The sequence below is a fragment of the Onychomys torridus genome, chromosome X (genome assembly GCF_903995425.1).
Source record: "Onychomys torridus chromosome X, mOncTor1.1, whole genome shotgun sequence".
Classification (NCBI taxonomy): Eukaryota; Metazoa; Chordata; class Mammalia; order Rodentia; family Cricetidae; genus Onychomys; species Onychomys torridus.
The window spans coordinates 73,266,190-73,338,278 of NC_050466.1; positions in this window are offsets into that span (position 1 = coordinate 73,266,190).

Below are 72,089 nucleotides of genomic sequence, written 5' to 3' on the forward strand. Positions count from 1 at the left end.
CTTTCACGGTGCCTACTTACAATAATTCTCAACCGGTTAGAAGATTTCAATGGAGAGTCGTCCCACAAGGAATGTTGAATAGTACAACCCTGTGCCAGCTCCCGCCAGTCCTGTGGTATAATTCTATTATAAGTTGACCAGGAGTTTAACATTTGTTTTACATATGGAGAATGCATGCCATAAGATACTATTGCTTCCTTAAACCTTCATAAATCTAACATTTCAACTGGAGTCCAAATATTTCGTGTAGTCACTTGACCAGGTTGCTGTTGTATGGTTACTGGATAAATTAAGGGTGATTGTGTGAAAACAGGCTTTCTTTCTGTAACCTTATAATCCAATCCTGAAACAACTTCACTGTTAATTTCTTCTGTCTGAATCTGAATATCTCTATAATTCATTTTAACAGGTTTAACAGGTTTTTCTAAAATTTTTATCCTGGCACTTAAATTGACCATCTTTTTAAATAGTAAAATAAGGATAAGAAGATTAATAATATATATAATTCGATCAACATTAATCTTCTCATATAGTTGTTCCATGATGTTTCTCTGATTTCTTTTTCATTTCTATATAGGAGGGCTACTGATTTTTTTTAGTTAATCTTGTATCCTGCCACCTTACTGAAGGAGTTTATCTGCTGTAGGAGTTCCTTGGTAGAATATTTGAGATCACTTATGTATACTATCATATCATCTGCAAATATTGAAAGTTTGACTTCTTCCTTTCCAATTTGTATCTCCTTGATCTCCTTTTATTGTCTAATTGCACTAGCTAGAACGTCAAGTACTATATTGAATAAGTATAAGGACATTGGACAGCCTTGTTTTGTTCCTGATTTTAGTGGAATCACTTTCAGTTTCTCTCCATTTAATTTGATGTTGGCTGTTGGCTTGCTGTAAATTACCTTTATTATGTTTAGGTATGTTCCTTGTATTCCTGATGTCTCTAGAACCTTTATCATGAAGTGGTGTTGGATTTTGTCGAAAGCTTTTTTAGCATCCAATGAGATGATCATATGGTTTTTTTCTTTCAGTTTGTTTACATGGTGTATTACATTGACAGATTTTCATATGTTGAACCATCCTTGTATCCCTGGGATGAAGGCTACATGGTCATGGTGGGAAATTTTTTTATGTGTTCCTGGATTCAGTTAGCCAATATTTTATTGAGGACTTTTGCAGCAATGTTCATGAGGGAGATCTGTCTGTAATTCTCTTTCTTTGTTGCATCCCTGTGTGATTTGGGTATCAGGGTAACTGTAGCCTCATAAAAAGAATTTGGTAGTTTTCCTTCTGTTTCTATGGTGTGGAACAATTTGAATGGTATTAGTATTAGCTCTTCTTTGAAAATCTGGTAGAATTCTGCACTGAAACCACCTGCTCCTGGGCTTTTTTTTTTTTTTTTTTTGGTTGGGAGACTTTTAATGACTATTTCTATTTCCATAGGGGTTATTCGTCTGTTTAAATAGTTTATCTGGTCTTGATTTAACTTTGGTATGGGGTACCTATCCAGAAAATCATCCATTTCTTTCAGTTTTTCCAATTTTGTGGAGTACAGTTTTTTGAAGTATGACCTGATGATTCTCTGTATTTCCTCATTGGCTGTTGTTATGTCCTCATTTTCCCTTCTGATTTAGTTATTTTGGATTCTCTCTCTCTCTCTCTCTCTCTCTCTCTCTCTCTCTCTCTCTCTCTCTGTCTTTCTCTCCTTTTTGGTTAATTTGGATAAGGGCTTATCTATCTTGTTGATTTTTTCAAAGAACCAACTCTTTCTTTCATTGATCCTTTCTATTGTTCTATTTGTTTTTATTTTGTTGATTTCATCCATCTATTTAATTATTTCCTGGTATCTGTTTCTCCTGATTGAGTTTGTTTCTTCTTGTTCTAGAGCTTTCAGTTGTGCTCTTAAGTCACTAGTGTGAGATATCTCCAACTTCTTTTTGTGGGCATTTAGAGCTATGAATTTTCCCCTTAGCACTGCTTTCATGGTGTCCCATAAGTTTGGTTATGATGTATATTTGTGTTCACTGAATTCTAGAAAATCTTTAATTTCTTTATTTCTTCCTTGACCCATTGGTGATTCAATTGGGCATTATTCAGGTTCCATGAGATTGTACGATTTCTGTAATTTTTGTTGTTGATGAAGTCTAACTTTAAGCCATGTTGGTCTGATAAGACACAGGATGTTATTTCAATTTTTTTGTATCTGTTCAGATTTGCTTTGGGACCAAGCTTGTGCTTGATATTGGAGAAAGTTCCATGGGGTGCTGAAAAGAAGGTATATTCTTTTGTGTTAGGGTGGAATATTCTGTAGATATTTGTTAAGTTTATTTGAGTCATAATGTCTGTTAGTTCCCTTATTTCTCTGTTAAGTTTCTGTCTGGCAGACCTGTCCATTGGTGAGAGTGGAGTGCTGAAATCTCCCACTACTAGTGCATACGGTTTGATGTGAGATTTAAGTGTTTGTAATGTTTCTTTTATGAATGTTGGTGCCCTTGTATTTGGGGCATAAATATTCAGAATTGAGACTTCATCTCGTTGGATATTCCCTGTGATCAATATGTAGTGTCCTTCCTGATCTCTTTCAATTGATTTTAGTTTGAAGACTATTTTATTAGATATTAGCATAGCTACACCAGCTTCTTCCTAAATCCATCTGATTGGAATGTCTTTTCCCAGCCTTTTATTCTGAGGTGGTATCTGTCTTTGAAGGTGAGGTGTGTTTCTTGTATGCAGCAAATGAATGTATCTTGTTTTTGTATCCATTCTGTTAGCCTGTGTCTTTTTATAGGTGAATTGAGACCATAGATATTGATGGAGATTAATGACCAGTTATTGTTAAATCCTGTTATTTTTTGGTGGTAGTATTGTATGTTTACCTTCTTTGATATTAGTTGGTATGGGACTATCTATTGCCTGTCTTTTCATGGGTGTATCTAACTTCCTTAGGTTGGATTTTTCCTTCACGTACTTTCTGTAGGGCTGGATTTGTGGAGAGATATTGTTTAAATCTGGTTTTATCATGGAATATTTTTTTACTCCATCTATGGTGAATGAGAGTTTTGCTGGGTATAATAGTCTGCATTGGCATCCATGGTCTCTTAGTGTCTGCATAACCTCTGTCCAGGACTTTCTGGCTTTTAGAGTCTCCATTGAGAAGTCAAGTGTTATACTTATGGATCTGCCTTTATCTGTTACTTGGCTTTTTCCTTTGCAGCTCTTAATATTTTTTTCTTTATTCTGTATGTTTATTGGTTTGATTATTATGTGGTGAGGGTACTTTTTTTATACAGTCTATTTGGTGTTCTGTAACCATCTTGTATTTTTACAGGCATTTCCTTCTTTAGGTTAAGAAAGTTTTCTCCTATGGTTTTGTTGAATATATTTTCTGTGTCTTTGAGTTGGTATTCTTCTCCTTCTATCCCTATTATTCCTAGGTTTGGTCTTTTCATGGTGTCCCAAATTTTCTGGACATTTTGGGTCATGACTTTGTTGACTTTAGTGTTTTCTTTGACTGATGAATCTATTTCTTCTACTGTATCTTTAACACCAGAGATCTGCTCTTCCATCTCTTACATTCTGTTGGTTATACTTGCATCTGTAGTTCCTGTTCATTTACTCAAATTTTCCACTTCCAGCATTACCTCAGTTTGTGTCTTCTTTATTGACTCCATTTCAGTTTTGAAATCTTTAAATGTGTCCCTCACTTGTTTAATTGCTTTCTCTTGGCTTTCAAGGGATTTATTGATTTCTTCCCACTTTTTCGTTTGACTTTTCCTCGATTTCTTTAAGGGAATTATTTCTAATATTTAATATTAAAATATAAATGAAATGTTTCATGTATTCATATTTATTCATAAATAAATACAGTTGGCATTGATTCATATGTTTCCTCACTTTCAAAAAGATTATTTGTAATTATGTGTATTTTTTTTGCATAACTACATGTATATGCAGCACCTGCAGAGGTCAGAAGAGGGTGTTGACTCTTCCACTGTTGGTGGGAATGTAAACTTGTACAGCCACTTTGGAAATCAGTATGGCAGTTTCTCAGAAAATTGGGAATATGTCCTCCTCAAGATCCAGATATACCACTCTTGGGCTTATACTCAAGGAATGCTCAATCTTACCACAAGGACACATGCTCAACTATGTTCATATCGGCACTATTCATAATAGCAAGAACCTGGAAACAACCTAGATGCCCCTCAACTGAAGAATGGATAAAGAAAATGTGGCACATATACACAATGGAATACTACTCAGCAGTAAAGAACAATTATATCATGAAATTTTCAGTCAAATGCATGGAACTAAAAAAATATCATTTTGTGTGAGGTAACCCAGACTCAGAAGGACAAACATAGTATGTACTCACTCATAAGTGGATACCAGATGTGAGGGAAGGGATGGCAAGACTGAAACCGACAGCTCCAGAGAGGCTAGCTAACAGAAAAAGACCCTAGGAGGGACACATGCTTGACCCAGCAGAGAAGTGGATGGCATCTACATGAGTGGACAGGGTGTGGGCTGAGGGTTAGGAATGGAGAATGAAAACATAGGGAAATGGGTGGTTTGAGCTGGAGCAGGAGCAGAGTGGGAGGGCAGGGAGGGAGATGCCATGATAGATCAGGACATCATGGGAATACAAAGAGGTAGGGTACTGGGGAGGCTTTCAGGAACCCACAAGAATGAGACAACCTTGGACTGCTGGCAGTGGTCCAGAGGGTGCCTGGACTGGTCTACTCTTGTTACTGGTCCAGCAAATACCCTAACTATCATCTTAGAGCTTTTGTCCAGTGACTGATGGAGGCAGATGCAGAGATCCATGGCAAGGTGCCAGACTGAGCTCTGGGAAGCCAATTGATGAGAGAGGAGGGATTCTGCAGTTGGGGAATGTTGAGATCATGATGGGAGGAAGTGCAGAGATGACTGGTCACACTATTAGGGGCCCAAGAACTGTAGACTAGCGGCTGTGAAATCCTCATGGGACTGGAATAGTCCCTCTGAATATGGATGACAGTTGTTTTTCTCAAACTTTTTGGGGAGCACCCAGCATAGAGAACAGGATCTGTCCTTGTTGCATGGGCAGGCTTTGTGGAATCTGGTGCCTGTGGTGTGGTGCCTTGTACAGCCTTGGTACAGTGTGAAGGGACTTGGATCTGCCTAGGCTCAGTGTGCTGGGCTCTGCTGACTCCTCATGGGAGACTTTGATTTGGGGGATGTGGGGATATGGGGTGGCTTGGGAGGAATGGCTGGGAAATGGGAGGAGGGAGGAGGTGAGATCTGTGGGTGGTATGTAGAGTGAGTAGAAAATTTCTTAATAAAGAAAAATGGAAATAAAATAAAATGAAATGAAATGGGGAAAAAAAGAAGAAGAGGTTGTTGAACTACCTGGAGCTAGTGTTAATGGTGATTGTGAGCCTCCCATCGTGGAAGATGGGAAATGAACTCAGGCCCACTGCAAGAGCAGCAAATAGTCCTAATCACTGAGCCATCTCTCCAGTCTCCATATGGGTTCTCTGCATGTGTTCAGGGTATTTACTATCAAATTTCATGGCACAAATTATGACCTATTTCATTTGACAGAAATCTGAGTGAATTAGGAGTATTTTGAAATCCTCTTCAAGAGGAGAAATATCAATTTTAGAACTATGTATGAAATAATCCACTATGTTTTTCTTTCCTTAGTTTAATAAATGTATCCTCAGAAGAAAAAAATAATTAAATTGATTTAAATAATATTTCTATATTAGAAAAAAATGAATAAGTAAGTGAATACTCTGGTAATTTTTATTTATTTTTAAATGCAATTTCCCATATCAACATCACCATTAATTTGTTAAAACTCAAAAGTTTGGGACATTTCCAAGTTGAGGAAACTTAGAAATTCTGGACTATCATCTTCCAAGTGTAGGCAATAAAGGAATTCCACACCTAGCTCCTATTCTTTTCTAAAACTTTTATTGAAGTAATTAATTATTATGAATATATATGCAGATGTCATTATTTTTAATGTTTATTAAAACTTCTTTTTATTTGTCAAAGAAAATTGAATATTATTTTAGCATATAGAATATGTGACCTTATAAAATTGCCTTTCTGTCTTAAAGTATATGAGTTTCATAGTGTATGTATACCTAACATATGTGCATTATTAAACTTAGATCCAATGATCTGTTGCCAAATACTTTTGAATGGACTTGTAAATGTTTATTCCTTTCTCATGTTTTATTATGCAAAAATTTGATTTAAATTTTTACCATGTACCTCTCACATTTCCACAAAGTTAATCTTAATTGTGTTCTTGTCACCATTATTCATTTTACATAATGCAAAAAAAAAGACTGAAAGAAAATGATGTTGATGAGAACATATTGGATTTTATGATATTGGTTTGATTTCCTTTGATACAAAGAACTAGAGTAAATGGGAGGGCAATACTTAAAACAGTACTTCAATAACAACTTAGATTTTTTGCAACAAGGTACACCCAGAGATATAGCTCTCAGCACCAATACCAGATTTCAATATGAGATCAGTTTCAGCAGAGGTGGATGAAATTCACATTTATGTGGTTTGCTGTGTAAAAGAAATTGAAAAAGCTGCTGGAAGTGGCCATATCTTATTCTATAGGTAACATTGTCATAAGCACATATATAAGATCTTTAAGAGTTATCCTATTATGACTGCTGAGAATTTGTACCCAAAGTTTTGTAGAAAGAAATTAGTGAAATTCATGCTATTTTTTTTTTAACTGAGGGTCTTTAGGAAAGTCCACTGTTGGCAAAGGGAAACATTTAGAACAAAAGACACTATGAATACTTACAGCAATGAAATACAAGAAAATTAATTAAATACTGGGTTTAATGTAGAAATTGATCTTGTGGTTACTTTGGAAAATAGCAAGGATGCAACAATGATCATTTCTTGGCCTTTCTGCCTCAATATTATTTTCCTACATAACTTTAGTTTCATAATCACTGCTTTTTTCATTTTCAATTTTGTCAGACAGATACAATACACGCATTAAACCACATCCATTTCAGTTATTAGACCTGTGTAGAAGATATCGTCAGTATAGAACAGTCTGAGAATAATATCTGGGACATCAGAAAGAGACAACTGGCTAATTATTTACTTATTTATTTTTCCCAAAGTCAGCTTCAACACTTAAGTAATCACTTGCATAATATTTACAAGTGTAACATTTCTTCATTCCAAATATAAATGATATAATCTAATACATAAATTTCTGTTACTATGGTTTTCTCTTTAACTTAATCCCCTCCAGGTTCATACTAGCTTTCACAAATGACATTCATTTTAAACTTTTAAGTCTGAATATTTTATGTTGTACTACTACCACATTTATTTTCTGGAGTCACACTATGTTACTGAGGGAAGTTGGAGCAGGAATCTGGGAGCAGGAACCGAAGAAGCCATGAAAAACTGTTGTTTTATCCCATCCAGGACCACCAGCCTATGGCTGGCACAACCAGAGTGAGTTAGACACTCCCACATCAAACATTAATCAAAAATAATGTCCACAGGCTTGTCCACAGGCGAATCTGGTGGGAGAAATTTCTCAACTGTAGTTTTCTTTTCCCAAATGACTCTAGCTTGTTGTGAAGTTGAGGGAAAAAATACAAAGAGGGTTGGGGATTTAGCTCAGTGTTAGATCACTTGCCTAGCAAGCACAAGGCCCTGGGTTCGATCACCAGCTCAAAAAAAAATTCAGAACCCAAACAAACAGAACAGGAATAAATGCATGAGGAATCAAAGAATAAATAAAAACACAAAACATAAAATGATAAACAAAGGGAAAACAGTTCAAAGTAATTAATATAAAAGCTATAAGATTAAAAAATGATTTTTGTAAGTATGTTTGTGTATACATTAATTATATTTGTATTAATTTTCAAGAATCACCACCATTGTCAATAGAACTATGTTATCTTCCTCAAATAAAACTCTGTAAACATGGAAAGGCTACATGCAAACAGGGAAATCTCTCTTAATCTCCATAGACTTCCTGATTCTGTCTCTGAATTTTTTTCTAGGAACCTCAAATAGGCAATACATAAAATATATCTAAACTTAGTAACCCTAAAATATATTACAGGCCCCATTTAATTCATCTAATCATTATTAGAATAAATCTGGTGGTGTTTCTCTTATATGTGTTTGCTATTGTAGTTGGTTTGTTGAATTATGCTGCTTTAAAATGTGTAAATAGAACCTAGGCTTATTCCTGCTTTAAAAAATTTTAGTTGGGTGTGATGCTGAACACCTTTAATCCTAGCCCTCAGAAGGCAGCAACATGTGGATCTCTTTGTGTTTCACAGCAAGCTGGTCGACACAGTGAGTTCCAGGCCAGCCAGAGCTCCATAGTGAGATTCTGTCAAAAACAAAACAAACAAACAAACAAAAAAGCAAAAAGGAAGATGGAATGGAGCTCTGGAGTTCTTATCAACGGGCAGAATTTTAGCTTATTATGATAAATTTGTATTACGTTTATAGGCATTGCTGTGCATTTTTCTACACTAGTATCATTTTCTGTTTCCATCAGTAGTACATTAGGGTCCCAGTTCCTCTACATTCCTCCTAATGTTTGTTATTTCTTATCTTTTATATGTTATAATAGCTACCATAAAGCCAAGTCTTATTTCTTTATTTCAGTATCTGTTTTCCAAAAACCGACACAATAGAACATCTTTAAATATTTACAGCTATCAGTGAATATTCTTTGTATGAATGTGTATTCAATCTTTCATTCCTTTTAATTGTATGACTAAGTTTTAATTGTAGGAATTTAAAACACATTTTCTGTTACCTCATTTTTGAAAAAAAAATTGTTTTCTTTTTGTAGTCTCTTGCCTATGCTTATTCAGCTCTTTAGTCAAAAGTATTGCTTCATTTTTCTTTGTAGCATTGGTTTTATGGACATGTAAGCTATTATACTGTTTATATCATGGAAAGATTTCTTTTTCTATAAAGTATGGAAGACAATTATGCTGGATACAGTAGTCTGCATTATCATCTGTGTTCCTTTTGAACTTAAAGGTCATTTCTCCTATATCTTCGGGCTTTTAAAATTTCTAATGAGAGTTCAGTTGTTGCTCTCATGGATTTTCCTTTATATGTGACTTGTAGATTTTTCCTCTAGCTTTCAATACATTATCTTTGTTTTGTCTATTTATTGTTTCTGATATAATATATTGTGGGTAGTAGTTTCCTTTTGATTATTTCTGCTGTTCTATGTACTTCTTGTATTTGTGTAGATACATCTTTCCTTAGATTTTTTTTTAATGAACTTGCTTGTTCAAGAGGTAGTCTATGGAATCCTCTTTGACCATAATTTGAAGATTTGGTCTTTTCATGGTGTCTAACAGTTCTAGCATATTCCTTTAATGTTTTTTTTTTTTTTCATATTCCTTGCTAGAGTGATCAAATGCCCCTACTTTATCTTCAAGACTTCTTGAGACTTTCCTCTGAATGTTTTTGTTGGGTAATGGAGCTTTTCAATTATGTATGCATTCCAGCTTGAGTTCTCTTAAGCACTTTTATCTCTTTACTAAACTAAATTCTCAATTTTCCTACTTCATTCAGCATGTGTTTGTGTTTTCTTGGGCAACACTCAAACGTTTGTTTTTATTTTCATTAAGTTAACTGAGATGTTTATTCATGTATGCACTGAAGTTTTTGAATTTGCAGTTGAAGTTTTTATTGTATTTTTTTTTTTAGTTCTGTGTCCTAGTAATTCTTATTGTAGAACATTTCTGCAGGACTAATGGGAATTTAAAAAGCACACAATGTGTTGGCCCTTCAAACTGTTAATGTTTTTGCAATGTGCCCTGGGCATTAGCACTTATTTTATTAGTTATGTGCCTGATGTATGAGTCTAGCCTCTCTCAGTTTGAGCCAGCAATTATACAGCTGGATCTAGGACTGGGATTGTGGAAATGGTGCAAGTAGGCCTGTGAATTTCTTAGATGATTTATGCTTCTTTGTTCTGTGTGGTTTTCACTGTTAATGCATATAATGTTTTATTTGTTTAACTTTTTATTTCTTTTTACTCTTTTCATGTTTGTTATTTTGGTGACATATGAAATATGTTACTGTCATTGCTTCATTATCAAAATATGTTAAATAAAATTCTATATAGACAACAGAACAGTATTTAAGAAACCATGTTCAGATGATATGAATTCTAAAATTAGTCCCTATATGTAAGTTATCAATAAACTACAAATAAAATTAAGCTCATATACCTGGCTTAGTTTGCTTTCTATTGCTAATAATGGAAGAAAGGGTTTATTTGGCTTACAGTTTTCTTTCACAAACCGTAATCGAAGGAGATCAAGCATTAACCTGGATAGAGGAATTAAAGCAAAAACTATGGAGGAATGTTGCTTACTGGGTTACAATCATGCTTTGCTTTTTTTTTTTTATATAAGTAAGATCATCTGACCACTGGTGAAACTACCTACAAAAGTATCTGCTCTCCCATATCAATCATTTATCAAGAGAATATCTCACAAAATTGCATACAGGCCAATCCAATCAAAGCAATTGCTCTAATGATGGTCACTCTTCCCACATGATTCCAGCTTGTGCTGAGTTAATGAAAACCTAACCAACATAATGACCAAAAGGACAAAGAAAATTATAAAGATCAAGTTAATTTTCTGCCTAGTTCAATCTTGGAGGTAAATTGTTATAAAATAAATTCTTCAGATTCTATTCAATTATGTTGCTTAATTAAAAGTATATAAGACTTTTTTAAAGTCTACAAACTCACTAGCCTCAGGGAGCTAGCTACATTTCATTTCTAGCACCATGCATCATTTCCCTCCTGATGAGTGGGTTTTAAGTCCAATTAGACAGCTCTTGGTTGTCACTAATTTTTGAGTACTTGACCTTTATGTGTATCTTCCTATGCTGACAAATATCATTGTTTCTTGGTGTTGTACTGAGTAGGACTCTTTAATTACTTCCCTCCTTTGGCAACATACACAGTTGTTTCCAGAACCATAGAATTTGGATCACATGAAAGAGGTTTTCAGGACAGATCCAATAGTGTCTGGTAATCCCATTCAATGAGAATAAAGACCATTACCCAAATTCTTTGGTCAAATCAAGCAAGCTTTATTTGTCTCCTTTAGGTACAATTTGAAAACATCACATTGAACATAGGAGAAGGTAGGGTTTATGTCCTCAAAAGAGAAACAAACAAACAAAAAACTTGCAAGACAAAGGCATTTTTAAGTGTTGTGGAATTTCAGAAGAATTTTGGTTACATAGGATCTTGGTTGATCCTTTCAAAATTATTTGGCAGAACATCTTAGACAAACTCCATGGGGCAGGACTTGTCAAACTACAGAAAATACGTTAAAGCATTGTCAACTTGAATTTCCAACAAACAGAAATAAACTTGTTCTGCTCTTAGAACAAAAGAGCTTCTAACCTTAAGGTGGAGTCAAGCTGGTCAATCATGTCCCATAAATATGTAGTGTCTAGCTAGTTTCCCAGGGCTAATGAGGACATGGAATATGTGTGTATGTATGTGTATGTGTTGTGTATGAAAAGAGAGGGAGAAATTTATATAAAAAATAAAAACCAATGATAAAGATGCTATCTACTTAAGAATGAGATGATGAGAGGGATTCAAGACAGCATAGCTAGGAGGGGAAGGAAGAAAGGAAGGATATTATAATTCCATTTCAATTAAAAACATTTGTTAAAAGCACAAAGAATTTTGAACTGAGCAGATTTTTGTTAGTTTTCTATTATAATTTTAAATTCCAGACCACTATCTTTGATATAGTCTGGAAATAGTTGCTCATGTAAATATTTCAATTCATTATATTTAATTTCTTTTAATTTTAAAAAATTGTTTACATTTTTCATACCAACCACAGATACCCTTCTCATTCCTCCTCCTGCTCCACCCAGTATTCCCTCCTGACTGGGCCACCTTCCATCCCCTCTTCCAAAATGGTAAGGGCTCCCATGGGTAATCAGCAAAGTCTGGTATATTCAGTTCAGGCTAGAGCAAGCTCCTCTCCTCTGGGCAAGGCATCCCATGATAGGTAATGGGCTTCATAAAGCCAGTTCATGCACCAAGGATATATCCTGATCCCATTGCTGGGATTATACCAAGCTACACAACTCTCACTTATATGCAGAGGGCCTAGTCTGGACCCAGGTAGGTTCCAAAGCTATCAGTCTAAAATTTGTGAAATTCCTCTTCCCTCTCTTTGACTGGATTCCAGGTGTTCAGCCTGGCTATGCATCTCTGCTTCTTCTTCAGTCAAGTACTAGACGAAGTCTCTAGCTTCTCTGGAGCTGTGGGTTGTAGTCTGGATATCCTTTGCTTTATAAACATCTAGTATCCACTTATGAGTGAGTTCATATCTTTTTTCTTTCTTTCTGATTCTTGGTAATTTCATTAAGGATGATATATCCTGGTTCCATCCATTTGCCTGCAAATTACATGATTTCATTTCTGTTGTTTTTTAAAGCAGAGTAATAACCCATTGTGGTGATATTATATCTGTGTATCCCAGTAAAGCTAATCTGAGGATCAGAAGAAAAAGCCAGTCACTATATTAAACATAGAAGTCAGGCAATGGAAGCGCATGCCTTTTATCCTCGCACTGTGGGGGACGGAGATCCACCTGGATATCTGTGAATTCAGGGCCACACTGAGGAACACAGCCAGGCATCATGACACACACCTTTAATGCCAACACTAACCATAGAGTTGTGGAGGTCTGTACAAATGTAGCTGGACGGAGAGAGCAAATGATATAGCAGAACAGAAAGGCATGTAGGTGTGGGTATAAAGGAAGTAGGTCTCTTTGGAGAGACTGAGGCATCTGTAAGGTGAGATTGGCTGTAGATTTTCCTACTCTTTTGATCTCTCAGGTTTTTATCCCAATATCTGGCTCTGTTTTTTTTTTTTAATTAATAAGACCATTTAACAATTCATGTTAAAACCCATTATGCACATTACCACATTTTCTTTATCCATTCTTCAGTTGAGGGGCATATAGTTTGTTTCTAGGTTTTGGCTATTACAAATAATGCTGCTTTGAACATAGTTGAGCAAGTGTCTTCATGGTATGATTGAGCATACCTTGGGTATATGTTCAAGAGTGGTATTGTTGGTTCTTGAGGTAGATTGATTTTCAATTTTCTGAGAAGTCACCATACTGATTTCTAAAGTGGCTCTACAAGTTTTCATTCCCCTGATAGAAGTAGCCTTGAATGTATTGGCACAAGAGACCACTTCTTAAATACAGCACCGGTAGCACAGACACTGAGATGAACAATTAATAAATAGGATCTCCTGAAACTTAGAAGCTTCTGTAAGGCAAAGAACACAGTAACTAAGACAAAATGACAGCTTACTGAATGGGAAAACATTTTCACCAACTCCACATTTAACAGAGGGCTGATCTCCAAAATATATAAAGAACTCGAGAAACTAGTCAGCAAAATATCAAACAATCTAATAAAAAAATGGGCTACAGAGCTAAACAGAGAATTTTCAACAGAAGAATCTCAAATGACATTTAAGGAAGTGTTCAACATCCTTAGTCATCAGGGAAATGCAAATCAAAATGACTCTGAGATACCATATTATACTTGTCAGAATAGCTAAGATAAAATACACTGATGACAGCTTATGTTGGAGAGGATATGGTTCAAAGGGAACACTCCTCCACTACTGGTGTGGGTATTTAAATTATTTTTAACATCTAATTTTTAATTGGTGTCATTGTCCAATTGATAATTAACTTGAATTATGAGGAGGCTTCTTTATTTGTTTATATACTTTTTTAGTTAATTCAGACAGGCTGGAATATCTGGGTGTGTTTAAGGACTGATTTATCCATATATTGTGTATAGCTTTAAGACATCTTTGTAACTAATTACATAATATACTCAATAGATTTTTTGACATTTTTCTTACTGCTGAGTCAAAATTACACTGCTAAAGTAACAAAAGGGAAGATGGATTCATTTTTGTTCTGTGTTTGAGGGTACAATGACTGTAAAGCAAGGAAAGGTATGGTGACAGTATTATGAAATGGCTGATCCAATCACATCCTCATTCAAAGTGATGAACGCTTGTGCTCAGCTGCTTTTCGCTTTTTAAATCAGTCATAGACACAGCTCATTGAATGGAAACAAATACATTTAGGGTTATGTGATGGCTATGTGTTGGTTGTCAACTTGAATATATCTGGAATTACCTAAATCCAAAAACAGAGGGCAGACCTGTGAGTTATTTTTCCTTAATTTGAAGTAGGAATATTCACTTCTAATCTGAATCTAGAGGCAGGAATTTGAGCAGACACACCTTTATTCTAGGCCACACACACCTTTTGCTGGAAGGGCATATGAAAGAAGGAAGCTTTGCTCTTTGCTTGCTTTTTCTCACATTGCTAGCAAATCCATTACTTCACTAGCATTAGAGCCCAGTGCTTCTAGATTACAGAATCAATTGAAGACCAGATGAAACTTCCAAACTCCTGGACTGAGCAATTTCTGGGTTCTTGGATTTTCCACTCAGAGGCAGCCATTATTGGATTAGTGGGATCACAGAATTCTAATAAATACCATTTTGATAGACAGACAGATATATAGGTTAGATATGTTCTGCTACTCTAGAAAATGTTGACTAATACAGGTTTGCCTCCTCATCTTAATTAACACTAAATAAATGCTCCCTCACATATACACCAAAAGGTTTTTCTCTTAGAGAGTTTATACTATTAATTTCATAAGTGCACCTCTTGTAAGTTGAAACCCAAACATACCACGTTTAAAGTAAAAACCTTCACTCTTTTCTCCCTCTACACTTTTTCACATAATGTAAACTGCATTAAAATTCAGTTTTAAAAATTCATATATTCTGTGATAGCTCAAAAACTGCCCAAAAGTATAACTTTAAAATCTCCTCTGAGATTTTAACAATCTGACAATTGCTTTCTTGGGAGTCTCTATAACATAAAAAATGTTATGTATTTATAGCATACAATGGTACAGAGTAAATATTCCCATTTATAAATGGAAGATGAGGACATAGCAGTGATAGCTAAAACTAATGAAGACCCAAACCTAACAAATCCATTTCCAGGTATAGTAGTTACAACATACAAGAGAATTATCTGGCATGCAAATGTCTTAGGCCATCATCCCCCAAGCTAATCTTCCTGCATGTCTGTAGCTTTCCCTGGCAGATACACCAAGGGCCAAGATATTATCAAAATAGCCCATATCACACTTCCTTATATAGTTCTTGTTTCCCTCTAAAATCCAATGAGCTGGTCCTCCACTCTTTACATTTGTCTTAGCATTCTGGTCTTTCAAACATTTAATAATGGTCCATTAAGCTCTGCCTTCAGAATTCTATATCTATTTTAGCTCAAAGTTCCATTTCTTCCTCATTCCTCCCAAAAGTCATTTGTTTTTCTTCTTCTTTTTTCTTTTTGTTTTTTGAGACAGGGTTTCTCTGTGTAGTTTTGGTGCCTGTTCTGCTGTCCTGAAACTTGCTCTGTAGACAAGGCTGGCCTCGAACTCACAGAGATCTGCCTGGCTCTGCCTCCCAAGTGCTGGGATTAAAGGCATGCGCCATTGCCACCTGGCTCCAAAAGCCATTTCTAAATTATTAATAATGACATCAGGTATGTAATGACAACAATCTCACTTACCCATGCCTCTCTATATTAGTAACATTAGTTTTTCATTTCTGTGACAAAATACCCAGAAAGAAAAACTTAAGAAAGAGTTTGTTCTGATTCAAAATATCAGGGAAAAAAAATCAGTGTGATTAAAGCATGGTTACAAAAACATATGACAACAAAGAGCCCACAGTCAGGAAGCAGAAGAAAACAAACACTGGTTCTCAACATATTTTCTTCTTTTTATTCAGTCAACCCTCAGATCATAAAATGCTGCCACCCACATTTAAGTTGAGTCTGCTCACTTCAATGAACACCACCATCTAAAAACTCCCTTACACATGTTTGTAGAGTATTGTCTCAGAAGATGTGATTCTAGATCTTGTCAAGTTGACTATCAATGTTAACAATCACAGAGGGCATGATTCTTTATACTATAAAATTGTGATTTAGTTCATGTTAGGTTTTCAACTTTGTGCATTATTTTCCTTTGATTGACTCTTCAAGTCTCCTAAACAAATGCAATAAACTGTGCTCAAGTGAAATTTTTCTTTATAAATAAATATAAAACAAGAGACTATGAAGATGGCACAGTATTTTGGGGCTATGGTGCTCCTGCAGAGGAGTATTTAGTTCCCAATATAAACATAGTGGCCCACAATCATCTGTAAATCCAATTTCAGGGGTTACAACACCCTTTCTTGTCCTCCAAATGCACTCATGCACATAGTGCAAACACATCCATGCAAGCAAATACTCCCACACATAAAATAAAAATAAAAATAAGTAAACCTTTAAACATTATTTAATGTATAAAGCAAATGTTCCTTCTCATTGTTTATAAAGTTGAAAACACAAATTCCCACTGAGTATGCAATAGTAAAATATCTGTTCAATTCTCCTAATTGCTAGCAAATATTTGCAAAGATCCTATTGGATTTTGAGTATTATCATTAATATTTGCTTGATCAATAGTGTCAAGAAATTAGTAGTGTTAAACATAATTAATTCATTTTTTAACTAAGTATTGATGGTTGATTTAAAAATTGGAAAATCAATTAATTTATAAGAAATATGTAAATTACTATATTTTTTAAACTTTTAGAAAATATGCCTAATATTTTATATGCATTTAACTATCTAAGAACTAAGCAAAGTTTTGTAAGAAAGTAAAATGGAAGCAAAAGAAAAGAACTGTGGATATTTTGTTTGTTGAAAATTTTCTTAATTAAGCAATAACTTTTTTCTTTTATATTCCTGAGTACTAATGATTAACACAATGAAAAAAATTCTGTAAATAGTCTAGTAAGATATTCACTTGTATCTCTCAGGCAAACTACATGGCTGCCTAAACCTCAGCCATCACAACTTAAGTCTTTTTGAAATATGAACAGTTGGATGAGAATACAGAAACTGGCAAGGAGCCACTTTTTTTTTTTTGATTTGGAGCTCCACTGAAGACAGTGTCAAAGCACTGAGGAGCACAACAACTGCAGATTTCTTCTATATCTTGAATAGTTTCTGAAACACTTCCAAGTTCTTTTTTATAATTTCTTTCTCTTCAGTCTTTCAAACTTGCCTACAAATTGTCTCATCAAACCTGTGTTTTATCCTATCCCTTAATTTATCCCACTTGGATACTTGTTCTTTTAAAATAATAGGATATTTTTGCCTTAAAACTAACAGATTTTCTTATCCAAGCTTTCAAAGTGATATGTGCCTCAAATCTGTCCCTTTTTGTCCTAAGTTTTGAGATGTTTTCCCCAAAGATTGAATTTGTAAACTTGAGCTTTACTATTCTGAGTATACTCACAAAAATTCTGAACCAGCCCTTGGAAAAATCACTGAACATATGATTTACTATTTAATTCATATTTTTTAAAAATACTGTTAGGATAATTAACTAACTCAAAACATTTGTAGAGATTGGATAATTTATCAAGTTACATGTCTGTGAAGAAGATTGATTCTCCCTCTTATAGAAGCTATTGACTGCTTATGTCAATTTACCTAAGAACAGAACATTGTGAAGTTTCTTCATCTGAGTTTTCATGTCAATTGATATCATCTTGCTTATGCAACCATACTGTGTGTGGCTTATTTAGACAACTATATTGTTGGAATTTCAAAGGTTTGGGTTCTCTGTCTTCTCCAGAAGACACAAGCAGCAAGCACCATGATTCTTTTCTTAAAATCTTTCTGACTCTATTATGTAACAATCCCTGCAACTTGGGTGAATCATTGAGCTGTAGATATATCAACTGGGATCAAACATCCAATGGTCATATATACTCTGCATTTGACCAGTTATGGTTCTCTGTAATTATCTCCATCTGTGACAAAAAGAAGATATTCTAATAATGGTCAAGAGCTTCATTTACCTTTTGTATAAGGATACATATCTAGAGTATGGTTAGATAATATATTGGTCTAGGAAAATGGCAATAGCAAGTTCTCCTTTAGGGTTTATGTCTTCCCCATCTATGGGTAGTTTTCTAGGTTTATAGTACTAGGTATAAATTCTTTTCAATGGGCATTAAATCCAGTTAAAGACAGCTGTTGGTTTCCCCCAAAATAAAAGTGGCATCAAGTTTAAAAGCCTAATATACACAAACTGACTTGTCACATTATCCCTAATGATATAGTATCATATTATTGACAAATAAGGATAATCTGATTTCTTTTCCTATTTGTATCTATTTAATTTCATTCTTTTGTATTATTTCTCTAGATAGTGATTCAAGAAATACATCAAAAAAGAGCAGGACTAGTGGACAGGCCTGTCTCATTACCAATTTTAATTGATTCAAGTTTTTAACCATTTAGGATTATTTTGGCTGTGGGTTGTCATTTTATGATTTGTTATAGTGAAGTATGTTTCCTCCTGTTTTGTTTTGAATAGATTTTTGTCATGAGACATGTAGGATTTTGTTAAATGCCTTTTCTTCATCTATATATATGATCATATGACTTGGGTTTCTAAGTCCACTTATATGATTTATTGCAATTATTGAACTACTTATATTGAACCTCACTTGTGTCTTTGAGATAAAGCAAACTTGATCATGATGAATCACCCTTTTCATATGTGCCTATATTTTCCTTGTAAATATCTTATTAAGAATATTTGCATCTCTATTCATCAGGCAATTTGGCCTATAGTTCTCATATTTTGTTGCTTCTCTACCTGGTTTGAATCGGTCTCATTTTTAACTCACTAATTCATCTTTTATTTCTGTTCAGTTAACTAAAATCCATTCTTTTTTAATCACTTCAACATTATTTTTAATACCTGAACATTGCTATTTACCAAAATACTAAATTTCTTATTTAAACCTGTATATTGTGACCCCTGCTAATCCAAGAGCCATTCTAGTCAGGGCAAAAGGTAGGCTGACAGTGAGTCCACACCTCTCTTCCCCCAGATCAACTATCCATTCTCTACACCAGCTCTGTAGCAGAAAATCTGATGCAGTCTCCCCTTTTCTGTGACTCAATCTCTGACTGATCACAAAGATATTCTCCATCCTTCCTACACCCAGCCCCTTTCAGTATCCTAGCCTCCAACACCAGTAGCCATTCCCTGTGAAAACACCATCTGAGCAGGGTCAGGGAAACAGGCAACACATAGGCAATCTAAGGAGGTTAACTAACTACACACATAGGGAATAAATAAGACACCAACAAATTCAAAAGAAGCAAAGCACACTCCCCAACACACATTCAAAAACTACCACCAACATTAACACCAACAACAAAATAACAAAAATCATTAACAATTGGTCATTGATATCTATGAGTACCATTGGTCTACATTCTCCAACAAAAAGACACATACTAACAGAATGAATGTGAAAATAACATTAATTCCACAACTGAGTCCAAAAAACACACTGCAACATCAATGATAGACATTAAATGATGTTACAACAGTTATAAATTAATATTCTGAGCAAATGGGCTGAAGAAGGAATCTGGGTGTGGCTATATGAACTTTTAATATTTAACAATATATAATTCAAACTAAAATTAATCAGAAAATGTAGGGAAAGACACCAAATACTCATCAAGGGAAAAATCAACCAGGTTGACACTTCAATTCATAGTACTGAATATCTATTCCCCAAACTAAATGTCACCAACTTTTTAAAAAGAAACATTACTATATTTTATATAACTTTCTGTCCCTCACACACTGATAGGGGGGGATTCTTCAGTCCCCCACTCTCACCAGTGGACCAAAGAAACAGACATAGTCTAAACAGAAATATTTTAACTAACAGATGTATCTAACAGATATTTACAGAACAGGACATTTCACCCCAACACAAAAGAATATATATACCTTCTGTGCCTCATGGAACTTCCTCCAAAACTAAGCACATATTTGGACACAAACTAAGTGTCAACAGATATGACTCCCTGCATCCTGTTAGACCACCCATGTATTAAAGCTAGATAACAGAAGCAACAGAACTTCCAAACTCATGGAAACTTCACATATCTCTACTGAGGGAAATTTGGTCAAGACAGAAATAAAGAAATTGAAAACATTTTGAATTCAATGAAAATTAATACACAGCACACCCAAACTTGTAAGACACAATGAAAGTTGTTCTAAGAGACAAGTTCATTTCAGTAAACGCATAAGTAAAAAATTGGAGCTATCTTACACTATCAGCTTAAAAGCACACTTACAATCTCTATAACAAAAATAAGTAATCAAACCAAAAAGGAGCAGAAAGCACAATGTAATCAAACTTAGTCTAAAATCAACAAAATAGAAAGAGACAGAGAGAGAGAGAGAGAGAGAGAGAGAGAGAGAGAGAGAGAATACAAAGAGGCACTGAAACAGAGTTATTTCTTAAGGAAAAAAAAGACAATCATTCTCTTGTTGCAAGTATCCTAAAATGGTCATATAATAATAACCCAGAGTCAGATATCAGGGTGAAAGCTGAAAGATCAGAGAAGCAGAGCAAGCCACAGCCACAATCTCTTACCTCACCAACTCCTCAGCCTGAAAGAGCATGAGTTCCTGTCTCCTCCTGCCTTATATTCCTTTCTCTGTCCAGCCATATCAACTTCCTAGTGTTGGGATTAAAGGTATGTGATCTCAAGTGCTAGAATTAAAGGTGTGTACCACCACTGCCTGGGTCTGTTTCTCTCTCAGACTGGATTAATCTCATGAAGGCCAGTGTGACATTGAACTCACAGAAATTCACAGGGATCTCTGCTCCTGCCTCCTAAATGCTAGGATAAAAGTTTAAAGTTGTGTGCCACCACTGCTTGCTGTAGATATCACTCTTTATGCTGTGAATGTGTTGCTCTGATTGGTTAATAAATAAAGTGCTGATTAGCCAGTAGCCAGGCAGCAAGTATAGGTGGGACAAAGAAAGAGGAGAATTCTGGGAAAAGGAAGGCTGAGTCACCCATTAGACACAGAGGAAGCAAAATGTAAAAGTACTAATAAGCCACAAGCCACATGGCAATTTATGGGTTAATAGAAATGGATTAATTTAAGATATAAGAACTAGATAACAAGAAGCCTGCCACAGCCATACAGTTTATGAATAATATAAGTCTCTGTGTGTACCTGGATCTTAGTGGCTGTAGACCCTGGCAGGACTAGAGAAATATCCAGCTACAACTGCCTGACCTCTAACTCTGAGGCTGGCTCTATCTTCAGGCAAGGTTTTTTTCTTAGAGAATATGAAGATATATATATACCATATATCTTCATATATATACCACATCCTTTTATCCAAACTAACTAAATGACACAGAGAGAGATTTAAAAGATCAGAAACTCAAAGGTGATATAAAAACAGAGACCAAGGAAACCCAAGACTTACAAAAATATGCTTCAAAAACATGCATTACACTAAATTGAAAAATCTAAAAGAAATGGGCAACTCTCTTGATAGGTAACACTTACCAAGGTTAAATCAGGATCAGATATGCAATTTAAATAGACATATAACTCATAAGGAAAGAAAAATAATCATTAAAATTCTCCTAATCAAAAAATAAATAAATAAAATTTAAAAAATTTTAGGGCCAGATGATTTTATTTTTTTGTTTTTTTCTCTGTGTAGCTTTGTGCCTTTCCTGGATCTTGCTCTGTAGTCCAGGGTGGCCTCGAATTCACAAAGATCCACCTGCCTCTGATTCCCAATTGCTGGGATTAAAGGCATGCACTACCATCGCCTGGTGCCAGATGATTTTAAGGCAGAGTTCTATCAGAGCTAATGCCAATTCTCCCCAAATTATTGAACAAAATAGAATCAAAAGGAACATTGCCCACTTCAGTTTATGAACCCAAACTTATCCTGACACCCAAACCACACTAAGTACCAACAAAAAAAAGAATTACAGACCAACTTTCCTCATTAACATAGATGCAAAAATACTCAACAAAACACTTGCAGAACAAGTCAAAAAATGTATCAAAAAGATCATCCACTGTGATTACATAGGCTTCATCACAGAGATGAAGGGGTGGTTCAATATACAAAGTCAGTAAATGCTATCCACCATAAAAGTAAGCTCAATGACAACAACCAAATTATCATCTCAATAGATAACAAAAAAAAAAATCCTTTGACAAAATTCAACATCCCTTCATGATAAAAGTCTTGAATAGAGTAAGGATACAAGAATATATCTAAATATAACAAAAGCTAATTAAACCAAGTCTATAGCCAACATCAAATTAAATGGAGAGAAAATCAAAGCAATTTCAACTAAAGTCAGGAACATGACAAAGGTTTCCAATTTTTCCATATCTAATCAATAAAATGCTTTAAGTCTTAGCTAGGGCAATAAAACAACTGAAGGGCATCAAGGGGATACCATTTAGAAAGTTAGGAGTGAAAGTATCATCATTGTCAGATAATACACTAGTAACCCTAAACATTCTACTGTGGATCTTCTGCTGTGGATACCTCATCAAAGTAGCAGGATGCAAGATTAGCCCCCATGTATGCAAATGACAAAAAGAATGAGAAGTAAGTCAAGGAAACAACACTTAGCCTCAAATAATATAAAATATTTTGGGGTAATTTTAATCAATCTAGCAAAAGACTTATATGACAAAAAACTTGAAGTTTTTGAAGAAAGAAATTGAAGAAGATATCAGAATATAGAAAGATATTCCATGCTCATGGATTGGTAGTAATAATAATTAGTGAAAATGGCCTTAATACCAAAAGCAATATATAGATTCAATGCAAACCCCACAAAAATTCCAGCAAAACTCTTTTCAGACCTTCACAGGGAAAGTCTCAACTTCATATTGAAAATCCAAAAGCTCAGAATAGATACAGAAGTCTTGAACAATAAAAGAACTTTTGGAGGTCTCCCTAATCCCCAATTTCATGCTATATTACAGAGATATAGTAATAAAAACCACATGTTTTTGGCATAAAAACAGAAGTTGATCCATGGGATTAAAATCCCAGACATAAACCCCCATACCTTTGACAACCTGATTTTTTATGAAGAAGACAGAAATACACAGTGAGAAAATAAATCATTTTCAATAAGCTGTGCTGGTCAAACTGGATGTCTGCATATAGAAGAATGCAAATAAATCTATACACATCACCCTGCATGAAACTCAATTACAAATGGATCAAAGACCTTAACATAAATCCACACACAATGAACATAACAGAAGATAAAGTGAGAATAGCCTTTAATGCATTGGCACAACAGAAGACTTTCTGCACAGAACACTGATAGCACAGGTACTAAGATCAACAATTAATAAATGGGAGCTCATGATACTGAAAAGCTTCTGTAAGGCAATGAACACTCTCATTTGGACAAAGCAGCATCTTACTTAAGGAGAAAAGAATTCTCTATAGAGGAAAGTCAAATGGCTGAGAAACACTAAAAGAGATGTTCAATATCCTTAGCAATCAAGGAAATGAAATTCAAAACTACTTTGAGATTCCATCTTATTCCTCTCAGAAAGGCCAACTAAATGAAGAACTCAAGTGGCATCTCATAATGGTGAAGATGTAGAGCAAGGGAAACACTCGTGCATTACTGGTGGGAGTGCAAACATGCTTAGCTGCTATGGAAATAATTATAGCAATTCCTCCAAACATTAGGCATTGATCTACTTCAAAGTCTAGGTATTGCCATATATCCAAAGGGCCTGCCATCCTACAACAAGGACAATTGATTTAACCATATTTACTGTTGCTCTATCCATAATAGCCAGAAATTGGAAACCATTCAGATACCTCTCATTAGAAGAAGTGGTAAAGAAAATGTGGTACCTTAACACAGTGGAGTATTACTCAGCTGTTAAAAAAATGGCATCATGAAATTGGCAGGCAAATGGATGGAACTAGAAAAAGAATCACCCAGAATGAGGTAATCCAGATGTATAAAGGTAAATACGGTACTATTCATTGATATGTGGGTGTTAGACACTAAATACATGATAACCAACCTCTAATCCATAGATGTAGAAAGGTTAGGTATAGAGGAAGGGACTAGGTATAGCGAAACATGATTCTTCTTGGGAGGGAGAGTTAGAATTGATTTTATCAGTGAAATGTGGGTGGGTCAGCATGCAAATTAGAGCATCAGTGGGAATGGGGTTGGGAACATATTGTTGAGGGAGGAAATGTGAGGAGATACACTTAGACCTGAGCATTGGAATTATGGCATGAAAACCTAGTGCTATGGAAAATTCTTAAAATATATGAAGGTGACTCTAATGAGGTCTCCTAATTATAGGGATGACAGAGTCCCATCTGGCCATATGTTGTCACCAAACAAATCTTCCAGTACAGGACTGGGTTTCATTCAATTTAGTTGTTGACCAAGGTATTCCCATGATAATCCCCTAAACAAACCAGGCTGTTACTAAGACAATGGGTTGCCCTCTGAAAACTGAATGTGGGTCCCCATTGCTGAGGACAACACCCACACAACTCATTAAAAATGGAGAAGTTGAGCTGGTCCATACATGGAGCATTCACACCCACATGCTAGTGGCTTTGGTGTGGTAAGGTATTCTGCAGGCTACCAAAAGAGAAATGTAAACACCAACCTAGCCAAAAAATAAAGATAAATAAAAATAAAAACCTTTGATCTACATTATATCCTTTGTGTAAGATATTCTAGGGCAACAGTGACACAGTACTTGTGGGAACAGGTAGCCAATGTCTGATTTAACTTAAGGCTCACTCCATGAGACAGACACTACATCCAACCAACACTGGGTGGCCAAGAAACAGAGATTTGATAACCCAGAGACCCAGGATTAAGCCAAATACTAAGTGTCATAAATAAATAAATAAATAAATAAATAAATAAATAAATAAATAAATAGATAGATAGATAAAAGAAGTAACAATAAAATAACTCCTAAAGGCCCATATATACACACAGTTACTGAAGCAGTAAGAACAAAGCCTTCAGGTGTCTGCACCAGGTCCTCTGCATCTATATTATAGCTTTCAGCTTAGTGTTTTTATGGGATTCCTGAGTTTGTGAATGAGTGAGTTTCTTATTCTTGTGTCTGTCTTTGGGGCTATTTTCCCTGTTTAGTTGCTTTGTGCAGACTTGATGTGATGGTTTTGGTTTTATTAATTATATTTTACTTCATCATGTTTGGTTGTTATCTCCTAGAAGCCTAGTCTTTTCTATTCAGAGATAGAAAAGTATTGGTTCCAGGGGGAGGGGAGGTGGAGAGAAACTTGGAGAACTATAGGCAGGGGAAATTGTAACCAGGATATATTGTATGAGAAAAAATATTCTCAATAATCAACAAAATAAAAAATAAAAAACCTGTATATTTCCTACTCCTTTAATATACTCTCAAGTTGAAAACCTGAACACATTATTATGAGTGTATTTATTTTTACATCATAATGATTATTGTAATGTTCCTAACATTCTAGTATAATTGGGGGCACTTACTGCTGATAGTTTTTCTAATTGTACTGGTCTTCCTTGGAGTATCAGTGTTTTTGTAATAAGATTTATTTTTTCAAGGGATAATTGTCTCTCATGCCTTTTTATCATTTACTATAACTGTCAAGCTATGTATCAGTTACCCCTTTGTGACACACATACCATGCATATTTTGAGGGTGAGCACCAATCTCTGAATAAATTTAACTTTAAAACTGCTTTGGTATTTTTTGTTGTTTTACTATATTTATAGAAATGTCTATATATATTATATTAAAGCCAGCCCATAAAAGCCAATTGCTCAAATCATGAAATCTGACCTGTGCAACTTTGATAAAGCTATGCTGTTATTTTAATATTATATTTTTAACTACAATTTTCATGACAGCATGCTCCATGGCTTCTGTAATTTTTATGAAGTTATTGTTCATAACAGCATGTAGGGTTTTTTCTTCTAAATTTCCTCATGGCAGCTTCTCTAAAAATTTAAACCTCCCTTCATTTTTCAGTTTATATACACTTTTGTTAGAGTAATACATTTTTAAAAATGTAAAAACCAAACTTATACTGGTGGTTTCAACAATATCAAGTTTTGGGATAATAAACTAATTTCTCATCTTTAAATTAGGCTTCCTGAAAGTACTTTTCATTTATAACTCTAGCATTTTTCAAGTAAGTATGAATTCTAAACAAAATGCATTTAAACCTCAAATAAGTGAGTAGACTAAAAATGTCCAATTTTGTTTCTTTTTTATTTAGTTTCTTATCTGCTTTTAAACTAGCACAATTTTTAATCTATATAAGCTACATCAAATAACCTAAGTAATGTTATTTGTTGTTCAGAACAGAGTTCTACCAAATTAAATTAAGAATTAATTTGATTGATACCACATATAGCACATATTGCTACATGAATTAGAATCTCTTTAAATGAATATTTGTGTGTCTATGTGTGCATATGTGTGTAGTCCTGCAGGAACGGACTAATTTCACTAATTTATTTTCAGTCTTTTCATTTGAATTTGGATATATTTGCCACTGAATCAAGAACAAAATAATTCTTTGAATGCAGTGGTTCTTTGTGTAACGCAGAGTGAGCCTGAACTTTCTTTGTAGCCCAGTACTCTCTCAAACTTTATGATAGTTGCCCTGGATCAATCACATAAGTGAGTATATGTAATAATTCTCAATGCCATTTTGATGTTGTTTATGTATATGAAAATACCAGGTATTTAAGCCCAAGCTTTATTAATTGTGTATATCTATCATTCACTTTGTTGCTCACCACGTCTTGAACACTGTCATGTAACTATGCTGTGATTTTTGCACAGCTGCTTAATTTATGAGGATTAAAAATATGCAATTCTGCTTATTTATATAAGATGTGTTTAACATCTAGGGTTTTTTTCCTTAAGGAAAGGTTCTTTGAGTTAAAAGCTGAAATTCCACTCATAATTATGTTCTTCTCCAAATGAAAAACTTCTTCTCTCTTTGATGTCATAAGATATTCTGCAAATCTGTCAGTAAATGCCCTCCATTTTCATGAAGAATGGGTTCAAATATATTTTCATTAATGAAACAATTTTTAAATTCTGACCTATTGGCATTAATCTCATTTTTCTAAGATCTTACATAATGCAATTTCTAAGGTCAAATGGTTTTACCCTCCTGAAGTTGCTTAATATACTAAACTACTACTAATAATAATACACATAAACTTTTTGGAAAAATCATAATACTTAGCTGATATTAAAGTGCAAAAATATTAGCTATTCATATGTCTCATTACAACAGACAATCTGCTTCATATTAGAGCTAGTTTTGAAGAGATAGGGTCTTTATATTTTTGTATAAATTAGATGATGTTAGTGTGTGTATGTGTGTGTGTGTGTGTGTGTGCGTGTGTGTGTGTGTGTGTGTGTGTGTATACACATGTCATTGACACATGCTTGCTGTGGCATATGTATTGATGCCAGAAGACAACTTGAAGTATTTGTCCTCAATATAAACCTACTTATTTAGAGTTTCCTGTTTTTAATTTCTAGTATATATGGCTGGCTAGCTGGACCACTAGTTTCTAGGAATTCTTCTGCCTCCATCTTTTATATTTCTGTAGGAACACTAAAAATAGGCCATATCTGTGGTGTCCTAACCCAGGTTTGTGTGGATTCTGGTTATTAGAACTTAATGTTCGTAATATTGTCACTTGTGAGAAAAGCATTTTACCCACTGAACTTTCCCAGGCCTGATGGCAGAGTTTTTTCTAAATTTGTATCAGTAACTTGAAAAGTATTGAGAGATTCTTTGAGATTCATTGATTGTTTCTTTCTACTCATTTTTTTGTTTTGTTTTTCTGTTTGTTTTGTGGGGGTGTATTTAATTTTGATAGCTCAAATAAAACAATTCCAATGTCTTTATCCCAATATATAGTCAATATAAAATCACAAAGGAGTATACATTATGTTTTAAAATGATATCTATTACATAAAATGTTATATACCATAGCAGTATAAATTTATCTCTAATTATTGATATTTTATTTTCTCTTTTTATTGAAATTTATTTATTTTCTTTTTCCTAATTTTTAATTGAAGATACTGTGGTGGTATTGTGTTCCCAAAAATATTATGCACCCTAATACACTTATCTGGGTCAGAGACAGAACAACCACAATATTAAACATGAGGATGGGCAGTGGTAACACACGCCTTTAATCCTAGCATTCTAGAGGCAGAAATCCATCTGTTCAAAGATACAGCCAAGCATGGTGACTCATGCCTTTAACCCAGAAAGTGAGCCTTTAATCCCAGGGAGTGATGGTAGAAAGCAGAAAGGTTTATAAGGCATGAGGGCCAGAAACTAAAAGCATTTGGCTTGTTAAGCTTTTAGGCTTTGAGTAGCACAGTTTAGCTGAGAACCATTTGGATGAGGACACAGAAGCTTCCAATCTGAGGAAGCAGGATCAGGTGAGGAACTGTCTAGGTGAGGTAGCTGTGGCTTGTTCTCCTTCTCTGATCTTCCAGCATTCACCCCAATAACTGGCCTCAGGTTTGATTTTATTAATAAGTACCTATAAGATTCATGCTACAAAATACTTTTCTCTCATACAGTATATCCTGAGCATTGTTTTCTCCCACTCTGCTCCTCCTAGCTACCTCATCCAACTCCACTATCTCACAGATCTACTCCCACTATGTTTTCCTTCACAAGACAGCCAGGCAAAACAACGTACAATAAGACATGGTAAAAAGCCCTCATACTGTGATTTGACAAGGCAATCTGGTAGAAGGAAGAGAGTCCCAAGAGCAGGCAAAAAAGCCAGAGACACACCCACTCCCACTGTAAGAAGTTCCAGAAAAACATCAAGCTAACAGCTGTACCATTGAAAGCTCAACAATATAGTTGCCTAAGCAATGGAAACAACACCTTATATGTCAACAATGATAGGGAAAACCCCACAAGATCACATTCCTAAATGAATATTGTAAACTGAGGTCAAATGAATCATTTTCTCCAGGGATGAGTACCTTGATATATTATCCAACCCAAGTGTCAGCCATAATCAAGTATACACACAAGCAAAAATAGATAGACTCAATAGATTATGTGTGTCTGCATGATACTGATAGATAATAAGAGGTCATCAATTTGAGAGTAAGAGGGGACAAGGAAGTGTTGAAGGGGGAAGAGATGGATGTGAATACAGTACTCTCAAAATTTAAATTAAAAGAAGCACATTTCAACACTTTTCTTCTGTTTTCTTTAAATAGGTAAATGGATTAAAAATGTGAGATATCAATATCAGTATAGATACACACACTAGAGTTATATTAATACACTATGCCAATAGTATGATGTTTGGTATTACCAAAAGTACAAACTGGATTGTCAAGAGAAGGTTTTATCATTAACAAGACTGATATAACACTATTCACAAACCAATACCCTCTGATTCTTAATTGTTATATTGATGAAAATAACAATGTTTATATTTATCAACTAAAAAACAGCATATGACTAAAAAACAAAGATTGTGATTCCAAAGAAAGTGGTTCATTATTTTTCAAAAGCTTAATCTAGTAAAATGAATAGGCTTTAGCAGAAATAATGAATTTTCATCAGTTCTAAAAGTCATGATGTATTGCCATGAAACTTCTTCAAGGTTTTTTTTTTTCCCTAAAATGTTGTGAGGATACTGAGTACTGAGTAAGCAGTTTTTATTTAAAATACACACTCAAGCCAGGCAGTTGTGGTGCATACCTTGAATTCCAGCAGTCAAGATGGAGAAGAAGGGAAATCTCTGTTAGTCACAGACCAGTGTGGTCTACAGAGTGGGTGCCAAGATAGCCAGAGCTACATGGGGAAACTCTGTCTTCAAAAACTAAAGGAACAAACACACAAACAAAAAATGCACACTCAATTTTGTTTTGATTTAGAAATACAAAAGGAATGAAATGATCTTCTAAGATGTTAAAAGTACTTAAAATAATGTTTCTATATAAATTATTACTCAAAGTACTAACAATATAAATGTGTGCTTAACACAATTCAAGTTTATTTCATACTATGTTTTTAGTGAATGGGTTTTTCTCTTTGCTATGATCAATAAACCAGGGTCTTTCAGTTAGGTATCTCTAAAATTACCTAAGCAGTGCTGATCAATAACATCTTTTACAAGGATAAAAGTGTAGCCTTTATAATGTACAAATGTAATGTGCAAATGTAACTAACAAATCTATGAATTTAATACAATTTTACAAATTTTTAGTTGTTTTAGAATTAATTTCTTTTGTTTTTCTTCATTAAGAAATTTTGTACTCACTCACAAGCTATCCACAGAACACCCTCCTCCCTCCTCCCACCTCCCAGTCTTTTTTCCCAAGCCACCCTGCATCCCCACATCCCCCAAATCCAAGTCTCCAATGGGGAGTCAGCAGAGCCAAATACACTGAGTCTACGCAGGTCCAAGCCCCTTCCCACTGCACCAAGGCTGTGCAAGATGTCACACCACAGGCACCAGATTCCAGAACCCTGCCCATAGACCAAGGACAGATCCCGATCCCCCTGCCTGTGTTCCCCCAAAACAGTTTGAGCCAAACAACCATCTGCTATATCCAGAGGGCCTAGTCCAGTCACATGGGGGCTCCATAGCCACAAGTCCACAGTTCATGGGCTTCCACTTGTGTGGCCAGTCATCTCTATATGTCTACCCATCATCATCTCAACATCCCTCCCCTGCAGTATCTCTCCTCTCTCTCATCAATTGGCCTCCCCAAGCTCAGCCTGATGCCTGGCCGTGGATCCCTGTATCTGCCTCCATCTGTCACTGGACAAAGGCTCTATGATGACAGATAGGTTATTTGCTAGGCTGGTCACCAGAGCAGACCGTTCCAGGCACCCTATGGAACACAGCCAGCAGACCAAGGTGGAGTCAACCTTGTGGATTCCTGAAAGCCTCCCCAGCATGCTGCCTCTTCATATTCCCATGATGTCCTCATCTATCATGGTATCTTCCTCTCTGCCCTCCCACTCTGTCCCTGTTCCAGCTTGGCCTTCCCATTTCCCTATATTCTCATTCCCCACTCTGTACCTTCTGCCACCCTCCCCAACCCAGTCCACTCATGTAGATGTCATCCACTTCTCCTTCACAGGGCCATCATGTGTCCCTCCTACGTCTTTTCCTGTTAGCTATCCTCTCTGGAGTTGTGGGTTGCAGTCTGGCTATCCCTTCCCTCCCATTTAGTATCCACTTATGAGTGAGTACATACTATGTTTGTCCTTCTGACTCTGGGTTACCTCACTCGAGGTGATATTTACTAGATCCAACTATTTGCATGCAAATTTCATGATATCATTGTTTTTACTGCTGAGTAGTACTCCATTGTGTATATGTACAACATTTTAGTTATTCACTCGTCTGTTGAAGGGCATCTAGGTTGTTTCCAGGTTCTGGCTATTACAAATAATGCTGATATGAACATAGTTGAGCATGTGTCCTTGTGGTAAGATTGAACATTCCTTGAGTATATGCCCAAGAGTATAACTGGGTATAACTGGGTCTTGAGGAAGACTTATTCCCAATTTTCTGAAAAACTGCCATACTGATTTCCAGAGCAGCTGTACAAGTTTGCATTCCCACAAACAGTTGAAGAATGGTCCCATTTCTCCACATCCTCTCCAACATAAGCTGTCTTGGTTGTAGTGGGTAGCCATCCCAGCATTGGCCTGGAAGTTCTAACCCCCATTGAGGCTTCGGTAATGGGGTAATGGTCACGCCCACAAGGCAGGGCTGAGGGAGGAAGCAGAAGACCCAGGATCAAGAGGAGAGGTCTTCCTGGGTTCTGGGACCCTGGATGTGAGAGGTTGACCAAGCAGAGTTCTCCAGAAAACACGGCCGGACTGTGCCATACCTTTGCCAGACCCTACAACCTATCCCTTCATTTATAAGTTATCCCCCAAAATAAACCTCCCTTTAAACTACATGGAGTGGCCTTAATAGTTTCACCAATATCTGGCACTCACGTGAGGCAAATTCCAAAGGCCCTCCCTCAGACTCCTCCCTGGCTGGCAGGTACCTAAACCCGCCTGCAAAGTTCCATTTAACCAGTGGACCCCTACTCGGTTCCATTCCCAAAAAAGGGAACAGCTAGTCCGGTCTCAGTTCCCTAGCTTAGCCCCCAGACCAGCAAAAACCACTATGAGTGAGGCGTTCCCACTCCTCCCTGAGTGCTGGCTCCCAGCCATCTTGGCTCCTGCCTTCAGCTGCTGCCAGCCAAGGTCACCAGCAGGCCCTGCTTTGGACCTATACCAATGCCTTCAGCTGGCTGAAAAGTGCTATTGCACCCCCCCCCAAAACCATGGAAAGGTAGGCTTATTTCAAGTAAAAGTACTTGATGATTTTATACCTTAAAACGGACTAACAAATTTTGAGTAATTCTTATAATATGGCTGACAATATTACCTCACAAGAATTTAAAAACCTTTTTGTCTGTATGATGAATGACATTTTCCTGGAAATATACGACCTCCCTAAGGTATATCTGGCCTGTACCATTTTGACACTCATTGTAATAATTCACACAGTGTTCAAACACTGGTTTAATAATGAGAACAAAGATGAGTCATTATTTGGACTGATACAGGCTTTAAAAGATAGCAATGAAGGATTACAGAAAAAGATTCTCTTTCTGGAATCTGCTAACCAGGAATTACAGGTTTTAAAAGATAGCAATGAAGGCTTACAGAAAAAGATTCTGTCTATGGAATCTGCTGACCAGGACTTACATAAAAAAATTCTCTCTCTGGAATCTGCTAACCAGGATTTACAGGCTTTAAAAGATAACAATGAAAGCTTACAGAAAAAGATTCTCTTTCTGGAATCTGCTGACCAGGACTTACATAAAAGTATTCTGTCTCTGGAATCTGCTAACCAGGTTTACAAAACAAGCTTGTACCCAAAATTGCTTTTATTGATAATAAATATGAGTATTTAATGGATAGAACACTAACTCTCCAGAGTGAAGTTGTAGCTACTCAGACACTATATAAGGAAGAAAAATTATCATTACTTGATAAGATATGGTCTATGGAATCATGTGTTTCAGAAGAACATAAAAACTTCCATGATTCCATGAGAAATCTGGAATCACTTACAAGAGTGGAGATTTACTCCCTGGAACAGACCCTAGGTGCTCGTTTAGAAGCCCTGGAGGAAACTCTCAATAAACATGACAAGGGACCTAATAAGCAGAAGGGCAAGACCATACAGGTTGTAACATCTCCAAATGGCTCTCATACAATGGCTTATCCTGTTATCATCCATGAGAAGCCAGCAGGTGACACACACCCTGAGCCACATACGACATATACATTACAACCAATTTCAACAAGGGACTTTAAAAATATAAAGGAAGCAGTAGTTACATATGGGATACACTCCACAAACGTAAAACAGATGTTAAATTCGTGGTCTACCTCACATAGAATCATTCCATATGACTGGCATCAGTTAATTTCAGCTGTTCTAGAATATAGCCAGCAGTTACAGTGGAAAAGCTGGTTGGGAGAAGAGGCAAGAAATTTAGAACAACAAGGTAAACTTAGAGGTTTTGAGATCTTCCTAGATCAAATACTTGGTGAGGGATGTTTCACTGACAGGAATGTATAAGCCATTTATGATGAGCATACAATATCCCTATGCTGTACAACAGCTCTAAATGCTTGGGAAAAAATTTCAGAACCTGGAAAAGCAACTGAGGTATACACAAAGATATTTCAGGGACCGCACGAACCCTTCACTGATTTTTTACAAGGGCTGAACACAGCTAAAACAAAAGCTGTGTCAGATAAAGAATTAAGAAAAGTATTAACTGAGTCCTTGGCATTGGACAATGCTAATGCATAATGCAAAAGAATACTTACACCATTAAAGATCAGATCAGCTCCTTTGGAAGAATGGATTTAGTATACTAATGGTGTTGAGTCTCTTAACTACAGTAATGAGGCTTGGATAGGAGAGACAAATCCCAGAGGTGAAAGAAGGCCCCGTGGAACCAAATGATTTAAATGTGGTACACCAGGTCATATAAGTAAAAACTGTACATGGGAGAAATAATACTCCTTCTAGGAATAGCCTAAACAGGAGACACCAACTACATCCTGAATTATGTAGAAGATGTGGCAAAGGCTGACATTGGACCAGTGAGTACAGATCAAAAATAGATGTACAAGGCAACCCTTTACTGGCAGGAAACGCCTCAGGGGGCCTAGAGGCCACCAAATCAAATGTGGTAAGAACTTTCCCTGCCACTGTGGAAGACATTCCTCTCCAGGACAACTGAATAAACAATGGCTAATGTAAAAACCGATACTACAGTGGATGATAAAATAGCTCTGACAGATGAATCACAGTTTACAAAGAACACAATAAAAACAAATATTTTGCCAGACTTCCATAAATGAACAACGACCAAAGCTTAGAATTCGAATTAATGGCTTGGTTCTGGAGGGCCTGGTAGATACATGTGCAGATGTGACTATAATTACACCAAAATCATGGCATCCAAATTGGCCTCTTCAAGAGGTAGATGTCCAACTTTTAGGAATTGGAACCCTATCTCAGATAAAACAGACTCCGAGATGGGATGAATGAATAGGGCCAGAAGGACAGAGAGGAAGGCTGAAGCCATATGTATCAAATGTAGCAGTAAATCTTTGGGGCCGAGATCTGTTACAACACTGGAATGCCCAGATTAAAATTCCTACACTCTCAGAAAAGGAATACAGGCCAATGCATGTTTCTAGGAATAATATCATAACATGCTATAGAAAACAGTCACCAACCATCAGGCTGTACACAAACAGAGCACAACTGCTGTTGAACTCTCAGAAGTACCAACTGCCTTACCTTTAAAATGGCTAACTAATAAACCTGTCTGGGTTGGACAGTAGCCTTTGACAAAAGAGAAGCTACAAGCTTTAGAACAGCTGATTCAAGAGCAGTTAAATGCTCAACACATTGAAGAATCAACCAGCCCTTGGAATTCTCCTGTATTTGTTATTAAAAAAAAGTCTGGTAATTGGAGAATGCTGACAGATCTGAGAGCTATTAATAAAGTAATTCAGCCAATGGGCTCCTTACAGAGTGGGAAGCACTTGCCCTCTCTGCTACCCAAAGAATGGCCTATAATAGTTATTGACTTAAAAGACTGTTTCTTTACCATACCCTTACAAAAAATAATAGAGAGAAATTTGCCTTCACAGTTCCTAATTATAACAATTCTCAGCCAGTCAAGAGATATCAATGGAAGGTCCTCCCACAGGGAATGTTAAACAGCCCTACCTTATGCCAATACTGTGTACAAAAACCATTGGAGATAATTCGTGTAAAGTTTCCACAATCCATAATTTATCACTATATGGATGATATCCTATTAGCTGATCCAAAGTTAGACACATTAGAAAGCATGTTTGAAGAAGTAAAAACAGTTTTGCCTCACTGGAGACTGGAAATTGCTCCTGAAAAAAAACAAAGAGGAGATTCTATTAATTACTTAGGTTGTAAGATAGAGTTACAAAAAATTAGACCCCAAAAGGTACAACTGAGGAGAGATTGATTGAAGACTCTTAATGATTTTTAAAAGTTATTAGAAAGCATTTCCAACTTATTGCATATCATGGGAATACCCAAAGATGAACTACAAAATTTGGCTACTACTCTAGAAGGGGACAAAGAATTAAATAGTCCTAGAGAATTATCAGCCGAAGCTGAGAAGGAATTGGCTCTAGTAGAAAAGACAATTCGAGGAGCACATGTGGATTGTATGGATCCAGAACTTAAATGCATTCTTGTCATATTCCCCTCCAGACATTCCCCCACAGGTATTTTGATGCAGAGGGAAGATATTATATTGGAATGGATATTCCTACCATGTAAACCAAATAAGAAATTAAAGACTTATATAGAAAAGATCTCTGATTTGATTCAAAAAGGTAAATTAAGACTTCACCAGTTGACAGGAATGGACCCAGCAGAAATTGTAGTACCTTTAACTAATGAGGAAATTTCATCACTATGGAAAGATAATAAATACTGGCAGAGAGCCTTCAGTAACTTTTTGGGAGAGATTAACAACCATCATCCCAAAAGCAAGAGGATAGAATTCTTAAAGAAGACTGAATGGGTCCTTCCTCACATTGTATGACACAAGCCAATTTCTGGAGTCCTCACATTCTATACTGATGCAAATAAATCAGGGAAAGCAGGATACTAATCAGGAGACTTAAGTAAAGTGGTACAAAGTCCATACAGCTCCGTACAAAAGGCAGAACTGTATGCCGTTCTTATGGTACTGATGGACTACACAGAACCCCTCAATATAGTCACTGACTCTCAATATGCAGAGAGAGCTGTTTTACATATTGAAACTGCTGAATTAATTCCTGATAATACAGAATTAACTTCATTATTCATATAATTGCAGGAAATCATCAGAAAAAGGGAACATCCTACATATATAACACATATCAGATCACATACAGGTCTGCCAGGACCTCTAGCACAAGGTAATGATGAGATTGGTCAGTTACTAATAGGTAATGTGGTAGAAGCCTCAAAAATTCATAAGAAACATCATGTAAATAGCAAAAGTTTGAAGAAGGATTTCTCCATTACTTGGCAACAAGATAAAGATATTGTGAAAAAATGTCCTACTGGTTCCTTCTATAACCAAACTCCATTACCTGCAGGGAGCAATCCAAAAGGTGTACAAAGAAATGAAATTTGGCAGATGGATGTGTTTCATTTTGCAGATTTTGGAAGATTAAAGTATGTACACCATACCATTGACACCTATCCAGGATTTCAGTGGGCAACTCCTATGAGTTCTGAAAAGGCTGATTCTAGGATTACACACCTATTAGAAGTTATGGCCATCAAGGGAATACCTGTACAAATTAAGACAGATAATGTCCCAGCATATGTCTCCAATAAAATGAGACAGTTCTTTGCTTATTACAAGATAAAGCATGTTACAGTTATACCACACAATCCCACAGGACAAGCAGTCATAGAAAGATGCAATCAAACTTTAAAGGATATGCTAAATAAACAACAACAGGTAACAATGACTCCTAGAAATAGATTGTATAGTGCTTTATTAACTTTGAATTTTCTCAATGCTCATGAGAAAGGAACAACAGCTGTGGAGAGACATTGGGCAATAGACAAAACTCCTGAGCTAAACCAACGGGTTTATTTGAAAGATGTGTTGACCTCAGAATGGAAACCTGGATATGTCCTACATTGGGGAAGGGGTTTTGCTTTTGTTTCCACAGGAGAAGAAAAGCTATGGATACCAACATAATTAATAAAAATTCGATTCGAACAGGAGAAACCCCTTGATGAGAAGTAAAAGATCATCCACCAATGTGACATCTCTTCAAGTTGTAAGAAAATTTTAACAATCAAAGTTTGGGGTAGGGTTCTGTTTTTGTCTTTCCAGGATAGTGGAAATACCCATCTTCCAGAAATCATAAGGCCTTGGATATCCGGATGTTTACAGCAGAAAGAAAGAATCTATTGGTACCAATCCACACAGGGTAAGATATCACTGTCTAACATCTATATCTCTATCAATCTAGAATAGTTGTGGTTCCAATTCAATTATAAACCAATCTGGCTTTGGAGATGGAATGGGCTCACTCTTTCTCTAAACCCAAGCATATTGATAAAAGAAAAGGTTGAGAGATTCTTCAGTCCCTTATCAGAAGAGCCCTCTGATGTGAGACAGAAGGAAACCAATTATAAGGGACCATTGTATTCAAAATTCTAATTCTCTCCATGCTTACTCTTTATTTCTTGGAATCCTTTCTTACATGTCATGACATCTTTAAATCCAAACCTTCCATTCTGATAAAAAATAAATTTTTCCAATAGCAATCTCTGAAGTCTCCAGAAGGAAGATGAGTCCCCAACAACAACAACACTACCCAATCCAGAATGATGCCATGGTAATCATCATCATACTACACTTCTTGCCAGAATTTCAGACAATCTAACCCATTACTCTGAGAGTTGCTGCAGAATCTACAGTTAGTCTCACTGAGATTTAACTATCTGAGCTTTCTCACAACACCCAACAGAGATACCATTGCCCCCCAAAAGCAGGAAGCAATTCTAAGAAAATGATGCCCTTTCTCCCTAAGGTTTCATATTTCTCAGGGTTATGGATAATGGTTCTAGGGTTGGGGGTGGAAGAAACTGTTAAACTCAGTATTCTCCTTAAGGAAAGAAAATATGTCTAAAAAAATGGAAAAGAAGAAATGGAATGGATAGGTATGTTATTATGGTAGATTATCATATACATTGGTAAACAAATTTAGTAATATAGCAGCCTTAGATAATTTGTACTGTTATGAATTCTTATATGTTGATACAAATAAAAACTTTTTATATTCCTATTTAAGACAATTTGTATATTGATACAAATACAGAACTATGTTTGTTATAATGTACACATATTTTTTCTCTTATTTGAAATATTTGTATATTGATTCAAATATAAATTTATATCTGACATACTGTATGTATGTTCTACTTCTGTTTAAGATATTCTGTATACTGATATATATTTAGGATTATTATCATATTGCATATTGCACTATATATTCCTACCTCTGTTAAAGATATTTTGCGTATTGTCACAATTTAAAGTCATTGTCCTTTTACTGTACATTTGCTTACAGACTGTTTGCCTTATTTATAGGAAGCCTTAGTCCTTAGGTTGTTTAGGTAGATAAGACTTATAGATTTATTGTCACCTATGCTTGTCATCTCTATAATTATGTTAGTTAGGTTATCTAGATTTATAAATACATAGGTCAGATGGACAGGTAATCTTCAAACACTTCATGGACCTAGAGAATATGGCATTTAAATAACTTAGAATTCTGTTGACATGACACACATTTGCTCCTGGCAGCACCAATTTGATCCCGAGAGAATATTGTGTTTCTAAGACATTTCCATTTGGAAGTTTGTCTTCTTGGCACAAAATGGCCTACTGGGCAAAGAACTGCCCTTGTCTCAACTGCTGACAGTACAAATGCTGTCCTTTCTGGACAAGCGAGACACAAGGAAAGCGACCACTATACTTTGCCAAGACAGGGTAAGATGGTCTTTCAGAATTCCTGCTTCTGAAAATGGTCTGTCATATACTCTAGGCCTGTAGCCAATTTGAATGCACCAACGATGCTGTGAAACATTAGGTGACTGTCCAGGCTGGCAGCTGTCCCTGTCTACTCTTGCAAGACTCCAGAAAGTTCCTTGCATCCTCCCATTTCTCAGGTATTATTATATTCCTTTTCATGTCTTTGATGAGGTTGAAGACTAGCAGTTATAGTTACAACTTATTATATATATATATGTAATATCTTAGATAGAATATATTAAGTATTAGACTCAGGTTCTTTAGGATAGGACACCTTTTGGAATGATCTTTGTAACATGCCACCTACCCATGCTCTAGACTTCCCTGGATTTTAGTGTTTTTTGCTTGATATTGTTTGCATTTATTGTAATTCCAACTTATCTAGGTCATTATTCTTCATTACTCCTGGACAATGTTTGATAACCATTTCTTTGTATATAGTCTTGTATTAGGTTAGAACCTTCTTATTTAGACTAAAGGGGGAGATGTAGTGATGTTTAATGCTGTGGATATCGCTCTGTGTAAATAAAGTTCTGATTGGCCAGTGGCCAGGCAGGAAGTATAGGCGGGACAAGAGAGAAGAGAATCCTGGGAAGTAGAAGGCTGGAGAGACACCGCCAGCCGCCGCCATGAGAAGCAACATGTAAAGACACTGGTAAGCCACAAGCCATGTGGCAAAGTATAGATAAACAGAAATGGGTTAATTTAAGATAGAAAAGGTAGATAACAAGCAGCCTGCCATGGCCATACAGTTTGTAAACAATGTAAGTTTCTATGTGCTTTCTTGGTTGGGTTTGAGCGACTATGGGACTGGCAGGTAAGAGAGATTTGTCCTGACTGGGCCAGGCAGGAAAAACTAACTACAAATGGCGTCCAACATGTTGGCAAGAATTTCCACCTAAAACCTGACAAAAAAGATTCTAAGACGGAGCTAAAAACAGCTTCCTACTTGTCTCCCTCAAGTTAGCAGCAGCCTGCTGGTTTGGGCTACTATGGAGGGTTTCTGGCTTGTGCGTCTGACCTGCAGTGTGGCGGGAATGAGGAGTCTACAAGCAACAGTTTGCTCTGCTGCATGGTGGATTTAGCCTTTGCAAGTTAAAAAAAAAAAAAAGAGTTTGTGGGCTATGCACTGCTTTGATAGAACTGTTTCTGATAGTTGATGGTACACATGGATCCAGACCCAGAGCTGGCGGTAAACTGTACCGCTGCCATGTTGGGAAGCAGAGGTGGGCGGAACCAGCAGCCACAACAGTGTTTCAGTCTTACAAAGATAGATATTACACAGAGAATCTGGTTTATGTTGTCTTTGGGATTTTTAACTACAAAAAAAGATTTGATCATACAAACAAGTATGTAAATTTTAAAGGTACCTTGACTTCAAAATTTGGATATAAGGATATGTTGCTTTGGAAAGGAGTCTCTGCTTTTGTTTCCACAGAAAACCAGAGGCTGTGGATTTGTTCCAGATTAAGATACATCAGGTTTGATCAGCCAAGACCACCTGAAAGGTCTCCAGTGACACAATGGCCCAGATGATCCGACATCCAGAATGGTTTCAAGGCAACTGGCTCAGAGGTTCACCCTAATGGACTACTCCATAATCCTAAAATTTTCTTTGTGTCCCCATAAGATACAGCACCCCCCTCCAACAGGAAGTAATAAGAAAAACTATGCCCACATTCCCAAAATTATCAAGCTGGCTTTGGAGATGAAATTGGCTAACTCCTTCTCTAAACCCAGACATATTACTAAAAAAAAAAGGTTAAGAGATTCTTATGTCCCAAATCAGAAGAGCCCTCTGGTGTGGGACAGAGAAAAACCAATATTTTTCTTTAAAGTAGATTGATTATAAACACGATCTCTTTCTAAAGAAGAAAAGGGGATATGATATAGATATAATAGGATAAAAGGGTAGTTTAAGGAACTTACTTCTAAAAGAGCAACAACTTATTTAAAATGTTTTATATTGGTATAGATTTTAGTCTATTGATACAAACTTAAAGTTAATTTTGTTATAGTGTGTGTATATTTCTAATTGTGTTTAAGGTATTATGTTTGTATAGCTCATTTTAAATTGAAATGGATAATTAAAAATAGATTAATGATTAGTTATCTATGATAATCATACTCGTAACCATGTTAGTTAAGTATTCTAGATATACATAGAGATATTTCAGATAGATAGGTAATCTTCAAATACTTCAAAGACCTACAGAATATGGCATTTAAAATACTTTTAAAATTTAGACTTTCTGGACAATGAGACATGTCTGCTCCTGGCAACAACGATTTACTTCAGAGAGGAGGATGGGCATTGAAGACACTTTATATCTTATCTTCACCTTGGCAAAAATAGCCATTTGGGCAAGAAACTGTTCTTGCCTGGACTGCATGATCGACTGGATATGCAGGACCCATAGAAAGGTGACCACTAAACTTTGCTTGACAAAATGGTCCTTCAGGTTCCTGCTTCACAGAGGAAACTGCCAGACATTCTACAGGACATTGAGAGAAGTGACCGAGAGACTCTAACCCTGTGGGCTAAAGACAAATGCCCCAACTTTACAAAGGAACATTAGGTGACTGTCCAGGCTGCCAGCTGTCTCTGTCTACTCTTGCAAGACTCCCGAAAAATGCTTGCATCCTTCTCCTGGTTCTCAGGTAATATTATATCCTTCTGAGGTCTTTGATGTGGTTGAAGACTAGATAGTTATAATTTCCTCAATTATGATAAAAGATAAGTTAGATATAAAACCTTAGACTTACAAATATAAGATAGATAGGATATCTTCTTTAATATTATAACTGTAATTCTTGCTTGATAATTGTTTTGTTATATGTAATTGTACTATGTAAAAGTTAAAACCTTCCTTAAAAAAAAGAATAGGGGAAGTGCTGTGGATATCGCTCTGTATAAATAAAGTTCTGATTGGCCAGTGGCCAGGCAGGAAGTATAGGCGGGACAAGAGAGAAGAGAATTCTGGGAAGTAGAAGGCTGGAGAGAGACACCTCCAGCCGTCACCATGAGAAGCAACATGTAAAGACACTGGTAAGCCACAAGCCATGTGGCAAAGTATAGACTAACAGAAATGGGTTAATTTAAGATAGAAAAGGTGGATAACAAGCAGCCTGCCATGACCATGCAGTTTGTAAACAATGTAAGTTTCTGTGTGCTTTCTTGGTTGGGTCTGAGCAACTATGGGACTGGCGGGTAAGAGAGATTTGTCCTGACTGGGCCAGGCAGGAAAATCTAACTAAAGTTTAACACAAAAATATTTTATCAGTTTTTTATTTGTGTTCCTTTTTATAACTGTAGTGGGTAGCCATCCCAGCATTGGCCTGGAAGTTCCAACCCCCATTGAGGGTTCGGTAATGGGGTAATGGTCATGCCCACAAGGTGGGTCTGAGGGAGGAAGCAGAAGACCCAGGATCAAGAGAAGAGGTCTCTCTTGGTTCTGGGACCCTGGACATGAGAGGTTACCCCACAAAATAAACCTCCCTTTTAGCTATATGGAGTGGCCTTAATTAGCCATTCTGACAGGTATAAGATGGTATCTCAGAGTTGTTTTGATTTGCATTTCCCTGATGACTAAGGTTGTTGAGGAAAAATTAAATATTTAAATGTGCCTCATAACTACAACAAAACATAGAGAACCTCATGAATCTTATCATTTTAATATTATAATAAGGGAAAAGGAAATAAGAAGAGGCACTTGTCTGCAAAGTGTTAATACAGATGTACCATTCAGTATGTCTTCTTAAATTCCTTTGATGAAAATGAATCTTGTGTTCATAGCTATATGAATATGTGAATATACTGATTAGTTCCTTCTATGTGCTCCTCAAATGTAGCTATATATGATGAAATGAGAAACGTAGCATATTGAACAGTGACATTCTTTAGTGTAGCTAACAAGAAAGAATCATTCACAATTTATTACATGTTAATAAGATCTAGATACACAAAGAATTAGTAGAACTGTCTAAGCCCTGCTCCATGGTCCCAGGCTCTTCCCAGTTGAACTATTAACCTGGAGAACATAAAAGGATCCCTTCCTTCTCACTATCCACTAGATTAATTGTCATTTCTCCCCACAAAGCAATAATTCTTTTCCCAGAAGTCATAAAAATAAGCTCAGTAGCAAGTATGAAATACCCACCATTAAATTATTGTTCAGGGGATTCCCAGAGACAAGTTTCCTCTCGCCAAAAATACAGCTGTTGACATTGCTTTTGGTAACCCACCAGAATTTGTAGATAAGACCCTATGGCTAACAACAACCCACACTTTGGCCACAGGATATTAAGAAACCTTCATAATTTGGGCAGTGCTTTTCATGGTGCTGGGGAAGAAATGTCAACAACATTCTTAACCTGGTGTTACATAGGCCAAAATAATTCTAGCTGCAATGAGGACAATTCTGATAATCTATAATGTTGGTACAATAGTGACATAATGGTTTTGTGGAAAACCAACAACTCTCCAAATGGACTTTACAATATACCAGTCTATGTCTGGTATTGTAAATCTGTCTAGTAATCTGTCATTTGTGATGTCATATGCTCTAAGAGAGACCATGTTACTATTAGTTTGCTAAAGGGAGATAGTATAAAACTATATTTATGCTGTTCTATAGCTTTAGGATAGTATAGCACTCATTCCTTATCAGAGAAACATCTTTATGTAATGGATATCAATTAACACAGTTAATCATAACTGGTCAAGGTACATAGGAGGTGTCTGAGGAATACTCAGATGTATCTGTTAAATCTATTTCAAACACTCCCAATACCAGGAAACATCAGAGAAGAGGAGGAAAAAACCCTAAAGTAAAATTGTATAGCACATATCTCCTTTCAAGACCAATGGATTATTAGAGAAGAGTTGGGAGAAAGAGTGTAAGACCCTGAGATTGTGAATAACTATGGGGATAGTGTCTTCTAGACACAGGAAGAGTAGATGGACACATGAACTCATAGAGGATGGAGTACTATGTACAAAACCTGTGCAATCCAAAGACAGAAGAAATACTACCATAGAGAAAGAAGGTGGGTGCACATTCTCAGTCTAAGGCATTGAGCTATGAGAGGAAGAGACAGTTTTCTCAAAACTTCTACTGCTCTGATCAGTTGAACACTTTCCAGTAGAAGACCAGATATCCAAGAATATTGGAACAGCAATAGTGGTCTTCAAGGATAATTTCTATATGAAAAAATTTTTGAATGGGTAGGGAAAGGTATATGAGTCAGGAAAAAAATGAGGAAGGGATAGAATATTATCAAAGCATTACATGAAACTTTCAAAGAACTAATAAAAACATTTTTAAAATGACTGTACATGCTGTGCAAGAGGTTAGAGAAGACTGCTTATGAATTAGTGTTTCTGAATAAAACATGGCAATTGACTTCCTGTACTAACAGCAGCTGTGGTTGCCTCTGCAATATCTAGTCAACACCTTAGCATGTATAAAGGGATGACTGAAGTCAAGTACTACATATTTGAACTCAGTTGCTTATACTTTCACAGCAAGTGATTATACTTAATAAGTCATTACTCTCCTGTAATACAAAGTTTAATGATCTCTAAAATATTTATTTGTTGTTTTGAGGGTTGGAGAAGGTAACACAATGCCATGTAAAAGTCAGAAAACAACTTCATACTTGAAAACAAGAGCCTTTACTTGAAGGACCATCTTGACAGCTCCCAAATTTTATTTTTTTCCTTTGGTTTAGAAATTTTATTCATCATACATCCATGTTCATTGTTTTTAAACTCTGCCTTTGACCAAGGCATGGACACAGCTTTAACCAAATCCTCATAAGTCATTTATGACCTTTTCTTTAGTTTCTAGTAACTCACCACACTTCTGGTGACACCTCATCAGTATGGCCTTCACTAATCATTTCTTACAACATTTTGGTCTTGACCACTTAGTAATCTCTAGGACATTCCAGGTCATTTTATAGTTAACTTCACCAGAATTCCCCTTAATGTTATTTTCACGGCAGTACAGACTTTTCCTAACATTCACATCATGGTTTTGTTTTTTTTTTTCAAATTCATCTTTTTAAAAAATTTAATTTAATTTTACATGTCAGCCATGCATCCGTCCCTCTGTCCTGCCCCCTACCACCTCCAACTCCACCTTTCCCCCAGCTTCCCCCCACCTATTTCCATCTCCTCCAGGGCAAAGTCTCCCCTGGGGATTCTAAACTGTCCTAGTCTGGTGATCAGAAGGCCAAACACTCTAACTGTCCTGCTAGAACTCTCACCCAATAACTGATGGAAGTGGATGCAGAGATCCTCAGCCAGGCCCCAGGTGGAACTCCAGGAGTCCAATTGTTTAGAAAGAGGAGGGTGTGAATTGTTGAGACCAAGATTGCAAAAAGCACAGGGACAAACAGCCAAACTAATGGAAACACATGAATTATGAACCAATAGCTGAGGAGCCCCCAGCTGGATCAGGCCCTCTGGATAAGTGAGACAACTGAATAGCTTGAACTGTTTGGGAGGCACCCAGGCTGTTGGACCAGGACCTGTCCTTAGTGCATGAGCTGGCTGTTTGGAACCTTGGGCTTACACAGGAACACTTTGCTCAGGCTAGAAGGAGGGGACTGGACCTGCCTGGACTGAATCTACCAAATTTTATTTTTAAGTGAGTATACCAAGCATATAAAATACAGATATCTCTGAAATACAATAGCAACTGATCAACTCTAGCTTTCTGCTTCATATATGAATTCGAACTGATTTATCAAAATGCAAATTATCTATGGTTAGCAAACTGGACACCAGTCACTGCAATCTCCTTGAATATGATGTATCTCTTTGCTACTTCACTTTTCCAGGCTTGCTACCTTTGGAAAGACACCACCCATTCCATGTCAGGCTAAAAAAAAATGAGACATTTTGGAAAAACACTCATCTAAAATATGATTATTCTTATAGCTGCAGGTAGAAGGAATTCTGCAATTCCCCACTTACCTCCCAGTTTCTAGTTTTCAAGCAGCATATGCATATTATTTTAAAAGGTTAGCTAACCCTCAGGGAAAGTTCTTGCTCTTCAGCTGTTATTAATTAAATTAATTTCATTTTTTCCAAAAGCATTATCACAGATAAGCATATCAAAGTCTCGCCTTCAAAGTAAAATCAACAAGCAGAAAAAAATCATAATTAAAAAATAATAATGACAAATAATATTGATTGCCTGTTAATTCTTTACACTCAAGTAGAAAAATTAGTCACATTTTCCTTAGTACCTTACATAAAATTACATAACGTACTTTCCAACATTTGTAAATCATCCAATCATATGTTTATATAATTTTGATAATGGATGATATACAGTTTATCCAGAGACATAAGATTAATATTTCTAAATATTGTTTTCAAGAAGAGAACTAACTTTTCTGAATTTACCTTCAACAATGTTGGATACTTCTCCCAAATTGAAACATTTTTTTTTTTGAGGGAGGATTCTAGTACTCAGGGAGCTCACAGAACTTCAAAGCTGTATAACCCATTCCCCCAAAGACACATAAACAACTACTAGGGAAGGGAAGATTTTGGTGAAATTTTATGTAGGATTTATAAGGCACTTGAAGATAGTAATATAGCATTCATGATTTGTCCCTCATAATGTTTAATGGTATAGCTGCTTTTTCAGTCACTCACACTTCAACAAATAAGTGGTTCACAAATATAGTCTTGGGTGGAATCATTGTTTGTCATCTGTCTTTAGTGCCCTATCTAGGGGAAATATACATTTGTTCATATCTCAACCCCACAAAAGTCATAAAATCCAAATGACCTCTCAACAGGGACTGACATGACCAAAAATGAGTTGGGGGAGATTTATGGCTTCAGCAAGTGGTTATAAAACATCCAATTTAGGTTGATCATCTTAGAGATACAATGTCCAAGGGTCAGTCAAAGAAGTCTACCTTTCCTCATGTAGTATTGTACAGTTTGAATCCTTTAATAACAGTTGCGTATTTTGATAGTTGTCGAATTATTTGACTTAATATAACATAAAATCACCTTTGAAGAGAATTAAATGAGTGGATTATCTGACGTTCATTGGCCTATAGAAATGTCAGTGAGGAGATAATCTTTATTGTTAATTCATACAGGACAAAGCAGTCCAGTCTGTGTGGCACCATTTCATGGGATGGGATGTAAACAATAGAAGATTGAAGAAATCTACCTTAAAGCAAGTTATATAGCAGCATTGGTTTATTTGTTTCCCTCTGAATTTAACTGTAGATGTAGTACAACAAGCTCTCTCAAGTCCCTGTCTTTGTGACTTCACTTAGATGATGGACTGTAATCAGAAAAAAAAAAAACTTCTGTTGCTTTTTGCCAGAGTGTTTGTCACAGCAGCAGAAATCCTACTGATTTTTGGCAGCTTTCTCTTAGATTGAAACATTGCATGCTATAGGGATGCTCCTTAACAAAGAAGTAAACAAGTCAATATACCTTCAGGAAGTGCCTGAAACTAACCAAACTCAGTGTGTGACTCTGCTAAAACAGTTAAAAAAGACTGTTGAAAGCCACTCTCAGGCCAGTTGAGATACTAGAAAGAGATTCAGTTGTAGCCTCCTAGAAGAAGCAGAGAACTGCTGAACTGCTTAGAAGAAACAAAAATCAGTGAGCTGCTTGGAAGGGGCTCACAGCAACTGAGTCACCAGGAAAGGCCACTCTCCAGCCTGCTGAGCTGCCTTCATGCAGTTCAGTGTGTTCCAGGTTTCAAGCTTTTGTGAGCTGTCATTCATGCTAAGGTAGGCCTTGGTGAGGCAGCTGTCTTTGAGTCATTTCTGATCCTATAAGTAACTCTCACCATTATTTTTGGGGAAATCCCAGGGTAGTTTCTTTCTCTATATAATATAGGGTCCCATGGTCATTTGATGAATGGGATCTGCCATCTGAATATGGGGCTGCATCTCTAATGGATTATTGTAATCTCTGAAAGGAGTTCATATTGATGGGACATTGTGGTGACAGTTGTATGGTATTTGCTGTGATAATGATGTTTACAACAAAAGCTCATTGCTCTGCTAAGAAATAATTGCTTGAAGAAATTACAATGGAAAAATATTCATATTTATCCTTTATATTAACCTCTGACTTGGCATAAGATTGGAAGAAAGGAAAGATAAAATAGAAGATTTTGCATGCTGTTCCATAGGTGGCAGGATGTAGAGAAAGAAGGTATAAATTAGATTTGTGCTAAAATGTCCTCCACAAGATTCCCAAACTTCAGTTCTAAAGGAGAAATTGGACAATGGGTAAGGTGAGAAAAAGATAGTAGTGATACAACAATCCACTCAGATCTAATCTTTAACAGATTGAAAGGGAAAATCCGTGACTCAGCATGTAGATGGGGTCTTACCAGTGTCTTAGAACAGGAAACCACTACTTTGAATCTGATTTGATTGGAGTCATCTTTCTTCTCACTGATCTTTCCAGGACTTGACAGAAAAAAGGAGGAAACATACACCTCTTTTTTTGCTGTATTTCTCTGTAACTCAAAACACAGATATACCAATTTCCCCCCTTTGAGATAAGGGCTACTCAAATACCATATATTATTTATTTGTATAGCTATCATCAGTACTGAGGATTGAAGCCAAGACGTTAACCAAGCTAGATCTATACTCTAACATTTAAATATTCCCAGCTTACATTTTACTTGATATTTTGAGTCAAAGCCAAATAAATATGAATATATAAAAGCTGACCTCAGCATTGCTCTATAGCCTAGGCAAGCATTGTACTTGTAATTCTCCTTCCTTAGATTTCCACATACCTAAAATTACAAGTTTGTGACAGTAGGAGCTGCTCCATTTTTTCTGATGCCACTCAGTTTCGTGTTCATCTTTAGTAGTATAAGTCATAGTCTAACTACTTGAGGACAGTAACTTCTAAACAATGGGATACAACATTAAATTGCCAAGATGGCCTGTGACCTTACTTATATTTTGTGAGAGTTTAGAAGTCCTTTCCCTTTCTTTCAAGTTATAGTTTCCTTATCATCTGAGGCATAGGAAATTTTTGAATCAAAGCTTTTATTTGTCTTCTTCATTTTCAATGGTGTATATTATCTTGTGAATAATGGTAAGAAGAATGATACAACCTGGAGGTGGCTGAACAAAAAGATTACAAGGGGAAGTAAAAGTACCTCTCTGTAAAATTTAAAAGTATTAAATCTATTTCAAAAAGTTTGCCTATTTGTGGGTTTCTTTGAATGTTGTTCTTAGGAGTTTCTTTGAGAAATTTAAGTTCATTTGAGTTGTAGAAGACTAAAATATACAATATACATGTGATTTTTGTCTTGGTTCCATCAATCCACTAAGATACATAATTCAATTCTCAAGCCATTTTTATTTTTCTGTGCAGCATTATCTAGTGGAGAAGGAGGCATTTGTTAATTAATGCAAGGATACTTAGAGAGGTAAAGAAAGACAGAAGAGAGTAGGAGAGAGAGGGAGAAGACAGAGGCAAAAAGGGGAATGAAGGAGAGAGAAAATTGATAGAGAAAAGGAAAGAATTGAGAAAGGTAAGAAACTATGATCAATCCTAGGAACTACCCAAAGAAAGAAGAGGGAAAGAAGAAAAGAAACTTGAGTAAACTGTGACTCTAATGTTTTGTTCCTACTTTTTTCCTTAAACAAAAACTATTTTTGTATATCTAAAGATCATCCCCAGGGCCTTGTCTCCTGGCTTTTTAACTGTACTCCTAGGTTAAATCCACAGAATCTCTGATGTGGGAATATGATCCTATTTATTCTTTAGGTTTTTTTTTTTCACTAAGTAAAGGCTATGCTCCAAAAACTTCTGCTCCAAATGTCCATTACTACTATATCATTTTATTCCATTACATTACAAAATGAGTGAAAAGCTAGAGAAAATTTTAGAAAAGTGAGCTTGATAAGATTCATCATTCAGAAAGCATCTTCATCTGTCAATCTGCTATGCACATGGAAGAACAGAATGTAGGATCCTTCTATATATTGAGGGTTAGAAATGATTTTGAAATCACTCCCACCTTAAGATTCTCTTTATAACTCCTCTGATATACCCTTTCTCTATTCCTGAGGTAATATTCTGTAAATGCAATGCAAAAATGTAAAACAATGTCTCTTAAGCTGATGTGGTAAATTAAATGATGTTCAGTCTTCTAAAAATAGGATTTTTTATATTTTGAAGCTGATTAAAAAAACTATCTTTACCTCTTCTAAGAGATTTTTAAAGTAAGAATTGAAATGCTCAATTTTTTTTTTTTGCATAGTAGGGCTTCATAGAAGACAGACCTAAGAAAAAGTCAGCTTACAAAGTAATTATAGCTTGGGAACAAATAGATTCAGTATGACTTTTTATTCTATAGCTCTCATGTGTTGCTTTCATTAGTAATTTACCAGTAATCAATGCTGTGGGATGTTTTGTATGCTGTGAATATGTGTTATTCTAATTGGCTGATAAATAAAATGCTGATTGGCCAGTAGCCAGGCAAGAATTATAGGTAGGATAAGCAGATGAGGAGAATTCTGGGAAGAGGTAGGCTGAGTCTGGAGATGCCAGTCTGCCGTCCAGGGGGCAGCATGTAATGGCATACAGATAAAGCCACAGAAAATGTGGCAACATATAGATTAACAGAAATGGGCTGAGTTTAAGTATAAGAGCTAGTCAGCAATTAGCCTGAGCTACTGGCCAAGCAGTTTTAATTAATATAAGCCCCTGTGTGTTTACTTGGGTCTGAGCAGCTGTGGACCAGGTGGGAAACGGGAAAACTTTTAGCTACAAATCAGAAATGGAAATAACTGGCTTTTAGCCACCAGATGAAAGTATATCAAAAATAAATTGTGGACTGTGGTACAATCCTACATGATTTTATTTATCTTATCAGAATTCTTGATCATAACTATTTTCTTAAATGTAATTTGAGAAAGGTCGTTAAATGAATACACATACATCTATTGAATTATCCTTTCATTAATTCATTCATTAAGTTTTCTGAGCCTTTTGGCAGGCTGCAAGAATACAGTCAAAATGTCTCTGCTCATACAGAAATCAAATTACCATTAGGTAAATATATAAAAAGCAGTGTAACTAGATTTTATGGTTATTTCCACATATAATCCATATATAATTTTCAAGTAAATAAATGAGATTGAAATATGCAGACATTTTGTATCCAGGAATGAAAAGTCTAAGGACATGACTTAGAGTTAAAACTTAAAGAACCATAGGGAATAGAAGGAAATAATAGGCAATGTTGTAAAATTGTAAACAATAGAAGGTTACATAATTAAGTAGACCAAAATAATATAATGGTGTAAAAATGTAAACCATGAAAAACCAAACCATTAATTTAATATTCTTTGTAAATATACAACAGAGGTTAAGAATTTTTATTCTTGCTTCTTCAAAAATTAAAATACATAAAATTGTATCTTTAACATGTATAATGTCAAAAAAATTATAAATTTACAGGCTTATAGTCTTACTTGTTGGGTCCCTATCATTTTCACAGTATTCTAGGTTCTGAGTATCAAAATGGAAAGGAAGTCATATTCATTTATTCTTCCCCTGGTGAGGAAAGCATGCATTTCAATGATATCCACTCTCTCTTCATTCCTGTTCCATCAGCTCATAATCCAAGCAGGCATCAGTATGGAAAATAGCCTAAAAGGAATCCACTGTAGAAGTGTTCAGAACAGCCTAGCAATCTTGAGAGAAGTATAGAGCACAATTTGTATTCTAGGACAAAGAGAATCTCTGGATTTAGGGAGCTTTTTAAAATAAGTTAAGAAAATTTTCTTAGGCTAACAAACTATTTTCAAAACCCAATTAAATACTTATAAACATTTAATGATTGCAAAATATTAACTACTTCACTGTTGTCTGATTTCTATAATTACACATAATAATGTACTAAGTATAAAGTTCTGAATACATTCTACATTATCCAATATATTTTCTGGAAATTTTATGACTATGCCAATCTAGTTAATGAAGTACTTTAAAATACACAGGAAATAAAAGATTTTTTTATCCTTTGTAACTTTACATTATTAATTAGGAATATCCTTAAGTTATTTTGTGGAACCCATTATATTTGAAATAAAAGTTTTATGAAGATTTTCCTTACCCATTTTTAATTGGAAAGTAAAAAATTCAAAGAAAGTTCCTCATTATTTTTGTGGCCCCTTTACAGAGTATAAGATTAATAGCCATTCTAATGCATTTAGATGTAAAATTAGGTATCTTTTTTTCTATAATATTTTTTCTTCAAGTTCTTAGTAGCAAGAATTCATATAATACAAAATAATTTAATGGCCTTTAAAGCCAACATACATTTTTGCATAAAACAATTACCCAAGATTTCACTACTAAATGCAAAATTAGAGTTTTCAAATCCAATCTAATAACAATATGTAAAGTGATAATATTAATGATGGGGGTATGATTTTTGTATGTTGTTAATATGTGTTATTTTGATTGGTTGATAAATAAATGTTGATTGCCCAGTAGTCAGGCAGGACTTATAGGTGGGGAAAGCAGAGAGGACTATTTTGGGAAGTGGAAGGCTGAGTCAGGAAATGCCAACTTGTTGTCTAGAAAACAGCATGTAATGACACACAACATGTGGAGACATAGATTTAAAAAATGGGCTAAGTTTAAATGGAAGAGCTAGTCAATGATAAGCCTGAGCTAATGGTTGAGCAGTTTTAATTAATGTAATCTTCTGAGTGATTATTTTAAAAGTGGCTGTGGGGTCCATGGGGCTGGGCAGTACCAGAAAAAAACTGCAGCTAAATATTAATATTTCAATATTATTATGTACTCCAACATGTGCTTGAAGACTTTTTCTACCCATAAATTGACATAATCAATAATCAATATTATTCTAAATAAATTGTTGTTTAGAGTAGCTAATAATATCATTTCATTTAATTTAGAGTAACAAATGTTATCAAGTTGTAAAGCAGGCTTATATCTAAAACATTAAGGTCACCTACTGTGTTTATTCATCTCAAATGTCAACTGAACATAATCTAGAATCAACAGGAGACAATCTTGCTCAATAAAGAATTTTCTGAATTGGGTTGGCCTTTGGGCATGCCTACAGATTTTCTTTTATTGTCCTTTATTTTATTTTTATTATAATATAGTTGCTTGATTTACAAAAAGCAGAAAATACATTGTACCTTGATTCAATACAGACACAGAGATATTTTAAGTTTGAATAGAGTACTTATTACAAAGAAAATATAAAATATTTTTAGAAATTTTATGAAAAAGAATACACAAATTTTAACCACTCAACTTTCTGCTTTATTAGGACTACAAACAGTTTGTTCTTTAAACTAGACATCAAGAAAAATATAATAAATAAATAAATTATGTATTAAATGATTTTATAACAGAACATGTATACTAACTGCAAACAGTAAAGCAATTCAAGTTAAAAACACTATCAAGTATACAAGTATTCCAGAACAAGTATTTTAAAGATATGTCACAGAGCATTTTTAAATCATCTGTGTTTTCTAGTAGCAAGACTTATATTTCTAAAATGAAAATTGAAAATAAAAACAAAACTTCAAAAGGAATAATTCTGTCACAATTATTTCTTGCATCTTAAAGCAAGTGATCTGATACTTTGAAAGATGTTAGCTTTTTATCCTGAAATATTGGAAATTTCAAATCACTTTTTACAAAAGATATTATAAATATTTAAGGATTATTAATTTCTTATTTTAAGTCATATTTTTTATAAATAAAACTATGTGATGTAAATTTATTTACAAGTAAAACTTACAATATTACTTAAACACTCACAGTCCACAAAATCATCTAGAATTAGGTTGTCATCATTCAAAATGCCTTACATTATTATAGTAAGTTGTAAAGAACAAGCCTTCCTCATGAAGACAGTAGGCAAATTTTAATACACATGCACATGCAATGTGCTAGAAGCATCAACATATAGGTTTGTGTTTTTATTTTTTTTCATGTAGGCATATGCAAAATAAGTTACTTTTGCACAAGTTACATGCTTCTAAAAGTGATTTTAAAACTAAATAAAAATTGTTAACAATGCTATTTAAGTTTTAGATTAAATACATAAGAACAACATTTTCTACTTAAAATTATTTTTGCTATTATTGATATGCTCATAACTTAGAGTCTGCTTTTATAACCTAGAAAACAGGAAGAAAAACCTCTGCTGCCCCAGTTGCCAGCCAGCGGTGGAGATGCCTACAGGCAGGCTCCCCCACCAAAATCCCCCTTTAGACCCTGCAATCTACCAAACCCATGCCTTACTCCAAACCTACCCACACACTTGCAAACCCAGTGGCTTCCTGGGATACAGAATCCACCAGTTCTTATTGGACCAAGAAGTGAATGACTCTTCTTACACTCAGAGTCCAAACTTTAGGACCTAGGCCTGAAGACACAACCAGTCCCTGAGGACCCCCACCCATCACTGACCCAGTTGCCAGCCAGGAGAGAAGCCTCCTGCTGGCAGGCTCCCCCACCAAAACCCCTCATCAGACCATGCAATCTACAAGACCCATACCCTACTCCAAACCGACCAACACCCCTGCAACCCCAGTGGCTTACTGAGATACAGAATCTGCCAGCTCCCATTGGAACAAGAGTGGTTTCCAGAGACACAGAATCCATCAGCTCTCACTGGACTAAGAGTGGCTTCCTGAAACACAGAATCCCCCAGCTCTGATTGGACCAATACCCTTGATAACACCAAGAGCCACCCACTGAGACACAGAATCAGCTAGCTTAGATTGGATCAAGATAAACTAAATGTGTCATAGAATCCACCAGCTCCAATTAGACCAAGAGCTAAGATTGGATCCAGTGTGCCCCCCTGAGACACACAGACACAGCAAGCATAGATTGGATCCGGAGCAGCTCATTCAGACACAGGCATCTCTTGCACCTATTGGAGGAAGAAATAGGTAGACACCAGTGCTAAAATACATAAAATAACATAATGAGCAATATGGCATCACCAGGACATAGCCCTTCTATAACAGCAAGATCTGAACATCACAGCATAGAAGAAGCAGAGGAAAGTGACCATAAAATAATTTTATGAAGATGAAAGAGACCTTTAAAGAGGAAATGAAAAATTCCTTTAAAGAAATTGAGGAAAAGACAAACAAAAATTGGAACAAATCAATAAATCCCTTCAGAAAAATGCCAAGTAAATATGTGAAGAAAATAGTTCAAGACCTGAAAATTGAAATAGAAACAGTGAAGAAGACATAAAACAAGTGAATGCCAGAAATAGAAAATCTGAGTAAATCAACAAGAACTACAGATGCAAGCATAATCAACAAAATACAAGAGATGGAAGAGAGAATCTCTGGCATAGAGTATACTATAGAGGAAATAGATTTATCAGTCAAATAAAACACCAAAGCCAAAAAAGTCATAACAAAATATCCAGGAAATCTGGGAAACCATGAAAAGGCCAAACTTAAGACTAAGAGGGATAGAGGAATGAGAAGAATATCAACCCTACAAAAGGCACTAGAAGGAAAACTCCAACCACAGGAAGTCAGATGTACCCACAAAAATATAGGCAATAGATAACTCCACAGCAGTAAATCCCAAAGAAAGGAAGTACACACAAACTATCAATAAGAGATAACAGTAACTAATAATCACTGGTCATTATTATCCCTTAATTTCAATGGAATCATTTCAAATATAAAGAGGCACAGGGGAACATAATGGATACAAAATGAAGATCCATCCTTCTGCTGCATACAAGAAACACACCTCAACTTCAAAGATAGACATTACCTCACAGTAAAAGGCTGAGAAAAGAATTTCCAATCAAATGGAATTAAGAAGCAAGCTTGTGTAGCTATCATAATATCTAAAAAATTGACTCAAAACTAAAGTCAATCAAAAGAGATCAGGAAGGACATTACAATTACATATTCATCACAGGAAATATCCACCAAGATGAAGTCTCAATTCTGATCAGTTATGCCCCAAATACAAAGGCACACACATATGTAAAAGAAACATTAATAAAGTATAAATCAAACATCAAACCCTACTATTTAATAGTGGAAGACTTCAATACCCCACTCTCACCAATGGACAGATCTAGCAAACAGAAACTTAACAGAAAAAGAAGGGACCTAACAGAGGTTATAACTCAAATGGTCTTAATGGGTATCTACAAAACATTCCACCTTAACAAAAAAGAATATACCGTCTTTTCAGCACCCCATAGAACGTTCTCTAAAATCTACTACATCACAAAGCAAATCTCATCTGAACAGATACAGAATTTGGAAAACCTCCAGTATTTTATCAGACTACCATGGCTTAAAGTTAGATTTTAACAACAACAAAAATTACAGAAAGCCTACAATCTCATGGAAACTGAAAAATGCTCAAATGAATCACCAATGTGTCAAGGAAGAAATAAAGAAAGAAATTACCCTACTGCCCTGGAACTCCCATCTCAACCAGAGGTGAGTGCCCAGGGTTATAGTCAGAGAGGCCCCCACCTCTATATCTCACCCCTGGGCACCAGCCATCCTGAGAAGAGCTGTCCAACTTGGCCCCAGTTTCTGGCCATTATGCAGGCCCTGCAAGAAGGTCCCCCTTTTCCAAGACTGCTGGCAGACCCCGCAATCTCCATACCCTGCCCCCACACCCATCTGCCCAAGACCCCAGGCAAGTCCTGAGACTCAGAGACCAGCCCCAGATCCCATCTGCCCCGGAAATACCATCTGGACCAGAGCTGCCAGCTCCCATCCTGCCCGAACTCCCATCAGGACAAGATAAGGAGATCTCATCCACTTCCTGAGACTCAGGGACCAGCTCCCAGCTCCCACCTGGACCAGAGCTTCCATCCTGCGCTGGAACCCCCATCTGGACAAGAGGAGCTCTCATCTAGACAAGATATGGGATCCCAGCGACTTCCTGAGAGACAGAGACCAGCCCCCAGCTCCCATCTGACCAAAACTCCCATCTAGACAAGAGCTTCCATCTGGACCAGAGAGAGGCAATCTGTTAGCTCTGTCTGGACCAAATGCACTGACAAGACCAAGAAAGAATCCACAAGGAGATGAGCAGCCGTCAAGGCAGAAGTACATACAACAAAATAAAGAACAATACAGCATCACCAGAACCTAGCCCTCCTTCAACAGCTAGACCTGAACATCACAGAATGGAAGAAGCAGAAGGAAACAACCTTATAAATAACATCATGAAGAGGCTAGAGCCCTATATAGAAGAAATCAAAAATAAAGTGGAGGAATAGACAAAAAAATGGGAAGAATGTTATAAAAAACTAGAGGAAAGGAAAAATAAAGCAGAAGAAAAACTAAGTCCCTGACAGAAAATCATGAAAAAGCAATGAAACAGATGAAGGTAACAGTCCAAGACCTGAAAAGGGAAATAGAAAAAATGAAGAAGACACAAGCAGAGGGAATGCTGGAAATAGAAAATCTGAGATAAACGAACAGGAACTTCAGATGCAAATATAACCAACAGAATGCAAGAGATGTAAGAGGTAATCTCTGGTGTTGAAGATACAGTAGAAGAAAAAGATTCATCAGTCAAAGAAAACACTAAAGCCAACAAAGTCATGACTCAAATGTCCAAGAAATTTGGGACACCATTTAAAGACCAAACCTATGAATAATAGGGATAGAGGAAGGAGAAGACTACCAACTCAAAGGCACAGAAAATATATTGAACGAGATCATAGAAGAGAACTTTCCCAACTTAAAGGAAATGCCTATGAAGATAAAAGAAACCTGTAGAACACCCAACAGACTAGACCCGCCAAAAAAGTCCCCTCACCACATAATAATTAAACAACTAAAGATACAGAATATAGAAAGAATATTAAGGGCAGCAAAGGAAAAACGCCAAGTGACTTATAAAGGCAAACCCATCAGAATAACACCCAATTTCTCAATGGAGACTTTGAAAGCCAGAAGGACCTGGACACATATAATGCACACACTAAGAGACCTTGGATGCCAGCATAGACTAACATACCCAGCAAAACATTCAATCATCATAGATGGAGTGAACAAGACATTACAAGGCAAAGCCAGATTTAAACAATATTTATCCACAAACCCAGGCCTACAGAAAGCACTAGAAGGAAAATTACAACCTAAGTCAGATACACCCTCAAAAACAAAGGCAATAAATAACACCACAGCAGAAAACCCTAAAGAAGGGAAGTATACACACACTTCCACCAAAGAAAAAAAAAGGAATGAACAATCACTGGTCATTAATATCCTTTACGATCAATAGGCTTAATTCACCTATAAAAAGACACAGACTAACAGAATGGATACAAAAACAAGACCCATCTTTCTGTTTCATACAAGAAACACACCTCAAATTCAAAGACAGATACTATCTAAGAATAAAAGGCTGGGAAAAGACTTTCCAATCAAATGGTCTTAAGAAGCAAGCTTGTTTAGCCATCATAATATCCAGCAAAATAGACTTCAAACTGAAGTCAATCAAAAGAGATCAAGAAGGATATTACATACACATCGCAGGAAAGATCCACCAAGATGAAGTTTCAATTCTGAAAAATTATGCTCCAAACACAAGGTCATACACGTGTGTAAAAGAAACATTACTAAAGTTTAAATCACAAATAAAACCCGCACATTAATAGTGGGAGTCTTCAAAACCCCATTTTCACCTTTGCACAGACCTGCCAAATTGAAACTTAGCAGAGAAATAATGGAATTAACAGATGTTATGACCCAAATGGACTTAATAACTACAGAACATTCCACCCAAACAAAAAAGAATATACCTTCTTCTCAGCACACCATGGAACCTTCTCTAAAATTGACCACATACTTGGCCACAAAGCAAATCTCAACAGATACAAAACAATTGGAATATCCTCCTGTGTTCTATCAGACCACCATGGTTTAAAGTTAGATTTCAACAAAAAAAAAATCTACAGAAAACCTACAATCTCATGGAAACTGAATAATTCTCAACAGAATCACCAATGGGTTAAGGAAGAAATAAAGAAAGAAATTAAAGATTTCCTAGAGATCAATGAAAATGAATACACCACATACCCAAACTTATGGGACACTATGAAAGCAGTGTTAAGAGGGAAATTCATAGCACAAAATGCCCACATAAAGAAGTTGTAGAAATCTCACGCTATTGTCTCAACAGCACACCTGACTGCTGTAGAACAAGAGGAAGGAAAGTCTCTTAGGAAGAACAGACACCAGAAAATTATCAAATTGAGAGCTGAAATCAATAAAATAGAAATAAAGAGAACAATACAAAGGATTAATGAAACAAAGAGTTGTTTTTTGTTTTTGTTTTTTTTTTTTTTGAGAAAATCAACAAGATAGACAAGCCCTTATCCAAACTAACCAAAAGACACAGAGAGAGAGCATCCAAATTAACAAAATCAGAAATGAAAAGGGGGACATAATAACAGACAATGAGGAAATCCAGAGAATCATCAGGTCATACTTCAAAAACTTCTACTCCACAAAACTGGAAAATCTAAAAGAAATGGATAATTTTCTGGATAGGTACCACATACCTAAATTAAATCAAGACCAGATAAACCATTAAAATACTCCAACAACCCCTAAGGAAATAGAATCAGTCATTAAATTCTCTAAACCAAAAAAAAAAGCCCAGGACCAGATGGTTTCACTGCAGAATTCTACCAGATCTTCAAAGAAGACGTAATATCAATACTCTTTAAATTGTTCCACACAATAGAAGCAGAAGGAATATTAACAAACTCCATCTATGAGGCTACAATTACCCTGATTCCTAAACCAAACAAAGATGCAACAAGGAAAGAGAACTACAGACCAATCTCCTTCATGAACATTGATGCAAAAATACTCAAAGTACTGGCAAACAGACTCCAAGAACATATCAAAACAATTATATGCCATGATCAATGCAAAGGTGGCTCAACATATGAAAGTCTGTAAATGTAATACACCATATAAACAAACTCAAAGGAAAAAACCACATGATCATCTCCCTAGATGCAGAAAAGTCATTTGACAAAATCCAACACCGCTTCTTGACAAAGGTCTTGGAGCAATCAGGAATACAGGGAACATACCTAAACATAATAAAGGCAATTTTCAGCAAGCTAAAAACCAACATCAAATTAAATGGAGAGAAACTCAAAGCAATACCACTAAAATCAGGAACAAGGCAAGGCTGTCGCCGCTCCCCATACTTATTCAATATAGTACTTGAAGTTCTAGCCAGAGCTGTAAGACAATATTAAGAGACTAAGGGGATACAAACTGGAAAGAAAAAAGTCAAGCTTCCCCTATTTGCAGATGACCTGATAGTATTCTTGATTGACAACAAAAATTCAATCAAGGAACTGATACAGCTTATAAACACCTTCAGCAACATAGCAGGATACAAGATCAACTCAAAAAAATCAGTAGCTCTCCTATATACAATAGACAAACAGGCTGAGAAGGAAATCAGAGATACATCTACATTTACAATAGCCACAAATGATATAAAATACCTTGGGGTTACTCTAACTAAGCATGTGAAGGACCTATCTGACAAGAACTTTAAGAACCTGAAAAAATAAATTAAAGATGTCAGAAAATGCAAAGATTTCACATGCTCATTGATAGGCAGCTTTAACATAGTAAAAATGGCTATCTTATCAAAAGCAGTCTACAGATTCAATGCAATCCCCATCAAATTACCAACACAATTCTTCACAGACCTGGAAAGAATAATACTCAACTTCATATGGAAAAACAAAAATCCCAGGATATCAAAAAGAATCCTGTACAATAAAACAACCTATTGAGGCATCTCGATCCCCAACCTCAAGCTCTACTATGGAGCTACAGTAATAAAAACAGCTTGGTACTGGCATAAAACTGACATGTGGACCAATGGAATCAAATTGAAGACCCTGATATTAATCCACACACCTATGAACATATAATTTTTGAGAAAGAAGCCAAAATTGTACGAAGAAAAAAGAAAACATCTTCAACAAATGGTGGTACCATTACAGGAAGTCAACATGCAGAAGGCTGCAAATAGATCCATATCTGTCACCATGCACAAAACTTAAGTTCAAGTGGATCAAAGACCTCAACATAAATCCTGTTACTCTGAACCTGATAGAAGAGAAAATAGCAAGTAGTCTTGAATGCATTGGCACAGGAGATCACTTTCTAAATATAACACCAGTAGCACAGACACTGAGAGAATCAATCAATCAATGGGACCTGTTGACACTGAGAAGCTTTTGTAGAGCAAGGGACAAGGTCAACAAGACAAAGCAACAGCCTACAGAATGGGAAAAGGTCTTCACCAACCACACAGCTGACAGAGGGTTGATATCCAGAATATATAAAGAACTCAAGAAATTAGACATCAAAATGACCAACAGACCAATTAAGAAATGGGGTATAGAGCTAAACAGAGAATTATCAACAGAGGAAGCTCAAATGGCTGAAAGACATTTAAGGAATTGCTCAACATTCCTAATTATCTGGGAAATGCAAATCAAAACGATTCTGAGATACCACCTGACACCTGTCAGAATAGCTAAATTCAAAAACACAGAAGAGAGCTTATGCTAGAGAGTATGTGGAGCAAGGGGAACTTTCTTCTATTGATGATGGGAATGCAAAATTGTACAGCCACTTTGGAAATCAATATGGTGCTTCCTTAGAAAATTGGGAATCCATCTCCCCCAAGACCCAGCTATACCCTTCTTGGGCATGTACCCAAAGAATGCTCAATCATACCACAAGGACATTTGCCCAGCTATGTTCATATCAGCATTGTAATAGCCAGAACCTGGAAACAACCTAGATGCCCTTCAACTGAAGAATGGATAAAGAAAATATGGTACATATACACAATGGAATACTAGTCAGCAGAGAAAAACAATGATATCATGAGGTTTGCAGGCAAATGGATGGATCTAGAAAAAAATCATCCTGAGTGAGGTAACACAGACTCAGAAAGACAAACATGGTATGTACTCTCTAATAGGAGGATACTAGATGTAAAACAAAGATGACTAGACTGGTACACAACTCCAGGGAGGCTACCTAGAAAATGGGACACTAGGAAAGACACAGGGATCACCCAATGACAGAGAAATGGATGAGATCTACATGAACAACCTGGACAACAGTGGGAGTAATAATCGGCAAGATTTGAGGGAAAGAAAGATTAGGGGAGCAGGAGATTGCAGCTGGATCAAGAACAGAAAGGGAGAACAAGAAATAACAGACCATGGTAAATGAAGACCACATGAGAACAGGAATAGACTGAGTGCTAGAGAGGTCCCCAGAAATCCACAGTGATTCATCTACTGTAGACTACTGGCAATGGTCGAGAGAAAGCCTGATCTAACCTAGTCTGGCGATCAGATTGCCAAACACCCTAGTGGTTGTGCTGGAATTCTATTCAAATAACTGTTGGTAGTGGATGCAGAGATCCTCAGCCAGGCTCAGGTAGAGCTCCAGGAGTCAAATTTCGAGAAAGAGGAGGGATTGCAAGAGCGTGATTGTTGAGACCAAGATTGGAAAAAACACAGGGACAAATAGCCAAATGAATGGAAACACATGAACTATGAACCAAAAGCTGAGCAGCCCCCAACTGGATCAGGCCCACTGTATAAGTGAGACAATTGAATAGCTTGAACTGTTTGGGAGGCTCCCAGGCAGTGTCCTTAGTGCATGAGCTGGCTGTTTGGAACCTTGGGCTTACACAGGGACACTTTGCTCAGCCTGGAAGGAGGGGACTGGACCTGCCTGTACTGAATCTACCAGGTTGATCTGAATCCCCGGGGGAGTCTTAGCCCTGGAGGAGATGGGAATGGAGGGGAGGGGTGGGGGAAGCTGGGTATGGGAGCAGGAGAGGGGAGGACAGGGGAACTCATGGCTGATATGTAAAATTAAAACACAAATACAATAATAATATAAAAAAGAAATTAAAGACTTCCTAGAATTCAAAGAAAATGAACATTCAGCATACCCAAATTTATTGAACACTATTAAAGCAGTGCTAAGAGGGAAATTGATAGCATTAAATGTCCACATAAAGAAGTTGGAGAAATCTCACACTAGCAACTTAACAGCACTCCTGAAACCTCTGGAACAAAAAGAAGCAAAGTCACCCAGGAGGAATAGATGCCAGGAAATAATTAAATTGAGAGCTGAATTCAATAAAGTAGAAACAAAGAGAACAATACAAAGAATCAATGAAACAAAGATTTATTCTTTTAGAAAATAAACAAGCCCTTATCCAAATGAAACAAGAGACAGAGAGAGAACATCCAAATTAACAAAATCAGAAATGCAAAGGGAGACATATAAACAAACAACAATGAAATACAGAGAATCATCAGGTCATACTTAAAAATCCTGTACTCCACAAAATTGGAAAATCTAAAAGAAATGGGCAATTTTCTGGATAGGAACCACATACCAAAGTGAAATTAAGACCAGATAAACAATTTCAATAGACCAATAAACCCTATAGAAACAGTTATTAAAAGTTTCTCAAAAAAAAAAAAAAAGCGTCCAAGACCAGATGGTTTCTGCACAGATTTTCAAGGAAAAGCTAATACCAATACTCTTTCAAATTGTTCCACACAGTAGAAACAGAAGGAGGCTGGGTGGTGGTGGCACATGCCTTTAATCCCAGCACTTGAGAGTCAGAGGCAGGTGGATCTCTGTGCGTTCAAGGCCAGCCTGGTCTATAGAGTGAGATCCAGGAAGGCACAAAGCTGCACAGAGAAACCCTATCTCGAAAAACATATATATATATATATATAAATATATGAAATGTTACCAAACTCCTTTAAAAGACTACAGTTACCCTAATACTCAAACCACACAAAGATGCAACAAAAAAAGGGAATTACAGACCAATCTCCTTCATGAACAATGATGAAAATATATTCAATAAAATATTGTGAAACTAAATCCTGTACCCCTGTATTTGTCTCTGTGTTTCTTAATTAATAAGACTATTTAGAAATCCACCTGCAATATCCAAGAACACATCAATAAAATTATCCACATGACCAAGTAGGCTTCATCCCAAATATGCAAGGATGTTTCAACATATGAAAATCTGTCAAGGAAATATACCATATAAACAAACTGAAAGAATAAAACCACATGAGCTTTTCATTAGATGCTGAAAAATCCTTTGGAAAAATCCAACACCCCTTTATGAGAAAGGTCTTGGAGAGAACAGGAATAGAAGGAACACACCTAAACATAATAAAAGTAATTCACAGCATGCCAACAGCCAATATCAAATTAAATGGAGAGAAACACAAAGTGATTCCACTAAAATCAGGAACAAGACTACGCTATCCACTCTCCCCATATCTATTCAATATAGTACTTGAAGTTCTAGATAGATCAATAAAATAACAAATGGAGATCAAGGTGATATAAATTGGAGAGGAAGAAGACAAACTTTCACTATTTGCAGACAATATCATAGTATACATAAGTGACCACAAAAATTTCACCAGGGAACTCCAACAGCTTGATAACCACCTTTACTAATATGGCAGGATACAAGATTAACTAAAAAGATTGGTATCCCTTCTATATACAAATGATAAATGGCCTGAGAAAGCAATCAGAGAAACATATCTCTTTACAATAGCCACAAATAATATAAAATACATTGGGGTAACTCTAACTAAGCAAGTGAAAGAACTGTATTACAAGAAATTTAAGTCTCTGAAGAAATTGAAATATAAGAAAATAGAAATATCTCCCATGCTCATGAATAAGTAGGATTAGCATAGTTAAAATGGTAATCTTACCAAAAGCAATCTACAGATTCAATGCAGTCCCCATCAAAATCCCAACACAATTCTTCACAGACCTGGAAAGAGTAAATACTCAACTTTATATGGAAAAACAAAAAACCCAGAATAGCTAAATCAATCCTGTACAATAAACCTACCTCTCGAGGCATCATCATCCCTGACATCAAGCTCTGCTATAGAGCCATAGTAATAAAAACAGCTTGGTATTGGCATAAAAATGAACATGTGGACAAATTGAATCAAATTCAAGACCCTGACATTAACCCACACACATATGACCACCTGATTTTTGACAAAGAAGCCAGAACTGTACAATGAAATAAATAAAGTTTCTTCAACAAATGGTGCTGGCATAACTGGATGACAACATTTAGAAGATTACAAATAGACTCATATCTATTGCCATGCACAAAACTCAAGTCCAAGTGGATCAAAGACCTCAATATAAAACCAGTTACACTACCCTGATAGAAGAAGAAGTAGTAAATTGCCTTGAACACATTGACACAGTGGACTGTTTTCTGAATATAACATCAGTAGCACAGACACTGAGAGCAACAATTAATAAATAAGATCTCTGAAACTAAGAAGCTTCTGTAAGGCAAAGGACACAGTAAATAGAACAAAACAACAGCCTATAGAATGGGAAAAGATCTTCACCAACCCCATATCTTACAGAGGGCTAATTTCCAAAATATATAAGGAATTCAAGAAACTAGACATCAAAATACTAAACAATCCAATTTTTAAAAAGGGCTACCGAGCTAAACAGAGAGTTATCAACAGAAGAATCGCAAATGGCTGAAAGACATTTAAAGATTTTTCTCAACATGCTTAGTCATTAGGAAAATACAAATCAAAATAATTCTGAGATAACCTCTTACACCTGTCAGAGTGGCTAAGCTCAGAAACACTGATGACAGCTTATTTTGGAGAGGATGTGGAGCAAGGGGAACACTCCTCCACTATTGTTAGGAGTGCAAACTTATTAGCCACTTTGGAAATCAGTATGGTGGTTTCTCAGAAAATTGGGAATCAATCTTCCTCAAGACCCAGCTATACCACTCTTGGACATATGCCTAAGCGATGCTCAATCATACCACAAGGATACATGCTCAACTATGTTCATAGCAGTGTTATTTGTAATTGCTGGAACCTGTAAATAACCTAGTTGTCCCTCAACTGAAGAATGGATTAAGAAAGTGTGGTACATATACACAATGGGGTACTACACAACAGTGAAAAACAATGACATCATGAAATTTGCAGGCAAATGGATGGAACTCGAAAATATCCTGAGCGAGGTAACCCAAATTCAGAAGGACTAACATGGTATGTACTCACTCATAAGTGGATACTAGATGTAAGGCAAAGAATAACCGGACTATAATTCACAGCTCTATAGAAGCTAGCTAACAAAGAGGACCCAAAGAGGGATGAATGGATCACCCTGGGAAGGGGAAATACATGAAATCTCCATGTGTGGATGTAGGGATGAGAACATAGTGGAATGGGATTGTTGAGCTAGAACAGGGATAGAGTGGAAGAGCAATGAAAGAGATACTATGATAGAGGGAGACATCATAGGAATAGGGAGAAACTAGGTGCTGAAGAAGTTCCCAGGAATCCACAAAGATGACCCCAGCTTAGACTACTAGCAATAGTGGAGATGGTGCCTGATCTGTCTTACCCAGTAATCAGATCAGTGAATACTCTGTATTCATAGAGCTTTTCTCTAGTAATTGATGGAAGCAGATGCAGAGATCCACAGCCAAACACGAGGCAAAGCTCCAGGAGCCCAGTTGAAGAGAAAGAAGGATTCTATAAGCAAGGGGCATCAAGATCATGATGGGGAAACCTACAGAGACAACCAAACCAAACTAGTGGATACTCATGATATTTAGTTCAACAGCTGTGAAGCCTGTGTAGTTGTGTGTCAAGATCTGCTTATGGGGCCTCCTGGTTACAGGATCAGAATCCACCCCTGGTGCATGAGCAGGCCTTTTGGAACACACATCTATGATGGGACACCTTGTAGAGCTATGAGGCAGAAGGAGGAGGTTGGATATGCCTCTACTAAATGTACCTCCCCATGGATGCCTTACCTTCTTATAGGAGGGAATTAGGAATGGAGTGAGAAGGGGAGGTTGGATGGGTAGGAGGATGCAAGAGGGGGTCTTTGGTATGTAAAATGAATAATTTTTTTTTCTTAATAAAAAAAACTCATGCGTGTTTTCATATGTAAACACACACACACACACACACACACATACACACACACACACACACCTCTACCACCAACACCAACATTTGGTCAGAAGGCTGAAAAGCAACTGCCTCTTCTCCATGATTTATCACCTACCTTTACTCCCCCATCTAGCTTCATGTGCAGTGGTGAACATTATTTCATAGGCTGACCTGCCTTAGTCTGTGTTCTCTTGCTATGAAAGACACCATGACCACAGCAACTCTTTCAAAGGAAAACATTTAATTGGCACTTGCTTACAGTTTTAGAGGATTAGTCCATTATCCTCATGGAGAGAGGATGGTGCCATGCAGGAACACATGGTGGCTGAGAGTTCTATATTATGATCAATCTGCAGACAGCCAGAAGATACAGACAGAAAGCAGTTTTTGAAATTTCAAACTCAAGTCAAGTGACACACTTCCTCCAACAAGGCCATACTTACTCCAACAAGGTCACACTTTCAAATCCTTTCAAATAGTGCCACTCCATATGTATTCATTTATATGAGCCTATGGGAGCCATTTGTATTCAGACCACCACAGGGGCCTTAGTTTGAATGAAAAAAGAAAGCAAACTGCATAATCCTTTCAAATAATGCCACTGCATAAGTATTCATATATATGAACCTATGGGGGGCATTCTTATTCAGAACACCACATGGTCCTCCGTTAGAATGAAAAAAGAAAGGAAATGGAGTACAAGTAATTACACATTAATTGTTTCTCTCCTCTTGACTTTGTCTGTGCTATAATCAGATTTCTCTGGTTCCTGCCACTGTGACTACCCTGCAATGATGGAATTGAACCTAGAATTAATAGCTTAAATGAACTCCCTCTCCTCAGAGTTTGGTTTTACAGGTTATTTTGTCACAGCCAATGGTATAGAAATTAATGCATCAGTATTGAAATCTATTGTTAGACAAACATCTTGTAGGAAACTAAATACAATTTATTATACATTTCCCTATTTTCTTTTGCCCAAAATTCCATGTGCATTTTGGAAAAATTATAACATGTTAGAGCCACAGACAAATTATCCTTGTTCCACTGACCAACTTCTCATTCATATTTGGGAAAATAACTCTAATTAAACTCAGTGGGACACACACACAAATAGTACATAAAAGTAGTTGTACGTGGGGAGAATATTTGGAAGAGGATGAATGAGCAAACAGAAAGTGAAAAGAACTAAAATTAATTATACAAACTTGGAAAACTGTCAAACAATAAAATATGGAACACAGTGAACAAAAGAATAAGATAAATAATAAATAAAAGTAAGAAAAAATGTTTATTTTTATTTTTCTTCCTGGAATGTCTCCTTAAACACCACAAGATTATTTTAATAGATAGAGTAAAAAACATAAGCATATTTATATACATAGTAATGAAAATGTATGGGGAACAGTCTAAACTTAAAAACAATACAAGTGAAATAGAGCTCCTTCATGTGCTTAGTTTATAGCATATTTAAGTCATCACTATGATAGTTAATCAAGTGGTACCTGATAACTTTATGGAAATGAAGAATCTTTCATTGTGCACAGTCATTTAACAAGTTCCCAAGTCATATCTATTAAAGTTTGAGAAAAATGCTCTAGAACATGCTTCAGGCATAATTAATATCAAAGAATTTCAATGGAAACTTTTCAGTTTCTTACTCAAGATTTTATTTGCTTCCTTCATGAGAATGGAAACTATAGTAGTTTTCCACAAATGTGAAAAGGGAGTTCTGACTACTCTCTTCATGAAGTTTCAAGATTTCCAATAAAAAGAAGCAAAATTGCATGCGATATTTGGTATTGGAAACAAGTTATACGTTCTTTTCAGGAGTTATCATGAACTTCTCTAATTCACAGACTTGAGGAATTTTTGCTGCTTTGTGAAAATACCTACACATTGCTTTCTTTCTGCAAGTTATTTCAGCTGGTGCATCAATAAATCAAATTTATGCTTAATCATAACTAGAGAAATTATTGCCTGAAACTTTAGATATTTGTGTCTTCTGAAACAAACTTCTTCCCTAAAATGGTTATGCTTACAGGTTAACACTTTCAAAAAACACTTTTACAGCATTTCTAAATACTTGAAGACAAGATTCAATAAATTACTTGAGTGGTGTCTTAGGGTTTTATTTCACTGAAGAGACACTACGACCACAGCACTACTTGTAAAAGAAAATATTTAATTGGGGTTGGATTATAGTTTCAGAGCTTTAGTGCATTATTGTCATAGTGGGGAAGATGGCTGCAGAAAAAGAAAATACCACACTGGACATAGCTTGGACATATATGAGACCTCAAAGCTCAACTTCACAGTGACAGACATCCTCCAACAAGGCACACCTACTCCAAAAATGTCAAATTTCCTAATAATGCCACTCCCTATGGGATAAACATTCAAATATATGAGTCTATGGAGGTCATACCTTTTCAAATTACCACATTCCACTCTCTTACTCCCATAGGTGTTGCAAGAATCCTAAATGCTCTTATAATAAAAACCTGGAGCCAGCTATCAGAGTGAAAGCTGAAAGATCAGAGAAGCAGAGCAAGCCACAGCCACCACTCCTTAGCATGAGTTCTGTCCCCTCCCACCTTATATTTCTTTCTCTGTCCAGCCATATCACTTCCGCTCTCAACTTTCCTATTGCTGGGATTAAAGGTGTGTGATCCCAAGTGCTGGAATTAAAGATCTGCCCCACCACCGCCTGACTCTGTTTATCTTTTAGACTGGATTAATCTTGTATAGCCCAGTTTGGCCTTGAACTCACAGAAATCCAGAGGGATCTCTCCCTCTGCCTCCCAAGTGCCACCAGTATGTGCCACCAGTATGTGCCACCTTTGTCTGACCTCTATGTCTAACTCTGTGGCTGGCTCTGTCCTGTGATCTTCATGTAAACTTTATTTGCTGAGAACACAAACAACATAGTACTACACATAGGCTTGTAGCCATAACACAGTCCAAAATGCATTATGTACAACTTCAAAAGTCCCCATAATCTATGGCAGTCTCAACACTGTGGTCACCTATTAAATCAAAATCAAAAACATCACATGCTTCCAACATATAACGGCATTGAATATACATTACTGTTCAAAAATGGGCAAAAGGGAGGATAGTAAGGAAGTACTTGGCCAAAGCAAGACTGAAAATCAGCTGGAACAACTCCAAACTCTACATCTCCATTAATGGAGACTATGGGGATACAGCCCCTCAATAGTCCCCTCCCAGGGTCCAGGAAGAATCTACAAGTTGATAATTTATTATTTGGTGGTAGGAAATGAATCCGTGCACACAAAACTCCTCAATCCATACACTTTATTATTCTGTATAAGTTCTTTCTCTACACAGCTTCTATTCTCCTCTCATGCCTAGCTCCTTTTTTGCCTGATTTCTCTCTTTATTTATATGCTGTTCCCTCTAAGTTCTAATTTTAATTCTCTCATCGTAGTTCACCCCAACTTAGGTTATCATCCATCTAGTACCTTCCCATCTCAGTTCCTCTCACATCTCCTTCATTCTCACCTTTTTCTTCCTCATCTTGTTCTTCCTCACCGGGCTCTTCCTCATCTTCTATCTTGTTCCTCTGGTACTCTCTTTTAGCCCTTCAATCTAGTTCTTCCCCATCTAGTTCTTTTCTCTCCAGTTCTTACCCGTCTAGTTCTTCCATTCTCTTTTCTTTTCTTCATCTCATCCTCAAGTTCTCTCCCTCAAATCTTCCTCCAAGTCTCCTCACAACTATTCTTTTTTCCCTCTTTTTTCTCCATCCTCAAGTTCTCTTGGGTATTCAATTATAAACCCAAGCAATAGCAATCCTCTGGCAGAACAAGGTCACCAGGCTTGAATTCTTACAAGGTCATAAAGGCAGGTAAGAATTTTCCTCAGGCAGTGACCATCAGGCTTTCTCTTACAACCCAAAAGGGTAGTGGTAAAGGAAGAGGTAAACTGAGAACTAATAATCGGTTTATATATTAAAAAAGGAATCTTTGTGTTCAATCTACATTCCTAGAAGTGGTTTGGTAAGAAGTTAGGAGTCTATAATGTTAGTGAGTCTGTATAAGAGAGGAGAGACTCACCTTAAATTGCACAAGAAATAAAGCTATCCACCTGACCTAGGAAACAGTTGTTGTTTCCACATGGGTGTTATCTTAGTTCAGGAGATCATTTGGCCTTGGATACTTGATAAATATTTTAGATAAATACAGTGTTAGGAGTTCTTGGAACCACACATAGCATACAAGAAAACCATTGTGGGAATTGGCCAATATATATATAAAAGCTAAAATATCACCAAGACTTCTTAAGCCATGACTTGTCCTTTGGAAAAGTCCTTGACTTTTCTAAATAGTAGTTTTTGTGATAGTAGCCAAATTCCATTACATTTTCCTATGGCATTCAGCACTCCATGTTTGATGTCAAAATCCTCTTCAAATCTCCAACTCCTGTCAGGTTGGTTGACTATAACACACTACTTTCTCTTGAGCTGCTTCCACTTCCTGTTAGCAGCTCTTCTCAGCATGTATTGCACAGCTCTGGCATCTCCATATTTTCAGGTCCCCAAATAAATTCCAGTTTCACCTACACAGATCACACAGTG